General features: G+C 41.8%; 1 protein-coding gene across 1 annotated transcript; it reads right to left on the reverse strand.

Moving 5' to 3' along the window:
• Positions 1-21,215: 21,215 nt before the first annotated feature.
• ARFGAP3 (ADP-ribosylation factor GTPase activating protein 3) lies at positions 21,216-49,710 on the reverse strand. Its single transcript, XM_010563578.1, has 15 exons — positions 49,595-49,710; positions 48,316-48,388; positions 45,324-45,455; positions 43,162-43,245; positions 40,882-40,969; positions 40,425-40,481; positions 38,602-38,648; positions 36,261-36,406; positions 32,625-32,750; positions 31,961-32,083; positions 28,711-28,848; positions 27,337-27,460; positions 26,229-26,319; positions 22,185-22,306; positions 21,216-21,488 (listed from the first exon to the last, which is right to left on the reverse strand). Exons 2-15 carry the CDS (start codon positions 48,340-48,342, stop codon positions 21,471-21,473), a joined length of 1,323 nt encoding a protein of 440 aa, XP_010561880.1. The 5' UTR covers positions 48,343-48,388; positions 49,595-49,710; the 3' UTR covers positions 21,216-21,470.
• Positions 49,711-55,621: the final 5,911 nt, after the last annotated feature.

Here is a 55,621-nt window from a genome sequence, read left to right on the forward strand (position 1 = left end):
CGGCCCCGGGACGCGGCACCTCCCCGGGCAGGGCCGCTGCTGCTTCTGGGGGTGGCGGCTTCGGGGTTTCTCAGCGTTGCTCCCTTCGTAACAAGGCGTTTTAAATCGCCGTACGGCTTTTTCTCCCTCTCCGCCCCTCCAGGAATCGCTCCCCTTACCCCACGGCCGGTCGGGAGCCCGTAAGCCGAGCCGCGCTTTTCCTCGCAGTTTTACCTGCTGTCGCGCTGCGGTACCTCCGGCGGAGCCGGGGTGCCCGTCGGTGGTCGGCAGCGCACGGCCCTCGGCCGGGGGGGCGGCAGGCGGGGACGGACCCGAGGGCGGCCGGAGAGCTGAAGGGCGGGGGGCCGGCGGGCAGGAGGACGAGCGGGGCCGGGTGGGCGACTCCTACATCGTTCGACGCCGAGGCAGACGGTTACAAAGCTGACGCGAGTCAACGAAGACGCGAAACCGAAAATTTTAGTTAAGAAAAAAACAAAAACCAACCACACAAAACAAAACGCAGCCCGCAGATGAGCTGCTTGCACGTTGCAAAGCAAGTTTCACATCTACCCTCAGGCAGAAGGAAGTTTTGCCCAAATTATACCTGGCAAATGATTGCTTAACAAGTTCTTAATGAGCGTGAATGAAGAAGGGAAATGTGGGCTTTCATTTAGAAAAGCACTTTTAACTGGAAGGCTGTTATAGGGTGGAGGAAATTGCACGGGAAGATCACCAGAGATTTTGGGAAGCAGGTTAGATGATAATCGGGAACGGTTTAGATGGAGGTAAGCCTACCTGGAGCAGGGCTTGGACACGAGCTCTTTTGAGGTGCCTTCCAGCCCTGTTTTTTACAATTCCCATGATACAGTATGTTATTTACATCTTACAAAACAGTGTACCTATGACAAACATTTCCATGAAAGAAATGTTGGCATTGCTTTAAAAAGAAATACATTTTCCCCACAATTTAGTAGTCCGAAACTGCTCCCCCCTGCCAAAAATGTTAAGCCATTTCTTGTATAAGAACAGGACTTAATCAAATTTGAAGTTAAAACGGACTTCAAGATACTTTTGTCTGCCCCACTGAGCAGAATTTAGATTAGTGACACAGAGTTGCTGCTGAAGGTGTCAGTGCTCACCCTCCTTGGAGCAAGGGTTTGGAGCAGACGACCTCCTGAGATCCCTCCCCACCCTGGTTTTTCTGCGCTTCCGAGCTGCGCGGGCAGCACCCTCAGCAGCCCGTGGCGCTGAGCCCAGAGGTGCTATTCCTCACCCGGTCCCTGAGTGAAGGCAGGCGTCCGACGCAGGGGAAGGCGAGATGGGATTTGTGAACCTGGGCTGGGAGCCTTCAGGGGCAAACAGCTACATCACGGGAGCTGGTAGGGCAAAAGCGCAGGGCAAGCGCAGTACCTGCAGCGCTGCCGTACACCGGCACCCTCTGGAACGGTAACGAAGTGGGGAGGGAGGACCTGAAGCCCAGAGATCTGTCCAGAAGATTGCCAGAGCCAGGATTTAGTTCCTGTGGGGCTACTACCGCAGGGACGGTAAAGTCTTTGTCTCTGGACACACAGACATATCCAAACAGCAGAATTTGGATCATGCACGTGCCTCTGGACCATTTTATCATTAGTTCCTGAACTGTCAGCTTACAGCCCTGTGTGAACTGCCACTGGTTTGGATTTGCCTTAAAGCGCTGACATGCAAGTGGCACAGCTGCCCCTGTGCTTGAAGGAGGCAACGACCTGGTGAGCACCCCAAGGATGCCAGCCAGCCCTGCTTGCAAATCAGAGGTGGGGTACGCTGGGTTTCAGGTAGCTGAGACAGGCTGGAGGAGGTAAATGACCTACCCCAGCCACCCTAAAGAGCGCAGCACCATGCAAATCATCATTCAAAGCACCTGGCAGAACAGCATCACCTGTGAGCTAATTTCACAGCTGCAAATCACCTCAGTAAACAGTTTTTAAGTGCTTTCAGCCTGGTTTTGATTTGACAAGCAGTTTCCTACCTGGTCTGTCAGCCAGTGAGGTGGCTTCGGTTTGAACTGGGAGAGGACAGCCGCTGGGGAGGGTTGCTATGACACTACAGGTGGTTTCATCTTCATCCCTGTTTCAAAATAAGCCAGCGAGCTGTCAGCCAGGGCTGAGTCCTGCTGCTGGAAAGGTCTGTGCGTCAGGTGCTGGCAAGAGCGTATGCAAAAATTATTCCTCTGAAAGAGACGTAATTACGGCACCGGTCTCTTAGCCTGGGAAATAAGTAAACGGCTTACCGAAGGTGGGGAGGGAGAAGGGTGTGGTATGGCTGGTGCTCAGCAATGAGATCGTAACATCCCGATGGGGAGCAGGGTGAGAGGAGGAGGAAGGACACATGTCTGTTCATGGGGGCTGAAGAAGCAGCACGTGCCAGAGGCTTTGGGTCACCTGCATGCAGTTCAGGGGGAAGGAAGGTGGCCAGCGGGGTCATTAAGCCCTCGTGGTATCAGTCTCCCAGGTATTATACATGCTTTACTGCTGTTGTACGTACCTTTTCCTTGCTGCACAGGCTGTAGCCCAGATGTCCGTGTAGCTGAAACGCCCGAAGCGGTAAATGGGCATAACCGAGGGCTCTGCCTCACCCTCGGGGCTGTTTTTCCCTGCCCAAGGCCTGCCTCCGGCAGGCACTGGAGATGTCTGGTGCAGCACTGCTCCCACCTTTCCGTCCGGCAGCTCCTCACGGGCTCGCACTGGGGGGGGGCTCGTCCCCAGGGGCTGCAGACAGTGACTGAGTGGCCGGGCTGAAAGACGCCCGCATCTGCTCTCCTTCCTCCCAGTTTTCAACCTCAGCTGTTGGCTTTGCTCCTGCTGTCTCTTCTGGCTTTGGTTTTAAGCAAACTAGAAGCGTTCCTCTCTCTTCGGAAAAGCAGATCAAACCCTCTCAGGATGCAGCCGCCAGCCCTTGTCCAGTCTTCTCCTGATAGGAGCCAGATTGCAGACTGAGACCCTTCAACCACCTGCCTTTTTTGTGCTATGGCGCCAAAGGGATGGTATTCCCAATCAGCCACATCACAATCGAAACTGGAACGTGTTCCTGTTGCTGGGTTTTTCTTGATCAAATTTCTGTGAGAGGAAAGAAGAAGAAGAAAAAAAAAAAACCCCAGTGAATGGTTTTGCTAACAGACACTCGGCCCTTGAAATGAAGTTGCTGAGCCTCTACCAAGAGATTATTTTTTTTTTTTAAATGAAGTTGGCAGATACAAATAAATCCTTTTAGAAGCATTAGCTTGGTGTTGTTAGGACGTCATCATATTTATTGATTAGTATGCACCAACGAGGGAGGCACTCTGATAAATTTTGCCAATTGACTCAAGCGTGACGGTAAGCATCGTGTCCAGCGAGCAGATTAGAAGTGAAGATGTGATAAGAGGGAAATTGGAACAGCGCGGTACCTTCAGACAGAAGGCAGGATGGCTGCTACGTAATTTAAACCCAAAGGGAGATGTATTACCACAGGTGTAAGAGCCTTCAGCTGGACGAAAGGCCAGGAACCATCTGCTTTGCACAAAAATGGGCCAAGCGCATCTCTGCTTCAGCTTTCTACCCGGCCAAGCTCACTCCGGACAGGAATCAGTAAGCGTGATGCCCGTGTATCTATAGCTGGCTGCAGGGGAGCCGCAGGAACAGCTGGCAACATCTGAGTAGTAGAAATCAAGGACTTTTTTCCCCACTCTATAGGAGCCTGAGATTGCAAAAGCTTTCCCTGGCCCAAGTCCAAAGTAAAAGAGTTTTAAATTAATAATTACCTCCACATTGGGTTGGATCATATTTAAAAGTTTCGTGCTTACTGTATCAAATAATTTTAATTTCTATGGTATTTAAATAACTCAAAGTTCAAATAATGTTTCAAAAGGAATAATTGTTTTGAGTTGGAGGGAAAATATTTGCTTAGAAAGTGTCAAATTTGGAAAATTTTTGCCCATCTTTATTTCCCTGCACCACATTTTCTTCTATTTTTGATATTCACTAAAATTCACTCCTTCCTGCCAGAAGGCCAGTTTGAAAGAAATGTCGGAAAACCCCAGATCCTTGGAAAATCCCAAACTGACTCCACCGCTTATAGCAATGGTTTTCTAGGGCAAATTTTGTGGCTAATAATAAGGGCCCAAATCTGTAAAGCTGTAGCTGGAAAGAGTTGCCTGTTCCCATAAATCAGGTGATTCTGATCTGGGCACCAAGATTAAGTCACAAACACCCAGTGTTTGACTCTCCCCTGACCCTGTGTTTCCATGTATTTGTTAATGCTTACCGCTTATCAGGCTAATATTACCATCCACAGGCGTAACATGGAGTTTTCCTAACATAAGGAAAGCAGTTGCAGCATTTCCCAGCTCCAGTGCAGCACGCAATAAAGTACTCCTGTTTTTCACACCTAAACCTACCATGGGGTGTAGATATAATTAAGATGGTGAGGGTGGTCCTAAAAACAACCGACCACTGTGTTCCTACAAAAATAAAGGTCATTAATGAAGTCCTCTGCTTTTAAGGGTATTTGTTGAGTTAAATATTACACTTCAAATGTGAATTACTCTTTACTCTGAGGCTATTTGGAAGTAAAATACATTTAGGACTATAAACATAGGCAGATGCAGAAGGTTCATTTGCAAAAAATCTGGCTGGCTAGTTATTGATCTGGGGCTGCTCCCTCGAGGTCCTAATGCACCTTCCAGAAAGCGGATGGTCTAGTCTGAGTGCTGGGCTTTGGGGAGTTGGACGTTTTAATCTAAAAGTTTCCTGTTGACTTGAAGTAGATGTACCATTTTGATATGAAACCTGTAGCAGTTTGAAAGCAGCGCAGGACTGAGAGATTTCCGAGCCGAAGTTAACTTCTACAGGCAAAAAAGACTCAAGTAGGGGAATAGGCATGGGTACATACATGCTCGTCAGCCAGCTCATAGAATATTGTGTAATAGAGGGGGGTTTCCACTGCTTTGTGTGTTGCAAAGGGTTTGACGTTTGTCTGCGCTAATTCCAGAGGAGCTGTCTTGTTTTCCCATCAGCACTATCCCTCCTCAGCCCCACCTCGGTCCCCGCTGGTCCGGCTGGGCAGAGCTCCTGGCTCCTGAGCATGAGGCCAGAGCCTGAGTCTGAAGGATTAGCAGGTGCTTAAGCCGTGACCTAGCCATGTGCTAGAGGTGCTGTATAAGCCAAAAAGCCCACAAACCAGAAATTACTCGGCCCCAGTGAAATCCATCCAGCTCCAGGATGGGGCATGACACCAGGGTTAAGAGACCCACCGAAATACCACGAAAAACAGAGTCACAGAAGATTTTTCACTCCCCCCCGAGACAACCAATGCCAACACACAGCACTTATCAAGTTTAAAGTAAGTATTTAACTAGTGAAATAGAGTCCCTTTGTTCCCACACAGAACTGCTGATATTTACTGAGGTTTTCCTGGTCGCCAGCAGGCCGTTGATTAGGTAATAGTTTCTGCAACTCATCTTCTCCTTAAAGCTTAATGGTCTTTCAACAATCCCAATGCCTTTCCTGGGTATTGTGTCGGGCTTAATTTATTTGGTTTTAATTTGAAAAGTAGAATTGGTAGCCCATGGGTAATATTTGCCATTTCCTCTAATCACACGTCCTAGCAACCTCTGAGTTGATGAGGAGGGAGGAGCAGGCATGAAAACCAGAGTGGTTTTCTGCTGTAGTCATGGAATCGGTAAACACGGCAGGACCGTGCTGCTCTTACTCCTGACCAGTGGGTAACTAACCCATGTGTTCACTGCTAACAGCAGACAGGTCTGCCTTAAGCCCTTGGTACAACAGAGAGAGAAGGAAAAACATCATTGCTTACAACGGCAGGGGAGGATTAGGAATTCATCACACCGCCATGACTGCAGGGCTCCTGGCACCGCGGCCTCCCAGCCCTGGGAAGACAGGCACTCCCTTTCTTGGGAAAACATTTGCTCGGATTAAGAGCCCAGAGCAGGCGCAGCCTTGGGGCCGGCTTAGGAGACTCTTGCACGGCAGACGTCCCCTGCGCCGTGAAGCTGCGGTGGGTGCGAACAGGAGGTGCCCACGCTTTCCCCAAAACTGCTGCCGCCGCTCAGGGCTCGCCCACCGCAGGCAGCTCGCTTGGAGAGCTGCGGCGGTCAGGGGAGCCTCGATAAGCATTGCAAATTTTTGCGTTCCCTGGCTTCAGAGCGAAAATAACAGCCAATCTGCAGTCGGTTAACTAAAATAAAATGAACCTAAAATAAAATGAAGCTAAAAACAGCAGAGCTGTGTGCAGTGGTGGTGGCGGTTTGGGGACGGTCAGCTGGAGAGGCCACGCTTGCACGTGTCCTGGGCAGGTGAAGTTCAGAGGACCTTTCCCAAGCTGTGATTTCCATCTTGGGGGGGGTGGGTGGAAACTCTTACCCTCCCCACATTTTCCTCAAGAGTGTCTAAGGCGGCAAATGCCAGGATCGCCAGGAGCCACAACTCTAATTTTGGCTCTGATGCAAGACTTGGCCCTGGGAGCAGTGGCAGTAGGGACTTCCCTGCCATAAATCAGCACTGAGAGCAGAGATCTCCCAGCTGGCAGCATCGTTTGCTGAGAGCATGGCCCCTGTGCTGGCCTCTTCCCAGCCCTTTTACTCCATGAGTAAAGGCACAGGTCCTAAAAAAGGCCACTTCAGCTCTTTCCAAAGTGGATGAGTTGGCAATACACCTGGCGTGGAGAGCAGGCAGCTGCAGCCCGGGCAGGTTGGTCTCTCCTGGTGCATCTTCCCTGTGTCCTTTCTGCACCCTCCCTGCACACTAACGGCTTTCAGGGTTCCTCTTCTTGAACAGAAACGCCAGGCAAAGCCTCTCCTGTGTTTTACACCCCTTCTGCTCTGTTCAACTCCAGGGCCAAGGCTGTGGCGAGGCAGTGCTTGCCGCCCGTGGCCAGACCTCCTGCCGAGGGGACAGCCGCCCCACAACGTACCCGCTCCTGCAGCTGGAAGTGGCCCTGCCAGTTCCTCTGGAATGGGAGAACCATCCTGAAACCCCGGTGCTGCCGCCGCACAGGTAGTGACGAGAACACTGGGATAAGCAACGGCACAGAGATCAGCGGGGAAGCGAGGGTTTGGCGACTCCAGCGCACGCGGTCGGGGTGCTGTCCCCCAGCAGCGTCCGCCGTCGCTCACATGTCGCCTGCTCCCGGCCCCTGCCTTTGCCAGGCACGGAGGTGCAGAGCCCTGGGAAGCAGCTCCCGAAAGAGCTGACCCGGGGGAGCCTCTTAACACGCCCGTGGCTGCCAGCACAGCGGGTACAGGAGCGAGTGCCGTCAGCTCTCACGATCACTGAGGCCAGAGCTGCCTTCTTGTGCTCTTACATGCTCCGCTAACGTGTAAAAACAGCCGTCGAGACCACTCCTACCCTCCTGGGGCTTTGAGGATACCTAAATCATTCCAGGTGCACGGACACCTTTGGTTCCTAGCTAGTAGCTTCCTAGTTTTGGTCAGTAAGGATTTCTCTCAGACGCTGATGGCTCCGCATGCTGAATGTCAGAACAAGGTCGGTGTCCTGGCTGGAAGCCTAGAGGGGGGATCTCAGCCACCTGGAGGCACTTACTGAGGGGGTGCTTGTTTCGAGCTATAGTCTCACCTCCTGCTTTTTTTCCCAATAACTCAACCAATCAATACATTGTTACAGTAAAAACTGACTGTGTTTGGATTTGCACAAAATACTTGGATATTCTGCCAGCCCAGGGTTTGGCCTGCACGCTGCACCCACTGCCCCGAGGTCCCGCAGCCAGCACGAAGCTGCTGCACGCCTGTGTGATGCACCTGGCTAATTCCGCCTGCTCCCCTCCGCTCCAGGTCCTGGGTCTCCTCCGATGGGCTGTCCCTCCTCCACGGGGTAACATCCACGTGCAGGAACCTACCCACGGAGCTGCTCCGGTTGCTCCAAGCTCTTTCTGAGTGCCCGGCCAGCAGCAGGCAGATGTAGCCCGCCGACCCCTGCAGCCCACCTCAGCGGCACCCCTGAGCGCCCAGTGGGTACCCGGGTCCTGTGTGGGATGCTCCCACTCGGCCCTTCCCGCGGCGCCCTGCTTTCCAGCTCTGGCTCTCGCCCCGGCCGTGCAGGCAGCCCGACCCGCAAGGACGTCGCCGGGCTCCTGGGGAAGCCGGCCAGCAGCTCCACGGCACACCTGGGTGATCCTGCCTCTCCGGCTACAAGAGGCACGTTGCTTCATCTGAACAACTTAATGGCAGCTGACGACGGCACGGTCCGCCAGCGCTGCCTGGTCAGGATGCTCCTTCCAAAGGCCTTGAAAAAAATACAGGGCATTCTGAACTGCAATGGTAACTTTTAAATTATTGCCTTGAATAGCTCTTAGTCTTGAAGGAAGTTTAAGAAATTAAAAAGAAACCAAAACCCATAATAAGGAACAGCAGCAAAGTTTTCTGTCTCTTATCCCTCAAATCCCCCCACACTTTTAAGGAAAAGCATTTTTCTGAAGAAAAGAGTAGGGGGCAAAAAGGCAGAAGAAAGGCCACCGACCCTAGTCTGCCTGACAGTTTTTTTGCAGTGTGTGGATTTTGCGGGGCGTTGGGTCCCAGCTGGGGAATTGCAACACATGTCACAACACGGGGAATGGACTCCTTCTGCTCTGTCCTGAGAGCAGGGATGGACATAAAATTATTTTAAAGTTGCTTGCGAAATGGTGTGCGGGTTTGCAGATCGCATTTTCCCTTTTCTAATGATGCCAGGGGATTGCCTCACCCATGAACACGAGACCATCTGGAAAATGTCATCTGGCGCATTATTCCCTGTGCAGAGGGATATTTATAGATAAAGTAAATCATGTTGTCATGATTGAAACAAATAAGGAAAGGCCCCGAGGGGGTGGAGCGCCTCTGCCCCCGTCTCTGTGCATGGCTTTGCCCGACGAGGGGATGCCAGTGCCTGGTGGCCCTCCGTGCCCACGGGGTACCATCACCCCCCAGAAGCTGGGTGCCCCCCACCACCCAGGACCGGCGCAGGACCAGCCACACATGCGTGCCCAGCCGCAGCGCCGGGGGGGCACGTGGGAGACCACGCACGCCGAGGCATCCTTGTTTTGTGAGCAAGCCGTGGTGTGATGCCTGCCCCGGTCCAAAAGGCGAGTGAGACGCTGGCTACCCCCGACGCAGCTGGGGGTGGCCTGGCCTCTCACTCCCACCCGTGTCCAAGAGGGGCCGAAATACCTCACCAGCTCAGGTGCAGCCCCCCCCCTCCAATGTGGTCAGCACAGCCTCACGGTTCGATGGCGGGTACCAGCGGTTCCCACACACCGCCGCCGCGCTCCCTCTCCTATGGCGATACACGTGCCGATAACAGAAACCCAGAGGCTTTGCTTGGTCTTCACCCATCCTCCAAAACTCTGCTTTGATACAGCAAACTGAGGAACTGAATGTGTTCACCTCCAAAGCCAGTCTGTTTTGAAGAGCAGACAGGAGTACTTGAAGCACTCCCTCCAGCAGATGTGCCCTTCTGTGACCAGGGTCCCCCTCGGTCCCTTGCCCAAATTTGCTGCATTTCACCTAACTTTGCATCAGCAGGAGTGGCCAATGGTGCAGCCACAAAACCAGGTATGGCTCAAAAGTATGTGTATTTTGGACACAAAATGACATCATTTCAAAGGAATTTCTCACAAGAAGTGAAACCTTTCCCCTCAGCTGAGCAGTTCAGAGTATTATTAACCATTTGAACATAACCCACTTATCAAAATACTGCCTTTGCCTTCAGGCAAGTACAATCTATTGAGTTCAGGCCAGCTCTCACTGCAGGCTTCCTAAATTTATTAATGGAAAATTAAATACTCACTTTAGATAGGCATGTGTTTGCACACCTGCATCTCTAAAATGGTTTCGGGTTCTCCATTTGTAAACTAATTAATATCATTTGCTTTGCAGTGCTACCTCGAGTGACTGACCTACCACAGCTCAGGTCTGTCTTCCCAAATGCTTCTGGCTGGGGATCACCAAGTGTCTGTTTTATCCTGTATTTCCTTCCTGTTGAAGGTTTATCTCATTTGCAGGAGCGTAGGAAATCGTGTTGCAAGACAGCCCATTCCGGCCCACTGGCCCCATGCTGGAGGGCAGGCAGCATTGGGTCTTGGGGGGTTTCCCCGAGAAAAAGCCAGGCAGCAGTGCTGAGCGGGTGCCACAGCCCACACGCAGGCAGCGGCGGGGCCATCGATGCCAGGATGCCCCGGTGAGCGGCCTTAACTGGGTGCCCACCGCGGAAAAACTAGCAGAAAAATAAGTCGCTCTTAAAAAGTGACACAGAGAATTATCCCTGTAAACGTTGTACTCCAAACCCGCTGACATTAGCTCTAAAAAAACCCCAAACGCCTGCTCCGTACCCAAGAGCCGCTCGTGCCCAGCACGGCACAGCTTCCTTTGCCATCCTGGCATCTGCGGCAAACACCGGGCAGCACCGCGGCCCTGCACCGGGGTGTAAGGGCGCTTTACCGGGCCAGCAATGGGCTGCAAGCGGTGAAGCACTCACACCGGTTTTGGAGGACGGACACCCCTGCGGAGGAGGCCGAAAGAAGCCAGAGGCAGAGCGCTGCCGACAAGAAGCGTCCGCCGCAGCCCTCACCGGGAAGCCCAAGGAAGCGGGCGGGATGGGGGTCCCCAGGCGCGTTTTGGGGGAGAGGCACGCCAACAGGTTACACCCACACGCAAACAACTACAGCCCGCCACGGCGAGCCAGGACTTGCCGAGCCAAACGGCCGAGACGGGACGGGAAACCTCTGATGTGCCGCAGTCACCGCCCTGGTGGGACGATGGCGGGAGCAAGGCCTCCCTGCAAATTGCCGGCAAGCACGGCCCGGGGAGGTTAATGATTACACGTCGGTGGGAGCGAAAACTGCGACACTTGAGGGATGCAGCCGCCCCCCCCCCCGGCCCCTGCCCAGCCGCGTCCACCAGCGGCGACGCATGAGCAGCCCCGGGTCAGGTCACCCTCAGCTCCCGGCCTGGGAGGCTTTAGGTCAGACCCTCCGTGGCCTGGGGAAAACAAAGGGAGGAGAGAAAACAGAGTAATTTGGCAGAGGAACCAAGCTAAGCAGGGCTTGCATTGAACAGGTATAGCCAGACTGAGATGAAACCGGTCTGTGTTTCCACAACAGTATAGACATCTTATTTTCAGAATGTGCAAACCAGGAATGCTTGGTTTTACATGAAAATATCAAATAATGTTTTGAGCGTTTGATGAAGAAAAGACGGTCCTTGGGATGCAGCACTTTACAAATTACAGAGAAACAGCGATGAACCCCATGCTGGGCGGGGGGATGTTATCCAGCAATTCAGTGGACAGCAATTTCCCTCCGCCTGGTTCGGGGGAAGCTGCTGCTTTATCAAACGAATACCGCTGAATTTTGGTCCTCTCTGCAGCCATGTATCACGTGCGCTTGCTATGCAAATTCCCAGCAGTTTCAGATATCAAGAGAAGGAAACAGAATGCTGGAGCTGCAACAAAAGGCTTTGTAGAAATATTTTAACACCTCAAAAAACCCCCCCAAACCCAAATTAAAAGAGCAAGCCATTTTATACAAGGCACTACACTGCTGTTGTACTCATCCCAGCGGACTTAAGATTAACCCAACAAGCCCACGGACCTTCCGCAGCACGCTCTTGAAAATCAAGCACATGCCAAACCCATCCCGGCAGACCTTGCCTGTCACTGCCCGCCCATTTTTGGAGCAGGGCAGGGCCCCGAGAGCCTCCCGCCCGTCCCAGCAGCCCAAGCCACAGCACTTGCTCCCCACGGACCGCCCAGCCCCAGGGGTGGGAGCCTCCACGGCCGCGGCTGGGGATGTGCGGCCGCTCTGACCCCACCTGGCCGCAGGGACCCGAGCTCGGGCACAGCTTTCTCACCCTGCGCTGCTTTGGCCATGCCACTGCCTTTGGCCTGGAGGTGCTCCCTTGGTGGCGGTGTCGCCCGCCTCGCTGCCTACGGACACAGCTCTGGACTCCATGGCTGGAGATGGTGAGCAGATTCTGCCAAAAATCACACCAGGTGCCACCGATGGACCTCCGTTACAGGACACCCTTTTACTGGGCTGTCAGGACAAGTGGCCACGTCCCCGACGTCGGGGCCGGAGGGCCAGAGCTGGTTGTCCTCTTACCAGGAGATCCTCGTGCCAGGAGGATGAGGAAGAAAGAAGCTTAAAATTGCCCTCCATCTGGCCACCCTGCTGATGGAAAAAAAGAAGAAACCCAACCAGGTACCCGCTGTGTAAGCGGCCAGTCGCCCCATCTTGCACCTCTTTTCCAGCTGGGACCCCTCGGGGCGGGCGGGCTCCTCGGTGCAGCTCTCCTGATTGTGGCCATCACACATACCACCTGAACAGTGGGAAGAGCTGAGGGGAACAGGGACATTAACCTTGCTACTGCAGGTTTTGTAGAGGGTCAGGCAGAAGTGACTCCTAGTCACATTCATTTTAAGTTATTTCCTCAACTATGAGTGCGAGGGGTTTTTTTAAATTCATTTTTAGTGAAAACTTGGATTTTGCCTAAATGTGAATACTCTCATGCAAATAGGAATCTCCCTAAAGATACTTTACTGGAGGTTTTGTTGCATAGCTTCATTATATTCCTGTAGTCTGAATTTCTTAAACATTAATTTTTTTCATCAAAACTGATGCCTTGAAAAATACATTTAGGAAATGATATTACCTTTTTTGTCAGCTAACGTACTCTTTTAAGTTAGCTTTTTATTACTCTCCAAATACCCTGCTGAATTTTCTGGCAATTAGAATATAATACAGACAAAAAGCCTTAGGGGCCAGCCGCGGGCAGCGCGTGGAAAGGCTGGCAGCGCTGCGGCTGCTGGAGCCAGCACAGCCCTCCCAGATCAGGGTGCGGCAAACTCTTTACATCCACAGCGCTGCCGACTCACCCGGGCAGGCCGTGGACACCATTTGGCCTGAGCTGAAAACAAACAGAAACCGTAAACGCTGTTGACCGGTGCAAATAAAGGCTTGCTTTACCGCGTCGGGGCGCGCAGGTGTGCACACACAGACGGCCGCACCTTGGCGCAGGGATCCAAGGCCGTTATCGCGGCTCCCGCCAAGGCTGCGGACCTGCTCGGGCACCCGATCTCGCGCCTGCCCTGGGTCTAGATGGAGAGATGGGATTTTATTTATCTGCTTCTGAGGGAATTGCTAAATCGGTGGCTCGGTGCCCCGGGAAGCATCCGTGGGTAGGGGGGGATCTCCGGTTAGCCCAGCTGCTCCAGCCGGGGAAAACCAGACCCGCTCTCACCAGCACGCCTGTGGGGCTGCCTGCCCGGGCACCCCGTGCTACTCACACCTTAGTATCTTGCCCTTCCTCCTCCTCTTCCTCCTGGCTCTGCTGCTTCGCCTGCAGCAGCCCCCCTGCCGCAGATGCCGGGCAGAAGCTGAGCCCCTCCTTTCGCGCGCTGAGTGCATGGCTGAGCATCCCAATTATTTCTCTTCTCCCCCACCCATCTCTGAGGCTCCTTTTTAATCAAGTAAAAGATTTTTTGGAGCAGGGTGTGGGCTTCCATCCTGACCCAAGCGGGCAAGAATTGAGTGTGGGAGCCCAGTTTGGATGTCTTTTAGCTACAGCTCCGTGTTTCTCTACGAGGATACCGGGCTTTCCCCTCCACCGTGCACGGGGGTTACAGCCCCCCCTTCACCCCATGGATCCCCAGCGAGGGGATGTCCTCACCTGTACCAGTGGAGAATGGAAACTGGAAGCGATTTGGGAAATGGGCTGTAACTTACCCTGTGCACACAGTAAGGGAGAGGCCAGGAAAAAAACCCAACCAACCAAACAAAAAAAATCCCCCACCAAACCCAGAAGAAGCTTTTTCCAACACAAAGCACAGATTTGATGCCAAGAAAACATTTTGTGGATTCCAGACTGTTCATGCCAAAAAACCAAATGGAGAAATAAAAGGAAAGGGTCAGAGAAAAGATAATTTCTTCCTGGCGTTTTTGATCAGTCTTTTTGATTTAAGTGCATTTAAGATGTCCTTCAACTGAAAGGTCTCCATCTTGAAAGAAAATATTGCCTCTCAGGCTGAACAACATATTTAGTTTGATCTGAAACTTTTTTTTTTAACCTGATATTTTTTAATTGCTTTGAGTGAGAACAAAACTTTTTTTCTCCTTTTTTTTCCAAACTAATTAAAAAAGGGAATTATTCACATAGCTCTGTATACACTGCTCTGCACGATGGACCCACCAGTCTCCACAAGAGCCTGTACTCACTCATACTTATTTGCATTTACATGACAGTTTCGATGCTTCCCAAAAATGACGCACCCTTTTGCTTGAAATCCTGTAAGGTTTCAGAAAACTCCCTTCCCTTGGTATTTCTGGTATTGCCTGCTATAGGAAAGGCTGCAGCTGGAGCTGAACCACCTGTATGTGTCCCCTCCCTGCAGAGGGGCTTCCCCTCTAGCCTGGGACCTCACTCCATGCTGCTCATCTGCTGCCAGCGGGGCGATGGGGGCTGCAGCTCTTCTCCCCCACACTCACGGCACCTCACTGACTTTCTGAGATCAGTGAGGAAGCTTTTCCTCTCTCATCCATGAAGACGGGCCGGTGCGTCCAGGGGATGAGTCAGAGCAGAGGCCATTTTTTCGCTCCCCGAGGTGCCTGGACTTCATACCAAACTTTTCTTTGGGGGGGGAGGACAAAAAGTGCATTAATCTAGAGTGGTGCAGGAGCCAAGACTGAAGAAAACCAGGCTGCAGCCCAGGCCTGCTTGCTCTGCCCGGCAAAGTCAAGCAGCTCCGTGCTCCTGCACACTCGCTGCCTTGCGGGCTGCTCAGATCCACCTCCCCGGCTGCAGAAACCCGCTGCAACCAGGGGAGATGTGCACAGACCCAGCCCGCTGCCCGATCCTGCAAAAGGCCGCAGCTTTCACGCAGAGAAGGTGGAGATGAAAATGTTAAACTGTATTTCTATGGATGCTTAGAAAACTTAGAAAAAAGAGAAAAAAAGCCAGAGAGGGTGATGTTTAAGATGAGGCAAAAAGCTACTGTAAACACTTGCTACTGCTTTGCTGCATCACCTCTTCTCTGTTAGTCACGTTTGATCAGAACAGCAGTTTTATCTCAGTTATGCAGTTATATATCAGTTATACACTTATGTAATGCCTTACTTAACATTTCTGCCCACTCCCTATTTTCTCGAGCCTTGGGTGCATGCACTCCCAGCTCCCTGGTCCATCACATCATTCAGCATCTCATTTCAGGCAAGCACATTTTATTTGCATTTGAAGCCTGCAAACTGGGTTTGTAATAGCTTCCAGAAACAACCGTTGCTTTCCATCAAAGCTGCGGGAATGAGATCCCAAGGCCGAGAAGCTTCTTCCCTGCCCTGCTGGGCCAAGAAAGCTTTCACGCTTAATGGCGTGGCTCCGTTCCTGCATATTGCAGCGGCTCTGAAACAAAGCTCAGACAGCCTCAGACAGAAGTGAGTGCCAGCGTACATATCGTAAAAGCAATTACCAGTAGAAGACGTATGGGAAGGAGGATGCCAGGAGCAGCAGGGAGAGGCTGATTTTGGGAGACAAGGTGGGGTGAGCAGCAGTTTGGGGAGCCCAAGGATGCCCCGGCTACACACAGACCCACACTCGGACTCACCATGGCCAAAACCAGGTCAGTGCCAGGCACCCCATATTATTAATTCCTTGTGGAAATGTTTGCTGTTCAAAGCAGTGCAAGTTAATGGCTGCGCAGGAAGAAACGGAGGCGTTTGGGGAGCAGGGCTTGGGGCAGCAGTGCCCAAGCTCCCTCTCCAGCCCAAGACACAGGCAACACCGACCAAACACAAACAGCCCGTGGGCCACCAGCCGGCTGCTGACCGGGCCCAGTGCCCGGGTCTCTGCCGGCCGCAAAGGGAGCTCAGACACTGACCTAAGGTGTCGATCTCAAACCAAATCCCAACAGCAATGCCCAGTCCACCAGCACGAATGATGCCTACAGCCACAGCGTCCAAGAGTCTCAGCTCTCCATCCGTCCCCAGCAGGTGGAGGAGCTGGAACCGGTCATCTGGGAGCATAAATTTGAATTAGTTGGTGCTCTCAGCAGGACTAGCACTGTAACATCAAAATAACCAGCAAAGCGTATAGGTGAGGGAGGAGCTGGTGTTCTGCATCAGGTCTCACCTCCATCCACGCCACCAGACGAGGCACCAGCCTCAGCCAGGATCTCACCTCACACCGGCCACATGGGTGACGGGAGCACATCTCCATAACTTTGAGAACGGGGAGGAGGGGGGGAAGCCACTGTGACTAGTATGCGCTGGACGCCTCCCGTTGCCACTGTGGAAACAGCCGTGGGGTTTGTGAAAACTTGTAGATGACAGTTTCCGTGAAGAAATTTTGCACTCGTCTATTAGGTCTCGGGAAATGAAGAGAAATTGAGCACAGAACTGAAACTGGCATCACTAAGTGCTATTAGTGTCATTAAAGAACGGGAGGAATCAAACCACTGTAAGTACAAACAGTGCCTTAAAGGGTTGGCTTCATAACATTAAAAATAGCTGCAAGGCAAATCACTTGAGGGGAAAGAAACGAAACAGAAAAGGACGAGGGGTAGAAGTGCTGAGAACAGGAGGTCAGAAGCTACAAAAGCTAGCGTGTCGCCTAACTGGAAAAAATGATTGCTGAGAGATGAGCACAGATAGCTCTAGGCAGAAAAAAGACGTGGGAGGAGAAGGCGACATGAGCAAACACGACAGAGAAGGCAAAATTTCTGAGAGACACAGGACATAGTTAATACTGTTGCTTTAGGAAGGATAAAGAGCTTGTAAAGTGAAGAGGATGAGCAGGGAAGTTTGTGGAAGCTGGTTTTTGCCCGTGACGCTGTTTCTGGACCTTCTGCTTCTGCTGGGGAGGGTCCAGTTTGGCGGGCCGATGCCCGCTGCTCGTTTCTGCCCATCTGCGCAGCTCCCGGCTCTCCGCTCGGTCATCCCTCCGGCAGCTTCTGGCAGAAACTGGTTCAGGCCCAGAGGCTCTCGAGCCCCCATCTTCTGTGTTTCTCAGGCCAAGACGGTGAGCCGTCGGTCCTTCCCTGCCTTGATGCCCTGTCCTCGGCTTCCAGTCACGGTCTGTCTTCTTGCTGTGACAGAAAGCCCAGGACAGGGAGGCGGGAGGACACAAGCCCGGGGTGGCTGGGCGAGAGCTGCCAGAAAGGCTGCGAACGACTGTCAGAGCACAAAGTCTGTTGTCCTTACCTCTGAGGTCCTCCCATCACCTGGCACCCAGCTGGAAGCTCCTCTGGGGAGCTCCATGACAGACACCCCAGCATCACCCCAGCCAGGCGCAGGGCGAACGAGGCGCATCCTTCCAGGAGCGGTTTTCTTCCCTCCGGCCCTGGCAGCCTGGGACCCCGGGCAGCCTGGGACCCCGGGCACCCGCGGCAGTGCAGCCCCCTCCCGCCACGGCCGTCCCTTGCCAGCACTTCCATTTAGAAAACAAGCAGCTGTCAAAAACCTCAGTAAAACAAGAGAGGCTTCACAAAACTCACTCCCCTCCCAGGGAAGGAACACGAGGCAGATGCTGGCAATGCCACGCGGTGACAGAGAAGTCCCTCGGGCAGGAAAAAAATTGCACAAGAGGATGAGACGTTCACTAAGCAAAAGTGGGATGCCAGAGTCCGGACAAGCGATCACGCACGCCTTTTAATCAAGTATTGCCCCGTCTTGGCCAGCTGAACTGCTTGGCGTTCATTTGGTAGAAATGCCAGTAGGATGAAAGACACAAATAAGGTGCACCTTTGCCGGGGGGGAACAATCAACATTTGCTTTTATGTATTTTAAATCAATTTTCCCCAATTTCATTGATAATGTCTCACAAGTCATAAAGCAAAAGAAATGTCCTAGTTATTTGAATGCTGTTCATGTATTTTGTTTCCTTTGTTTTTCAACTCATTTGTTCATCAGAGCAGACTGGTTTCATTTTGTGGTTTTCATAAATTACCATAGTTGATGTTTTTAACAAATTTTTAACCTCAAGTCCTACTTCAGGAACATGAAGTAAGACTTGACCCATTTGCCAGACTCGGGGCCAACAGCTTTGTAAGGCTTTAACACCTTTATACCACACAGTGAATTTCAGAAAATAACCACTGAATAACTTTGTAACAGAAAACTGCCTTTAATTTTTTAATGAGGTTGGATACACGTAGGTAATAATGCTATGATTTAAATCATTATTATGGCAATTGACTTAGCACTTAAAATGACTACAGCAGTTCATACCTCTAAGCTACAACATAAGCAAACACAGGCAAGATTATCTAAGCTGAAAGATTCGTGAAAACCTTTTAATAAACTTCATGGCTGCAAGAATAAAACCAAACTTGACTCCACCACCCCCAAACTCTGGAGGCCATGCAAAGCAGAACCATCTTGTGCATGGTGGCCCTTCACTCCCCCGAACAAGCAGCCCTCCCACCCCCAGCAGTATGTGACACACATCTCTGCCTCCACTCAGAAACTGCCAAGGTGAGTCTGAAGGATTTAAGGCCTTCCATTCAACAACAAGAAAAAAAAAATCATTTCAACATTATTCTACCCAGAGGTACCCAAACCCTCTTTTCTTCCCCTACATTTTCTTTTTGGATATGACTTATTTTGCAGAAGAGCAGCATTTTCAGTATAAACTCATAGGCACAGATTATTTTTTTTTTTCCCCCAAGAGCAGGATGTTTGGGTTCACTTTATCATTGTTATGGGCTTTAATTCTGCCCCTTCACATCCATAATCACAGGTTTCCTTCACATTTCAAGGTCAGTTGAAAGCATTTGAGGGTTTGGGAACACTATGATGGCCTGTATAAGTTCTTCATCTGGCCTTCACAAACCAGATAATGGCGGTGGTGCTTACCCAGCAATGGTCTTCAGGGATGAACTGGAGCTCTCATCATGTCTCAGGAGAGACTTCTCTCGGTGCAGAGAAATCCTATTTCCAGTTGCATTTATAGAAGCAGGACAGCAACCTGCAGGTTTCCTTAGGTCCGCTGGACAACTGGATGTTGCTGCTTGAGTACCCACAGTTTAGCCAGGCCTAATAAAGGGCAGACCCAGCAGGTTGGGGCATCAGAAAACTTCCCTCAGACATGATAGCAGCATTTTGTCTCCATGTCCATAACAGCTGCCAGGCAGGTCTGTGGAGCACCTTTAGAATACAGCTCAGAGCAAAGCTGTCCTCCATTTGTAAAGAAGCTAAAATAGCTGGGGGGGTGTCAGTGGTCTCATTTTCTCCTCACTGAATTTAGCAAAGGGTTTCAGACAGCAAAAACTATGGAGACAAACATCAGCTTATTTTTAAAATTAAGACAATTTTGTGTTAATCAGAATCAGAAAAAAGGGAATCGTTTCTTTCTCAATTCAGCCAAACTGGGGAAGAGAGGAAGAGATCTTTCCCCTAAGAAAAACCCAGCCTTGATGAGCATTCCCCTGGGGCTGAAGCCAGGTTGCTGTGATCACCTTCATTCTCTTCGTGAAGGGTCGACTTCCAAAATCTTGGGAAAACTCTCACTGAACGTAGCCACGACTTCGTTTTGCCTGGCTGGGAAAGCCCACTCCAGCAGTTGCCCCCTCAGTTCACGACCTTCCACTGTGACTACATGGTTCCGAAAAACTTGCTCACCCCAATGGTCAAAGCACCCGAACCAAACCCATCCCTGAAGCTGTGTTGCCTCTCCGTTTGATTTTTCTTACCCAGCTTCTTTGAAGCTTGAACAGGAGGGCAGGGAAAGAGGGTGATAAAGCATAGCCCAGGAGCAGGAAAGGGACATGCACCAATAAAAACTGCTGTTAAATCCATCATCGGATTACTAGCACCTATTATTATTACTATTACTACTTGTAATAAATTTACTACTGAGTGTACACTTAACAGAAAGAGTAGTTTGAAAACTAAGAATCTACATGTAATTAGGGAAACCAAAGCAAGCCCTGACCAGCACATTTTCTTGTTATATTAGCAAAATTATCTCTAATTGAAAAAGGGGGCAAGGAGAAAACAAAGCAAATCTTTTATTGTAAAGCTCTACAGTTAAGCAGAATAAATGCTTATCTTGTGCTAGTCTTAAAAAAAAAATAAAAATCATTTTTGGATTAATAAATCTAAACACAACAGCCACAAGAGAAAGCTACCAGAACGAAGAGTTAGATATAAGAGGCAGCTAGAAATTAAAAAACAAATACAGCTATACTGTTAACTGTATTTCAACACAGTATTTCAATACAGTAGCTTATTTTCTAGTCCAGCCTTAGGGTTTTGATTTCTAAGTCACTATAGCAATTTAATAAGAAAGGTAGTTTCACTAATTGAAATGAAAGGCTAATTTTACCGGACTATTGTATAGATAGAATACAGATGGCAGTATTTAGAAAGCTGGAGACTGGTGTCTGCACACAGAAATTTAATTAAAAAATGAGTTTGTATCAATTTTTTTTATTAGATATCAGCAGTTTACAAATTTGCATTAAGAAATAAAGTTACAGAACGGAAATAGCTTGAGCTCATTCTTGGTTGTGAGGTTTTTTCTTTAAGGTCAGGATGTCATCAGCAAGAAATTCTAGACTGTCTAAAACACAGCCCCACTATTTACTCATTCAATATTTCATAATTTATCAAAAAACTAAGATTGTTCTAAATGTTTTTAACAAATACTTAATTAACTACTCTATTAGGCCCTATATATATTTTAAATTTTTTTCAATTTGTACACAATACAGATTTTTAAAAAGCACTTAAGGATTCTATATTGCAATTTTTTGTAACTTTCAAAACTAGGAATAAATAGATTGTTCCCATGACAAGATGAAATCCACTATTCAATATACCACGTGTCTTGTCTTCCCCATACCTCACAGCTAAGCATACAATTTTCTAGCAGGAATATTGTTTTAAAACACTAATTCCCCATAGTTTTAATAATGCACATCAATTTATGACTGCAAGAGGTTCTATTTCCTGATAAGCACAGGTATAACTTAATTCTATATTTTGTTACAGTCCACTAAATACCACCTCAGCATATGCTTAATTTACATTTTCTTCTCCACAGCTCATAAGACAGTCAGAAGACAAACTATGCCTGGCAAGTAAGGATGCAACTGCACTGAGATTTCTATCGGGAAGCCTCATTTCCAATATATGTGTTCATCCTTCTTTCTCTTTCCTGCCTCACAGTCAAAACCAGTAATAAAATAAAGCTCCCAACATCTAACATTAAGGTTACTAAAAAATACAGGACTGTTAAGGAGGGGAAAAAAAAAAAAGCATATGCAATGTAACAAGTTGCTACAAGATTTCTGCTCTGTAAAGATGAAATAGCAGTAAGAGGCTTTGCCAGAAAGCTGCACAAGGGAACAAATATGCTGGAACAAATAAAAACATCAACAGTCTTAAGGCAACCTTCATTTGAATCAGCAGTGTGATTACTTGTATATCTGAAGAGAAATCCTTCTTTAGTTTACTTAATTATGTCGATACAAAAGATGTTACGAACCATATCGATCCTAAAAAAGTAAAAACACCAGACAGACATGAGTATGTTTTCCATTGAAAGAAATTACTTTTACCTACATTTGTAAAATAAATAGCAGTTTAATTCTTAAAGACTTAAAAAAAACCTGATCAGCGCTTCCAAGAACTGGAGTTTAACTATAAACTCCAGGATAATTGGCCTGATTTTCAAACACCCAAGAGCTTCCACTGACCTCATATAGGAAATGCAAACTAACTGGAGCATGAAGCATGCTTTATACTATTGAAACAAGTATGTCTTAATTTTGTGCACAAACATGGATCAAAGGTATTACTGTCAAGTCATTTAAAGAGCCAACAGAGTTAGATGATTGCTGTAGGTCCCTTCTAACTGTAACTATTCTATTCCGAGTTATGAACTATTAATACTTTAAAATAAAGTGACAGCAAGTAACTTCCATGATGGAATTTCTGTTTCAATCGTAAGAAAAGAAATAAGCTATATAAGGAAAAAGGCAAAAAGTATATTCTAAGGAAGGTGAGCTATCAGCTACAGATTTGGTTTTAAACAGATAAAGATCTACTGTCTACCATGAGAAGTCTACAAAGCTCAAAACCAAATTAATTCTGTTCTCCCTAAAGATGATTCAGTGGCAAGATCCATGACACTAAATCCCTACAAAAAGAATTCCAACTGATGGTTAATATATTGTAATATTTTTACTAACCTGTATAGATGTCATGACCCCATTAGCAAGTACAGAAAGTTTTCCAGCCACTGATTTCACTCCTTGTTTAAACTGAGCTATATCAGGAGCTGAAGGCAAGACATTTGTAATATTGTAGCTTCCTAAAAGGGGAACACACACACAAGAAGAAAACAATTTTTTATTAAAAGCAGCCTTTTTTTTCCCGCTGAAGTACAATATACTACTAGGAGCACTAAACACCAACGTCTGCTCAGCACTGTAAAAAACACTAGGCATAGATCTCAAATTTCTTAAATGCATCTTCCTTTTAATTTTTTTCAGTTGTTCATAATTCCACCCAGAGTGTCATCTTCTATACTTTGTATTCCCAGCTGAGCAATTAATGTTTGGATAACATATGATTTATTCTGCACTTGCAATCTGCTGCAATGTTATTTGTCTTGTATCCTAAACAGCTGTTACTACCTTGCAATTTAAAGATGAATGCACCTCAGTGGTGGCTGAACCCTATTTGTGTACATGCATAGGTATGCTTTGCGTGCTGTATATAGACACATATTTTGCATTACTACGTCTGAGGCTTGGAAAATTCTACAGAAATTATAGTAAAGGTAAGTAAGTTTTAAAACTCCAAAACAAAGCTGGCAATCCATCCTTCCTTAAAGCCAATGTAGTTCGGCCAGTGCTAGCTCTGCTGCTATTATGAAAAGTGTAGGCCTAAAGGTAACAGAAATTAAAGATGTTTCAAAACTAACTGCATGGTAAGTATTAACATGCTAACAATTACAATCACCGGCTCATTTCCAAAAAGAATTATCGGCACACCTTAATATTAAATATCTGATACTGTAAAAGGCATAAATGGCAGTAAACCAGCATCACAGAACTATGATCTCAGGAATAAATGGGCCTCCTGAGAGAAAGCATCCCAAAACAGACCATTTTCAAAAGGAAGACTGCAGCCTGCAGCCTTAATTCAGACACAGAGCCAACTGATAGTCGTGACCAGTTGGGACACAACGGGTAAGCTGTGAGCAGTTACTGAACCTCGGACCAGCTTGTCCGGCCACAGACTCCACACCCACACAACCCCAACTCCTTTTGCCGGCAGCTCCGAACAGGACATTGCTACACGCTGGCAGCCCCTTCTTCTCCTTTTTTTCTTTTTGAACAGGGGTGGAGAAGGAAGAGAGAGACAACCTGCAGCTCCTCTTTTCGTGGGAAGTTAAAGGCACCTGCCTCGTTAGGCAGGCTCAGAAAGACATTAATCTAGATAATTTGATTTACCTACGGTAAGTGGCTAGTTCGTAATGGCAGATGCATAGTCACATTCAGAGAGCTTCCCGCTCCATTCTTTAAAGCCAGCTAGTAGCTGCTTCTGCAATGCATGGGCACACTTGTTTATAGATTATTTTCAAAAATTCACTGCCACTGAGGCAGACCTATTTCTGAACTGTAATTTTGACCTCTATATGACCCGTTCCACTTATCAAATACTTCAGCATTTTTGTTATTAAAGTCAGAGTCATGGAAATAGAATTTGCAGATATAAATAACCTGAGAAAAGCTCTAACCACTTCTCAGTGACATGAATTTTCTCATGTTTTTCTGATTAGGTATGGTCGTCTGAAAAACCTTTGTAAATGAGACAGGAAAGCAACTCCTTTTCTTGTGATTTCCTTCAAAATCAGCACCTACAAGTAAGCCGTATGACGTGCCATCTTTCACAAGCAACTGGTCTGAAATAATGCAAAGTAAAAGCATTTTCTTGCAGCCCCCTATTTTTGGTAAATGGCTCCTACAGCACTCTGTACAAAAGCAAGCATCTCAAGACTGTTCTACCCTAAGATCTCAGCAGTGGTCATAAAAACAACTTTAGATTCAAAGGACATTTTATTCTGGCAAGGACCCCAGAATTACAGCAGCATTTTTGTTGCCAGCCTCCGGTCTCCTGATTACCTTTATTTTATGGAACGGATGGCCTTGGCATTAATTCAACACCAGACAAGCTATTACTGCAGTAAAATTTTTCTAGGAAGGGCCACTGTCAAAAGGTAAGTCTTTGGCGTGGGGGGTGTAACAGAAAGACATGCAGGAAAGGAAGATTCTGTAGATTGAATATAGTGTGAATTTATAATACACAATTATTATTATAAATAATTCCTGGTATATTTTTTCCTCACTATTATTTTAGAGCAGTTAACAACCTACAAAATTTAGAAGAAGTTTAGTCTTTGTAATATAACTTTAAATTTACTGTTGGGTTACGTGCCAGTCACAGAGAGTAACTAACCTCAAGCTGCAGGCAGGTATTTTTCATCCCATTATTAGGAATCTCTGCATTCCCCCACAGGACCCAAGAACCTTTCCAAGTGGTCAGTGATGAATAATCATGTGTGCACAATTCATGTACACCCAGTAAACATTATATAATTGCCTGTAAGTACCCTTATTCAGAACATGGTGAGAATTTTATCACATATATAGGTATGTGTACATAGAAAGGTACATTCATATATATATACACACACACAGATACATATATATATATATCAGATCACACAATTTGCCCCATCTTTAACTTTTATTTACCTTTTCCTAGTTCATTCTCTTATTCATTACTGTGTAAAAGCCCCACACATATTACACAAATTAAAGGAAAGATTAATTCCATATAAAATAATCTATATGCAAGAAAATTAAAAGAAAAAGGATGAAGAAAGTTCTAGTCAACAATAGATAAAAAAAAATAGTATTTGTTATCACAATCCCATGCATAATTGAAAAGAGTTTACAAACTCAGAAAGAAACACTGTTTATTTGCTTATGTTCCCCACACCTTTTTTTCTTTTTTAAGCACATGTACAACACCGTGTTGCAAATACTCTTTCAAGTGGCCAAAGTAAGTTACTGCAATTTCTGCTTTATATTTCCTCCCCTCCTTATGCGATTTCTGCTTTATGTCTCTCCCCCCCCCCTTAATTTATTTTATTTTATTTTATTTTATTTTGTTACATTTCAAATCACTAAAATCCAGCTCTTAAGTAACTGGTAACAGGAGTTATTTCTCTACTAGCCAGTGTATTCAAAACTTGCTTTCAGGAGATCAAAACTGAACAGTCACTGTTTTTCTTTTTCCCCCGACTTTTCCAAAATAAAAATCAGATGCTGAATACCGTTTGATTTTCCAGCCTATTTATGTAATTACTCACAGATTTCAAGTTCTTCAATAATTCTTTTTTTTCCATTTCTTCACAAGTTAAGGAGCGAAACCCAACTGACCAAGTCAATAACATGTTCCAGTATTTCCTACCTTCTCTATTTCACATTATTGCACTATCCAAAAAGGGTGTTGGAAAAAAGACGTGAGAGATTTTCAATAGCCTAAGGGGCTACTTTTCAGTCACTGTAATGTAATACTTCTTTCTTTCTAATTTGATGAACTATACTCTCCAATGTAAGATGTTCCAACAAATCTTTTAAACAGACAAACCAATTGAAAAATTTTGTTAATAACTTGGCAAAACTGGTGTTAGAAGCAGATATCCTGATGAATGAATATGCCATGCAACAGATTACATCGGAATTTCAAGGCCACTAACATTTTATTAAAGACTCTTCTTAGATTCAATATTATTAAGACAGCTATTTTCACATATATAAATACACAAGTCACTTAAACGTAACTTATCAAAAAACCTACCTGATAGTCAATTTAGGTGTTATCTCATTTTTGTAACAAAATATTACAGTTTTCCTTTGATAAAAATTATTCACAATATAGTTAGTCTATTATTTGCAACAATTGACATAAAAAAACCAGTATAAAATATTGAACATACTGAACTGAAAATACAGAACTTGAAATTTAAGATATTAATTTTTTTTAAATAATGACTGCACCTGCTAGGCTTGTTTGACCTATTAGCAATACTAATGCATACTGTACTTTGCACACTTCTTGCAGCATACAGCACCAGCTAGCTGACAGTGTAACTAGAAGCAGACTAAAGCAATGTATTCACCGCATGATAAAAGTTTCTCACTCTGTTCAATATGTACCTGTTGGTTGTTTTTTCTGATCTTCAAACAAGTCAGCTGAACTTATAGATGAGCTTCCAGAAAGTCTTTCTAGTCGAGCCCTTGCTTCATACTAGAAAAGAATTGAGAACAAAAAGTATTCTAACAGTATGCTGCGATCTTTCAAGGTCATATCAGATAATTCATGAAATTATAGATAGTTTTAAAACATACAATCCAGCTGAAGTTGACTGTTCTGAAAGTTGTACCCATTTCATAGTTTTCACATGACCTACATGGTGTTTGTCATTATCTCAACTCATTTCTGAGTTGATCAAATAGTGACGTTTACCATTGCAACACCAAGAGGCCTACTCACTGTTAGCTACCCAAAAATTGCTGAAAAACTATGCAACCATTAACAACAACTAAAAAATGTGAAATAGAGTGGTTGGGTAGGATAAGGAAAAAGCACTGCAGTAACATCATGTTAACCCTTCTAATCACATGATCCTTTTGATTCAACTTTTTTTCCTGAGTTCCCTGGGAACAATATACATCGATTGTATTTTTTTACATTACTCTTTACATTGTTATTTTTCATTAAAAATAGATTTTTTAAAATGACCCCTTGCCTCCACAATGGAACACAATATTAATCTGTTTTTTATTTCTAGTCTGATTCAATTACATGTCATTTGTTGAACAATTTATCTGCTTAGTTAGCCTTATAACAGCAATAATGTTTCCATGTAACAAATACAGAGGGGACAGCTGTTTTAACAACAGTTTGTTGGCGTCAGTTTGGGTATTTAGAACAAATGATGTAAGCCTTCACCCAGCATCAGGCTGAGTCTTTCAAAACTAAAGACTGCTGAATCATAGTCTACCACTTCTATCACAGAAGAATGATGTTGGAGGTAAGGTCCTACTTGCAGGTGCAACTCCTTAAAATGAAATACTAAACTATCAGAGTTATCAGAAACTTGTACATTTCTAACAAACAAATATTCAAGTGGACATAATTCTATAAGCTTACTAATTCTATCAATATTAACTATTTATTGCCTTCTCTTTATACAAGAGCACCATGCTTATAGTCAAAGAATATTTTAACATTTAAAAATATTTATCACTGCTTTCTACTTACATCAGCATGATCTTGTCTTCCAAAATACATGTCTGATGAAATTGCTTTTACATTGCCAAATTTTTTTTGTGCCTCATCTGTGTTTAAAGATGGTTCATATTCAGGCTTACGACGAGATGCAGGCCTAAAAGAAAAATAAACTGCATTAGTGACCATAACTTTTATTTACATCATGGCAGAATGCAGTAAGTCAAACAAGAAGCACTATCATCTTTGCTTTCTGAAGCCTAAAAGTAGAATAGTGATTTTTTTTTTTAATAAAAATTAAATCAGTATCAACCCAGGATAAAGATAACTAAAGATAACTAAAATAAAGATAACTAAGTTGACAGAGCAGCAAATAAAATTTCAGTGACAACTGTACAAGATGGTGAGCATATAGTATTTCAGATTCATTAATCTTGTATCTTTATTTTCAGAGTTCATTTAAAAAGCAAGCTAAATTATGTGAACAAGGACAGAATATTTCTACAAAACTTCAAAAAAACCAAAACACGTCAGTGAAATTCAGATTTAAACGTAACAGCACAAAAAGGTTTGACACCCTTTGAACTGTCACTGCCTTCCACCTCAAACATATATATTCAATACCTGCTCCTCCTCCTCCCTCCCCCTTTTTTTTTAAAGTAAATGTAAATAAGGAAGTAATAGTGTTATGGGCATGAACCCCTATTTTGTGTAATATGCATCACTGGTCCACTCTTTAGGAAAAAACAGAATATGCTTGTGTTAAAAAAAAAATGTTGTACTTAAGTGCACAAACTGCATTTTACAGGTAAATGAAAAATACAGTTTTAAGTAAGAAGAACAGAAGCAGGAAACACCAACCAAGCACACAAAACCTCACATTCTTACATTTTCCACTTGAGTACAAAGATAAAACCACAGCTGTCAAAGAAGTAGTACATTCATTTTCTATCATCGCAACAATCAGACCTGTGGTTTGCAAGTATCTTCAATACCTTCATCCTAAAAGCTGAGTACCCTACAGTTTCATTCATTTGGTAACTGGGTTCTCTTTGGTTCATTAGGCAATAAATAAAGCAAGTAAAGCAAGTATGCTTTCAGAACAGTGCAAATATTTGAGTTTCTCTCCACAACTTTTGTCTACTTCTTTTTTTGCTGAAGTGCTTTGGAAATTACCTCCAGTACATATACTGTACAGCACTGAGCAAAACAGACAAGTGCTTAAAATGTAAACAGCAAATTCAGCTTACAAAAGAAATTCAGCCAGGAAGTCCCTTGACTGCTGATGAAAGTTATGGCCAAATTCTTCTAGACTAAAAAAAAATCCTACTACTACGACCAAGACTCAAATCATATTTACAAACTTGCGCTTTCTGTACAAAAATTAGTTAGGTTTTCTTGATTTACCTGTCTGAAAACCCTGTACTTTTTGAAGTTAACATTATATCAACATCTCTACTATTATTTTCTTTCTTCCAAAAAGAATCTGAATTGTCATCCCATTTAGAGAAAGTGTTGCTCCTCAAATCTGAAGAATCATAGTACCTAAAATAAAAGAAGCAAAAAAAAAGTATTTAAAAAGTGGGAATTTTATATTGTTAGGCAAATATTGCTGTAATAAGTGTTCACTAGCAAGTAAGTTTTCAGCACAATGATAGTTGTCAGTGAATAATCTGGATTTCATAATATTGCTTAGACGCTTTGTACAGTTGAATCCAATGGATTTGGGTTTTTTTTACATGTGTATTTAACTGATTCAAAAGTTCAGCCTTTCTTTAGGCTGGACAGGGTGATGAATATGCAGTGGACTGCCTGAAAGATGTGGTCCCACCAAAACCAGCAAAGTTGTTATTACTTCAAAGTATTACATCTTTAGTGTCAGGCAAAGCACTGGGAAGAACATTGTCAAGATATCTGGCTGGTGTAAGAGCAACGCTAAGAAAACTTCAGGATAGACCCTGCGAGCAAGGCACCATGATGACTCTACAAGGTAGTCTTCTCATAAAGGCCTGGCGTTCTTGACACTCCATGCTAAGATACCAGCTATGAAAAAAGCCACCACAACTTTCGAGGCACTTTGAACACTCCAGAGATCCAAAAGCACCTAACTAACCCATGGCATCCAACTGTGCTGTGGTTCCACGTGGGGCAAAGTTTTCTAACTAAGGGGCTGATGGTGGCTAATCTCACAGTTCCATATGCGTCAATCTGTAAGGTATGCAAGCAGAGAATCTGCTCCCATTTTCTGAGGCATCAACAAACACAGTTCAGAACAGGAAGGAAAGCCCTCATCTCTGGTTCCATATATTTTTGTTTAATACAAGTATTAAGTACCTCTGAGTTTCGTAACATGTTTTATTAAAACAATGCTAAAGAACTTATTTCTTAAAAGCGAGTCTTAATTTTATAAGACAATCTTCTCTTGCATATCAAAACTGCAGGGAAAACACAAACCGAAAGAAAAGGAAAAAAAAAAAAAAGAAGCATGTTTGTCAATTCCGGTGGTATGTTATCTTGACCTTTCCCCTTTTATTACCTACACATATCTAAACATCTATAGAAAATACTTTGAAAAAACCACTACTAAAATGCCAAAGACTAAGAATTTCCCTTTGTGGTTAAATAAATTTTCCTAAAGTTTGGATATGACCAGGATAGGGAGTAAGATGATCAAAACAACAGGAGGCTAGCAGTATGGAATCATTCAGTAGAACAAGCATGGGATATTGAAGTCTGCATCTGTATTTTGTGAAAAGCACTCTTTAAAAAAAAAAAAAAAATTTCTCCATGTTTGTGTTATGATTAGTCAGGACGCTTGTTTTTGCAGTTTATAAGAAATGTGACACCTTCAGCAGCAAAGCTTCCCACCACTGCACATAGAAAATAGCAAGGACAGATCTGGAATGAAATTCTACAAAAAGCAGGAGTCTCTCCCCTTCCCTCCTGACAGACAAGAAGCAGCCACAGCAAACTTTGTAAGTTCCATATGGATGTGTAATAACAAACAAGGTGTTTATATACATATGAAGCTATCCAATCTCACAATGGCCATCAAAACCATGGGATGGGGCAGGGGCTACAAGAGCTGATTTTAATAAAAAATTACTTATTTTCTCCATCCTTCCCCCAGAGATTTTCATAACTTTGCAAAATACTTCTTCAGTATTCAGGGGGTGGGGGGAGGAGAAAGGAAAAACTGCATTCAATAGAAAATAAGATTTTACATTGTTATGTTAATAAAGATTTTATTAATTGTAGCAAAAAGAAAAATCAAAATCCAAGGATTTTGAGAGGCTTCAAATATATATCTGAACCTTGAGACATTTGGCTTGCTTAATTTACAGATACTTATCAGCACTCTAATATCCAGCATGATTACTTTGCTTTTGGGCATATACTAAGATGATATTAAAATTACTTTATCTCTATTTCAAAGTCACAGCTTGGAATAAAGGAGAACAACCACCTTACAAACCTTATGAAGTCCAACAGTCTGACTTTATACTTTCTTTAACGAGAATGAATTTGTATACCAACTCCAATTAGATTCTACTATTGCTGTAACTAGAAGAACAAGAGCCAGGAACAGCTAGGTTACAATTTATCTTCTAATTATTGAACCAAAACACATTAAAAAGCCTCTTCCATAATTTATCCTTTGTCTGCTAGTAGGCTTATGAATAATTTGAGACCAGTAACAGTTCTTTTTAAAGAACAAATAGGGAAGCACTGAAATGATACTTTCTATTCTACAAGACTGCTGCCAGTTCACTTGGTACCACATTTGCATTTCTGCCACTAGTGATTACACTACAAAGTAATGATACAAAAGTCTTTGTGTTTTTATTTTTCCTGTCTACAAGTAATTAGGTACAAATTTTCATGTTTCTGTGGCACCAATCCAATAAAGGCAGTTTATAAAAGCAACACCTGTTGCCATCTATTGGTCCAGAAAACAGCTGTTTCACTGCAATTAGTGCCTGTAGGACTAATTATTTTTTTCTCCTTCCCAACAGCAGTATTTTATAATTTGCACTGCATTCATACTCTGATCAAAAATTTGTCAATTAATTTTTCCTTACATTTTCTGTTCAAATACATAAAAGTCTATCAAATAAGAATGCAGACACCTACACAATACATCCAACACACAATACCTCAAAAAGATTTACGTTTTTGCATTTGGCATGCATCCATGCAACTGTAGGATATCTAGTATCACACTTCAATACTTGTTTAATTTTAAATTGGAAGTTGAAGACAGTACCACAAGAAAGAAAAAAAAAAAAAAAAAGAACAAACACAAGTCATTCTGACAAAAATTCACTGGATTTGGTATACAGCAAATAAAAGCTTATATGGCAACTGTCTGTGCAAGTAGAGGCTAGACCCTAAAAAAGACAAAACCTGTAAACCCATAATTCAGACTACCTTCTCCTCAGAAAAAGTAACTCTTCTTTATAAATACATCTGTCATTGAGGTAAGGCCAACTATTCCACAACTTTCCTGATTCAGATGTCCCCTGAAAAAATCCTGTGTGTAGACATGTCCAATGTTTTCTGTTTTGCTCATAAGTTCCAAATATATTATGTATACTTGAATATGTAACTTGCATATACTTCTGCCCCTACTCAAAATAAAAAGCTTACACATCACCTTGAACTTGAAGAGAAATACGAGTCTTCTACATCATCAGTGTACTTCTTCTTCGGCTTTGCAATTGCAGGTGTTTCCTGCTCTATTGTTTGCATATCTGAGGTGACTGAGTGAGAAATGCCACTGGGGACAGGAAGAAAATAAGTATGTAAAGAGATGACAAAGCTCACACCCTAAAAAAAAAGAAATGAAAGCCCAAATCTAGCTTCTGAAGCTTGCTGATAAAGCCCAAGCTATACAAACATTTAAGAATAAAGGAGGAAAGAAAAAAAAAAAAAAAAAAAAAAAAGGCCCTGGAGGAAAACTCAACTGTCATTCTCTGAAGTAGTGACTTTTTAGAGTTTTGGCTTGTAAAAGACAGACTATACTTAGGTTGGTAGTGTTCACTGAAAACATCCTGACTACCTTCCTCAGAGTCAGCTAATGGAGGCAAACATCCTACAGACATCCTACAATTTAGGTTAACACCTGTCTGGCAGGTTAGAACGTAAATCTATCAGAAGCAAACCTGCCTCCTCCCCCTGACAAATACTAGATTCTTTTATGATATTGTTTAAGTTTCCACAACATACTTTAGTGTATTTTTTCATTTCCTAAGCAAAATGAAGGATAACTGCATAAAGCCACAGAGTATTTTAAAGACAGTTTATAGAACTTCACATACCTTCTGTTGCTGCCAAATCCCATGCCAAGTCTCTCCAATTCGTTTTTCTTCTTACCAGATAGATTTAACTTTTCTTCTTTTGTTTTAATATCAAGATCTCTGTAGGCCAACCGTAAAGATGATACACTAGAACAAAACATGCAGTTAACATATAACTGTAAAATGCTACACTGAAAGCCCAACCCAATAATATTGGTAGAAAATTAACAATATATATTGTAGCACTGTATTTTGTATGTTCTGTGTTTACTGAAAATATTATTAATTGGATTAAATGCCAACTATAAGGATGGGAGAAAGCCAGGAGAGGAGCCTGTCTAAACGGTACCCCAGTCTGTGTATGAGCAGGCAGTCTTTTTCAAAACAAATGTGAAACATGCTACTGCTAAGGCTCAGGACGGAGTTCTGCATCACCATTAAGTCAACCTGGAAGAGTCTTTTTTCCACAGTCCTAACTCTATGTGACACCAAATAATTGTCAAAATTATCCAACTCTGACATACTACAGTACTGTGCCATTCATGATATAACACTAATAATGCCTTCCCCTAATGCACAGCTTGGCCCTGCTGTGTCTCCCTCCCCTCACTCCCTGCATGCTCCTACTGCTTTTAACACTTGCTAGACATCCACTCATGAGACAAGCGCTAGAGGCAGACCACGCTTCATTGATGCTGCCCTTCCCTATGCCCCAAAAGGTGTCTCAGAAGAGGGGAGGAGAGAGTCTTTGTACTCCCAAAATGGAATATACTCTGTATTACAGAAACTTTGAAGCATCCAAAACTTATCATTTCCTGCACAGCTGGCAACACATCTTCTCATCTGAAACATTCTCACAGTTTAGGTACAGTAAGCTGTCTTTCTGAGATGCCATGAACCTTCCTATACCTCAAAACAATCTTAACTATTTTCCAGTAATACCAGTGTAGCAGAGACAGAAGTTTTTAATCCTGATTACAGAATTGTAGAAACACTGCTTAAATTTAATTTGTTAGTTTAAAAAGGATACAAATAGTAATTTGAACGAGCAATGAAGCAATATTTTAATTCATAAGTTGTGACTGGCATAAAGTATAAAGGAACACTATCAGAAGAAAGGTAAATGAGATTTGGGATGCTGCTGGTAGACATCCTGCTGCAAGTAGAAAGGAAGTACATAAGTCTGAAAACCCTTGTAACTTTCCATCCATTTTGTGCAGAAGCAGGAATGAAAAGACAACAAGTTTTTGACCAAGAAGTATTTTCTTCCAGTGTCTCTCCTAACTATTTGATTACTAACAGGCTCTTCTGAGCTTGATTTTTTCTGGTCCGATGCATACTGACTTAACTTTAACCAAGAGTACAAGATGCCCCTACCAAAGTTCACACCCTGCTGGTTAGTGCATCTCCTGCAAGACAGGAGCTGTGTGGCTGAACCTGTTAGAACGAAAAGGGCACAGCATCTAGTCATCTCCTTCACAGACAAGGGATGTAAGTACCAGCCTGCTATAAGGAACGGGACATCACTCCTCCGCTAACGAGGCATTTCAAAAAGGAGGAGAGCCATCACAGTCTTGCGATGATTAGGTCTTGACTGGGGCTTTCAAAGGGCTTGGAGCCAGGACTAAAAAAAATCACTACATCTTTTATTGTTATAAGCATCTAAACATAAGTCAGACACAAACCAGGATGCATCTGTGGAATGACTTTTGAATACATCTTCAAAGCACAGAGTATGTTCAGGGATGTTTTAAATCAACTCTTACAGTTTAGGACCAACTGTTACACAGAAAATTGAAAATGTTCTCCAAAATTCAACTTGAAACCACTACTGATAAAATCTACCCAGCACTTTAAGGTAGGCTGCTAATCTTTCTACTTATGAAATCTGTTTTATGAAAATCTCATTTGCTGTTGATTAAAACAAATGGGGATACTGATCGATTTTTTAAAAGTAACTCCAGTTACCTATTCTCTTGTCAGTGCACAGTAGAAAATAAAGAAACTGTGTACCAATCATAAAATCACATTTTAAGTTTTAAGCCTCAGGACTCTAAGTACTAGACTATAAAAGCATCGCTTCAATTCCCACCATGTAACAAGGCCACACTGAATTAATTTACTAAAGGTCATTCCTCAAACTTTTAAAATTAAAACCGCCACACAAATTAGTTGGAAGCAAATGCAATTTTAAAAGTATTCACCCTTCTTTAATTTTGGTATATACTGCCATCTACAGTTAAAAATCCAAAAAATTAATCTCAAGGGAAATGCAGTTATCTTGCCTCTACTGGGACTGGATCTATAAACTGAGGTGTATGTGCACCTCTCATGTTTGCAGACATTTCTAGAGGATCCTGGCCACTGCAGAAAGCTTGTAGCGACCTTACACTAAAGGTTGCCTTGGATCTATATAGACATTTCTGAGACAAAACCCAAATCACTACTCAGGACTTTCTTCCAAACTGAATAATATCATTAAAGAATAATAACAAATAATAATAAACAATCATTTTTTCTTGTTATTTAGTAGTCCATTCCTCCGAGTCACTCTACAGGTAGTTTTTGGCAAGCACTGAAAAGCATGACTTTGTGGTAAAAATACTTCAGAAAAAATGAATTATTCCCTTGTGATTAATATTTTCAATGCACGCAAAACATCTATTTCTGCAGAGGCTACATAAAAGTGAGCAAAAGGAGTAGGGAGGAGATTACAGACCAAAGAGCTTGGTACCGTGAGCTCCAACTGATCCTGTAATTATGTAATAATTCAGAAAATTTCTCAATAGGTTATAAAAATGATGCATCTTAGCACTTAAGAGAGGATGTTAAACTTTACAACAGTAAAAGTGTACACTAACCAACTCTTTAATAGTCTACTTTTGATGACAACTAACAAAATGTTAGAAATCAAAAACGTGTAGCAGAGAAATGTAGTGGAAGGAACCAAGAACAGCACCCTCTGAGCTTTAAGGGTTCAGTATTTATTAATTAAGAGGGACTAACAGATTCGAGACCTCAGACAAAAATATTCAAAGGGTTTTGGTGAAAATGAAGGCAGTTCCAGTATAAAACAGCTGAAACTTAAGCAGACGATTCTAGCCATACTTAAATTCCCCCTTGCCTTCAGCATAGAAACTATTGCCCAGTAAGTACAAATAAAGCTGAGTATTTGTATGTTCCCTATGCTCTCAGAAAGACTGTTTCAAACAGTATTCAGTTCACTACACGAAAATAAACTAGGTAACTAGCACGGGGTAAAGAAAGTTCAAGAGGCAAGAGTCTTCTGTGATAATACTTAAATTTAACACATTTTAGATTTATTTCACTTTTTATTCACACGTATCAGTAGAATGACTCCTAATTTTCTGTGTTAAATAAGAATAACACTAAGGTTATTTTTAAAGATAGCATTTGGCTATTTCTACAGTAAATCATCAACTGTAGAAACATATACTTAATGGCAAAAGAAAAAGGGCAATGGCAGAATTACTGTTTAGCCCACCTCATCCACATTTGTTTGTTATTTTTTAAACCAAGAACTGAAGTTTTATTTGTGTGACCTAATCTCTGGTAGTATTTAAAATGTTGACAATTACTTCATTAATGTGAAATTAGGCTTCATGGTTTACCATTGTATATATAATTCATACTTACAGTGGCTCTTCCTTCTCAGTTTTCTTACTGCTATGAAGATCCTCTTGTTCCTTCATTTTATCTACAGCTTGTGCTTGTTTTTCAACCTCATTAAAGCTTTGGCTGCTCACTTTTTGTGCCCCCAAACCACCTTTTTTGGCACCAAGCTTGATTTATTGAAAAACAAAAACAAAAGCCCCAACATTATAACTGAGACAATCACCTCAACTGACTTAACAGTCAACTTTGAATGCAACAGCAAACACTATACACTGTTCAGGACAATGAAAATCTGGAGCAGAGAAAATATTTTTTCATGTTTTGAGCCTCTACATGCCCCTTCTAAGTCTTACAAATTTATTTAGCTCTGCAGTCAAGCATCTCAGGGTAATGAAACTATTATAGTTTTAATTGTTCAGAGGTTGGCATGTTCAAATAAATATTATAATATATAGCACAACTTTAGTTTCTTAATAATGATTTTGTTGCATAGGTATAACATAACAAAATTTGTTGCAATGGAACCCTTTGGTGCTCATTCACTTAATTCACAATTTACATTTAGAAGTTGCAAAGATTCTTGGTTTAGTTCTCATTGGCCAGTGCTACTGTGTTATCTTAAGATTAAATATTGATTTATTCATATTTTTAATAAACATATACATAGGTATTTTCTGATTTATGGTAGGAGAGCAATATACAAGTTTTGTATATACGTATATGCATGATTAGCCTTTGCATGTGACAAAGCATTGTAAACTTTTTCTAGATAAACACATCAGCTGAGAGGTTCCAGTTTTGCACTCGTTCTTTTAAAATAATGCTATTTCTAGTTCATATTACTTCAATACAGGGATACATATTCTTTCATTCTGATTATCAAAGATTTGAAAACACTTAATACTACAAATACGAATAGATGCAATGATGCTGATTCAGATGGTGGCACAGCACTCAAACTGCTGTTCTTAGTCTCCTGTGTGTTTAACTCCTCATCAGCAACACTGCAGCAATATTAATTTTCACATTTCCCTTAACCTTTTAATACTTTAAAGTCTTCATGTAAAAGCTCTGGCCTATGTACGTACAGTATTAGGCTCTGACACTACTGTTCACAAACTGTATGTGCATCTGTGAACCCAGTTATGTTGTTCTTGCTGTAAGGGAACATACCTGCATATACCACTTAAAGTAAGAAATTCCTCTTGCGTATTAGGGCCCTCTAGTGGGAGCAAGAAATAATAGGTTTCAATCTAAATTAATCTGCTCCAATAAACCTTCAAAATCTTTTGCCATACAACAGCCCAGACTTAAAAGAAGTGACTCTCTGTAACATATTATCACCCTAATAGCCTAATATTAGGGCTAGTTTCATGGGCCTCAAGAGCCATACATTCAAACCCTAGCTTTTCCTAGCTAACTTGAGTTAACTTGAGCTGTCTTACTCAGTTTTCAGGTTCCTTGAACCATCATTCTGACACACTCAACTCTCCTCATGCCTTCTTTACAGAGACCAGATGCCTAAGAAAGTGCTAAGTCCCCATCCAGAAATAAGTCTGTAAACTATCTTGAACCTATCTTGAATTGAATGCAGCTGCAAGTTATCTATAACTACAACCAAATACCATAGTGCTGTGTGGTACCAGATGAGGACTGCTCCAGAAATACAGGTCTGAATGTCTCAAACTCACTTTGTATTGACAGATTACGCCCCACATGCACGTTTAGCCACTCAAAAGTGCTGCTGGAACTCCCTCTATTTTCAGGATTTGCTACAAAAAGATCTCAGTGCCAACTAACAGGTGAAAGCCTCAAGAAGCCCTGCAACCCAGTATCAGCAAGTGAGAAGGAAGGTTACAGGGCACCAGCAGAGTTACAGGGACAATGGTTGTGAAAAGAACTGAAGAGAAGTGGGATACAGATCTTGACATCAATATATGCTTTGACATTTTTATTTTACTCGTTTTTGAAAAAATATCACCTGCTGTTCAGGTCCAGACAGCACATAGACAATGACACTCAGATATGCATGTGGAAGTCTAGACAGTTCACTGAGCAATATACATGTAAACAGACTTAGAATTTATCTGAGATCAGAAAACAACCCACAGATCTGAAGCACTCTACTACATAATAACAGTAACCTGTTAGACAAATTCATCTTAACAGTAATCCATTTTCAAACAGACCACTGAATGTTTTGATATAGAAATGGTTTTCAATTCCATTTTAGTTTCATAAATTGTTACCGATGCAAGTACTGCTTAGTGCTAACTTACATGATACATTTCCATATTGCAATCTACATATTTCTAGAGATCTATAATACAGTTAAAAATATGCATTATTTATATACACTTACCCCCTTCTTAGCTTGATTTGGCTTCTTTTTTATGAAGGTGGTGTTGTCTGCAAGGGTTATTAAATGTACATTACTTGACATACAATTTTATTAATTCCAGAACTGCAGAAGATAATTTCCACAATATCAGCCACAAAATAGTTTTTGGAATTTATTTTAACAGTTTCTGCACTAAGAGACTGAGATACTAAATGAGTTACAGGGAACAGAACTGTGAATATCTCCAGGAAAATGTGGGAAACTGCCTCTGTTGGAGGATATGGCATCTCTTGCAAATACAATAGGAATAAAATTACAGCTCAGTTTTCAGTTGTAGGTACCTGCCAGTAAACAGACCAAGAATGCAGGCCTTGCTATTCTGAATCAGACTAGAGGTCCACCTGATCCCACACCATTTCCAAGATGAATTGTTTCCTGGATAGAAAGGTATTGGCTATGTTTAAACCCACCAATGATACAGATAAAACATACCTGTATCATCATAAACAAAATCACAAGCATTATCCGTGGGGACAACATACTCTAACACTAGATTGAACAGCTTTGTTCAATTGCCTAAGTACAGTATTGGGAGTCTAGATTTATACATAAAGTTTGAAAGTTCCAGTCTTAATGCTTTGTATTAAATCCTGAAACATAGAAATGAACCTATGTTCTGCTCTGCATGGTCTGACACAACTCCTAATCTTGATATTTTTAATGAGACCCCAGTAGGACTCACTACATTCTTTAAGACACTGTACTGTGCCTTCTTGACAGCTACCCTGAGCCCAGGTAAATCTCCCACAATCAGCAGTTTTCAATCAACAACTCCTATTGAATACTTGTATATAGAGAAAAACCGGTTCGAGCTGAAATTTGGTTGGAAACAGGCATACACACGACAGAGATTCTTCATAGAAGATACAACTTGTGATGTCCAAAACAAGCAAGAAAAGCCCTTGCTTTATGAGAACATGTTAAAGATACAAATGAGAAAACCAGGAAGTGTACGCAGTTAACTATTTTTCGTAGTCTCCAGCTCTCAAAAAAACCCCCCAAAACCACAACCAGACCCAACCAAGTGAATATAAAACAGTGAAGATGACCATATCTTCCTGAAGTACTACTGAGTTAGTCCCAGCCACCACTTCTTTACCACCCCTGTGCTGCTGAGAATCAATACTCTTTACTTTCAGAAACCTGCTCCTGCAGGATGATCCTCAAAATGATAAATCACTGATGTATTTTATTCTATTCTCTTTTCCTCAACTTCTTTTTACTTACTTATAGTATGATACACTCTTCAGTGTTAAGTAAATTAAGACTCTGGACGTTGAAGATATTGTATTACTAATACAAGATTTTTCCAGTCTAAATTTTTGTGCTCAGTTTTCTGAAAAGGGAGCCAAAACTGCATCTACATTGAAAGACTAACTATTAGTACAAGATGTGTTTGCTTAACATAAGTAACAGGCCATTAATCACAGCACAATGCTCTATTCTACCCACGTGCTTCAAATGCAGAACTTAAAGCAGTCTAACAGGAGGTGTAAAACATTAATGGTCACCTTTATTAGGTGTGCTACCTGTAGCATTTAAATTCATCAGGTCAGCTAAAATAAGATAGATAAACCCGGACGAACACTGACTAAAATTGATTTCTCAGAAGGAGTAAACTGTTTAACAGAAGTTGTAATACAAATTCAGATGTTTCAACTAACTCATGCACACTGATACTAAAGTAAGAATTCCACATCTCTTCCCAGTCATACATTCCCTGTACAAATGAATATTTAAGCACACTATACTGGCTGCTATCTTTTTCCGCTTACACTCATTACCTAATGCAGCTTTTGGTGATGTACCAAGGCAATCAACACTTGGTCCATGATCTGGTCCTAAAACATAATGAATAACAAGGGTAAGAACATCAGAAGGCTCTTTAGAATGCTTAAAATGCCAAAACACAACTCACTGTACTCAGGGTACTGTTTGATACATATAGTGTAATGTGTTATTTCTATCACAGCTTTACCAGTTACTAAAAGAGCAGCAGGCACCCAAATTCATCTGAAATCTTTTGAATCAAATTTTAATTTGGATTTCTATTAAACATTATTGAAGGAACATGCAGTCCCACACATTCTAGCATAACTCTTCTAAAAAGTCCATCCTCTCCAAAATTCTTGCGTTACTAGCATGGTTAGGTTATTTAACTATAAAAGGAGGGTATAAAGAGCCTAAACAAAGAGACTACCAGAAAGCTGCAGCTTATTGTTAACAAAGATTCAGTCATACCTTCACAGCATTCTGGAATATTTTCTGAAGTTTTCTGCTGTAGAGAAACTGGCTCTGGCTCTGATAACACCCACTCTGTATTCTTTGCCTTGAAAAAAATTATAAAATCAAAAGTGCACACAAAATAGAATACAGCAAATAAATACAAGCACTAAGCTCAAAGATTGCCTAAGCATCACTGGCTACTTAATATTGGATTCTTATGACTACAGCTTCTAGGTTTAAAACCTGTTCCCAGAAGGGCAGTTATTAAAGTTACAAGAAATGCCTACCCTTATTAAAAAAGAGCTGGTTTCAAACCGCTCCTGAGCGCCTGTATTTCCCTCTCAGGAATTTCAGTATGTTTACCATCCAAAAAATAATATGCATTTAAATTGTACTTTAGATTTATTTATTGTATGCTGGCTATTGTCTTTATTCATAACAGTAATACAGTACAGGAAATCTGGATCATTTATTTACATACAATCACCAAGCCTTCTCCCCACACTAAGCTCTTGCACTTCCAATTTTCTAACACTTAATTTTTGATTGTGAGCAGTCCTCCCAAGTCCTCCTCATGAGTCCTCCCACTTCCCTCAGACACATCCTCCCCTACAGGCAGGTTTGTGACCTGGTCACAACAATATCAGCTTAGTATTATCTTTTCCACCAGTGCTGTGCCACTGTCAGTTCATGTTTATTCAATCTCAAAACTTCCTGACATCTGTCTCAAAACATCCATACCCAAATAATCTTTTGCCCTGAGGTACCCAGACTGCTTGTCTCTAACATCCTGCCTTTGCAGCTACCCGAAAAGTTTGCTGTGAAAATTTAATTTATCCTACCCATACATTCTCTTAAGAGGGTTTCTATCAAGTTCCTACTTCTTGTCCTCAACCACAAAAATATTTACAACACTTTTCTGCTTAAACTTCTTTCTCTTTAGCTTGTCTCAGTGTAGGGTTCAATTATATGGAACTTAGTTACTGGGCCTGAAAGTAGCTCATGGTCGCAAGAGCGTTCCAGACACCTTTAGAAGGCCTTGAACAGAATAAACAAGAAGATAGAAGAAGAAAGATCCCAATTAGAAAAACACAGGTGCACATTCCACGATAAAGGGAACTTGGCACAAACAACCTCAATTCAGGGGCTTATCTTGACCAACTGGACTGAGACAAGTTTCGCATGCTCTAGTTAACATAGCCAATTATGTCCTGTGTTTATGCGCGTGTACAGAGTCAGTATAACTAACTGTATCTTATGTTTATACGCGTGGACAGTATCGATATAACCAATCACATTTTATGTTTGTGTGCGTGGACACCAAATGCTTGCATGCAGCAGCCAATCGGAGCTTCTGGGCAACTTAGAGAATTGTATAAGAATGATTAGCTAGGCTCAATAAACTGGCGACTTTAATCATCATATTGGTGTCCTGTTGTCCGGGCCCCGCATGGAATAACCCTAAACCCTACATCTCAGCTCATGCTTTTCCCACTCAACTGCAAGCATTCTTCCAAGTTGCCTTTTGCAAACAGAAATATTCCATTTATTTTTCTACTATCAGGACAGATGATCTTCTGGTGAAGACACTAGAATTCACAATAACTGATTTTTTTGGTCTTGGCAATGACCATTTCTGAGTAATACAACAATCTTCCCTGTCTGTAAAATGTAAATACTCTTTCACTGTTTCAAAGATGCTGAAATTAATTTTTATAAGACATTCAAATACTTGCTGAAGTAGAAGTTCCTAAAATAAAACAAATAAGTAGCAAAAAGGCTGAATTTCCCTTTAAAATGCACCATTTTTGAAACCTCACAAATACAACAAAAACCAAAATGAAAACCAACAGTAGCCATAGCCTTCAGAAAGCTACTTTAACATTTTCAAAGAGGATGCAAGTATTCTGGAGGAAGAAAAAAGCTTCTGCTTAGCAAATGTTTTAAGAACCATTAAACTCTACTGATTAAAAACCAAAGTTACCACATAGTATATTTAAATCAGAGCACTCCCAAGCAAGGAATCATGAGTCCAAGTGGAACTGTATGCATACAAAACCCCCACAGTTTAATTCCACATTTAGCTACTGAGTCATCCTAAATTATCACCTTAGAAAGTGGTTCACATCCAGGAAGAATTCTGAGACCCACAGAAGGAAAAGCAGATAAATGTTAACTCACTGACCTACCCTTTCTCTATAAGGTTTTCTTTCAGGGTTTAATCTTCATCACAGAGCACACAGTTAACCTAAGTGTTTAGAAAGCTAACAAGAATTAAATACAGGTAATCTATACCTTGAGAGAAACATGGGATGCAAAAAAGTCTTCCTCTTTGTTTTGAGGTGACACAGGTGGCATTCCACATCCATCTGTCCACAGCTAGAATTAGGAGAGAAAGCGAGAGAATTTTACAGGATAACGCCATTAATATATTTTTTTTCAAATGCACTTATCTTATAACTACTTTTTTTTTTTCCAGGTTAAAATTTCCGTGATTTTTTTTTTCCTGGTACATAAATTTTCCTTACAAATTTATTCAAGCTTCAATATATGACATTCCTTTTTTTTTTTTTTTTTAATTTCATACATCTTTGATGTGTTCCTTCACATTACCCATTTCCCTCCTAACGAAATGCTCAGTATAAGCTCTGCTACAATAATACTGTCAATATTTAGTATCACTAGACCTTTATAATAAGTAAGTTTTTTCATATTCTCATATAAGGTATTTTCTCTCTAATATTCTTGCTTTGCCCAAAGCAAAAAAACCTGAAAACATAACACTAGCAGTCACTGGAAACAGTTGTCAGAATTGTACCAGTGTGGCCTGGAACTCTGACGAATTTTCCCACCTAGTCTGAGACTCCCAAAACCTGTGCTACACTTAAAGCACAGTTTTGCAAGATGCTAACAGCTTTGAGCAACGCCTGATCTCAGGGCAGGCTGGAGGGCCCGCAGTGCCACAGATCGTTCTTAGCATCGTGCAGGACAGGACGATAACCTGTGATCTGCACTCCAAGGCTACTCACAGGCAAATAACTTCTCATGGTTCTTTCTACTATGTGCAAAAGATACATGACCAAAAAGAATGACCTCTGTCAAAAAGGTTACTGAATGTGCAGCAAGCTTACCTCATCATTCAACAACTGACTCTACCAGTAAGTTAAGAGAAGAAATTTTTTAAAATGTGACAGGGGAGGGGATGGCTGGTACTAAATCGAATTAACTGAATAATTTACTTCAGCAATTTAGATAGCACATAATCACTTACGTTTGCAGTATATAATTAAGAAATATATTTATTAATTTTTTTAAATAAAAAATACATAATTAATATCAAACAATTGGGTGGAATCTGTAATTGAAGCCAGATAATCACAGTTCTTCAAAGTGTCATTTGGGGAACTTACTCTCAACTTAAATCCACATGGTATATTATATTTACTTGAACATGTTTTACGTCTAAAGCTGTTTAGTAAGTCAAAAGAAATATTCTCCGAAGTTAGTGATGTGAACTATACTGTCTATAACATTTATAACACAGAATAATTACAATCCATTAAATTTCATGCAATTTGATGCATAGATTAGAAAAAAACCGAAGCTTTCTTGTTTTTCTTTTAATTCCCACTCATCTGATCAACTTCAAATGAATCAGTCACGGACTTTAACAAGCTGAACTAAACAATCAAAGCATGCTTTCTGTGTATGCAGAAGAGAACTGTTGTCAAACTTATTTAACACCTCAGCAAACTAATTCTGCATACTTTTCTAATAACGTCTTCCTGTCAGCAACCTAACAATGTTTTGACAGTATGCATGAACTGTTTCAGCATTTTTATGGAGAACAACAAGTTCAGGACATACAAAACCTGCCAATTTTTCCAATATTATTTTTGTAGGGAAAAAAGGAAAACCACACATTTATTTACCTGTTCAAATCAAATCCCAAAGTACAAATATTTTGTAGTTAATTCCATTAGCACTTTTACATTTTTACATGCTGTACTTCTAAATAATAATTCAGTTCCAGATAAGCAAAAATAAAACCACTACATCGTTCATGGAGAAGTGCTGACATTTTTGTTATGCAATACCACTAATATAATTTTGGAGCACACCTGCAAACAAACAAATTTCCATTTTGTAGAATACCTGAAGTTTCTCCCTAGAACTCCTATAAGTTACTGCAAATGCTAAAAAATTACCGTTTTGAATAACCCAGAAATGAACCTGAAATACCCAGTTGAGCTCTGTCTTAATATTATTTTTCCAAACAAAAAAGGTAAGCTACAAGTAGCTTACTCTCCAGCTTGCCTATTCACTGCAATGTGTATCAGTACCTCCCCAAGACAGATAATCTTTTGCATTACTAATTAGAAACTTAAAATGACTCTAGGGAGAAAGAAGACAAAATTTTTCAGAAATCTGAATGACACAGGACACACACTACTCACATCAGTACCATACTTTCTTGTTGCCTGTGTTGCAAGAGATTTAATCTTCTCCTTGTAAAGCTGAGCACCACGACTGTTATACTTTGCATTGCTATCATTTGTTGTGCATCCATGTTGATGGAAAAAAGCAGACTATGAAGCAGAACACAGAAAATGCTATGAGAAACAGGTTTAAAAACTAACGTCATTTAACATAAAAATATATCGCAATGCAGCAAAATACTGTGCTCCTCTACCTAGTTCTAATCTTTTAAGTTATGAAGTCCACGTATATTTCCAAAATAAAAAGAAAACTCCATTCTGGCAACCTCTTTACATATAAATAAAACAACAGAAAAAACAAATACGTTAGTGGGATGTGTTAAAAGCATATACAAATGCAAGCTTGCCATCATATACAAAGAATCCTAGTTCTGAAATTAAGTGTAGAAAGGAAGAGGTAAAATTGATTGCCAATACCTGTGCTTCAAAGGACACTCCTGATACTCTAAAAGGCATTGCTTGGCTTCATCTCTAGCATGCTAGAGAAAACAATGTATGTTCAATAGCATCAAAATGACTGTATAAAAATGGTCTTCCTTCAGAAGAAAAGTGTGTATGCACATATATATGTACCCATATATATTTATATGCTTGTGTATTTATAAAAAATATAAATATATAAATGAAAAATTTTATTCTTATTTAGGATCTTAAACCAAAAGCAAATCAATACATTTATATCAGAGTTCCACAAGTGTTTGAAAGATAAAAAAACAACAACAAAAAAATCATTTTCTCAGTACCTATAATTGACTAGCAAATCATATCATACATTCTTGCATGGAAGAACATGTCAGACTATTACAGTAAAAAATAATAAACAAGTTTCTGATAGGATCAGCAAGTCTAGATAACCTAAGGTTATGACCTAATATGCTGCAATTGCAAAGCATAAATCTAGCATACAAGTACCAGGCTTCATATAAAAATTAAGCAACAACCATGTGGGAGAGAGATAATGCCAGTCACTTCAGTGATTACAACAGAAAGTCTTGAACATCACAGATACCAAAAAGACTGCATTTTTGCATTTAATTACATACACCTATGAACTTGATATCAGAGCTTTTTTTTGTAAACCCTAATTCCAATCATCAGAGAGATTTGTTCTGAAAATAAAAGGAATTAACATTTCAGATTTTCTAGCAATCTGATACACAGCTACGAAGCTCAGGACTGCTGTTAGCCAAGATTCAGCATCATCAGACAATTACAGAATACAAAGGATTAATGTTAATCTGATAGTGCTTCTAAACAGTAGTTAGTAAAAATAGAATTTGGCATTTAATTGAAACAAAAAGGGAATGTTTTTTAATGCAATTAGAAGAGAAATGTTAATTTTACTTTTTAAAATATCTAGACACTTTACTAAACTGGTCTTTAAAGGTTCAGGTATTAATCTTCCTAGGCAATCCAAAACAGGCCTTAGTGAATTTGAGGTATTTGAGGAGTGGCTATGGGTATATATCATCTCTTGGTACAATGTATGATAGGAAACAGTGACATCCAAACAGAAAGACAAAAACTCATAAAATTAAATAATAAAGGTTTACTGTTATTCTTCTGGTAATATACTTTCTAAGATTAACTGAAGTACTTTTCAAACTTTGCCGTCTCTTCTTTCCAACTGCCTTAAACCCTTTGTATAGCAAAGTTTATATCGTCTAACCAAAGCTTTTAAGCCTTTGGCTAAAAAAGAAAATATTTTTCATGCAAAATCTCTCTCTTCTGATTAGCCAAAACTGTGATTTTTATGTACTAAGTGGCATAACAGAAACTCAAGACAGAAAGGTGTAACTTAGAAAGGACAGGCAGAAGAAAAAGAGGGAGAGGACACCATGCAACTGCTTAGATCTGCAAGACAGAGACAGTGACCTGCTGAATGGAATGCCTTATTCAAAGAAAAAGGTTTGATTGGAAAATGCAGAAGTGGAAGATAAATAATAACGATCCTGAATTAATCATTTTTTGTATGGAAACAGGAAAAAAAACCAGCAGAATATTAAAGTGTTAGACTTAAGGAAAGTAGATTGCTAAGAAAATTGTTAAGAAAAAGCCTATGGAAAGCAAGTTTGGGTGAAGTTTCTTAAAAGAAACAACATTAAGGACAAAGCACAAATGAAGAAAGATAAGGGGTAAGCATTCAGGGAATTAGAAGAAAAGCAGAAATTGCTTAGGGAAGTTGCATGGTGGTTGCAGGATGGGTCAACTTAGGGAAGCAATCTCAGTTCTTGATGGTCAATCTGAAAAAAACATGCAAAACCAAGCAAGATTCCAAAGGAGTTGACAAAGGAAAACATCCTCTTTTTAAAAGGAGATTGAGAACAATACAGCAGTCAACACAACTTCAATTTACAAAAATATTGTGTAAAAAACTTATTCATAAGTACATAAAAAATCAAGTTGAAAGTGACAGCCAATATGAAGTGGCCCAAACCAAAGCACTGCTATTCCCTCTCTGACAGTGTAGCACGTCTTATCTTGACTTCAGTTGTACCTCAGGTATAAGTCAGATCTTGACTTCAGTGTGACTTTTGACAGTGTAATTTTTGGCATGATATTTTCATAAACCATGTAAGGAAACATAGTCACAGGAAGATACTCATAAGCTAGGTTTACAAGCTATTAGAAAGCCATCTTTCAGCAGCTGTCAACGTTTCCCTGTTACATTAGACATGTATTGACAAGGAATCTGATCTGGCCTTTTCAGTGATTTCTATTAATGACTTTTAAGAAAAAAGAAAACATTTCCAGATTATACCAAGTAGAAAAAGTTGCAAGAAGTGTGGAGGATGAAATCAGCATTCAAAGGAATTCTTAAAAACAAGAGGAAGAGAGAAATGGACTGGAAAAATAAAAATATGTCCAACATGCGAGTCGATAAGGACAGACAATAGCTTCCAAGCCTAACAAGCTTCAATGTGCAAAGCAAATTCTCAGGAGTACATACAGCATTTGCATTTCCTCCAACTTGCATGCATCTCAGTTGAAACCAAGACCAATTTGAATCCAGTTCTGTAGATCTAAATAGAAGGAAACATTTTTAATGTTATCTTCAAAGCCATTTAAAATTTCTCTTCCCTTTTTTTTTTTTGTAAAGTGTTTCTCTCCCCCCCCTTTTTTTTGTAATGTGAAAAACAGGCATCTATAGAAAAAAAAAATCTGTGACAATACATTATGTGCAAAACAAATTAATAAAGCCATGTAGAACTGCCACAGTTTTTCAAACTGTAAAAGCTTGAAAAAAATGCACCCTCTAGCTGACAGGTTTTCCCTTTTAAAAAGCACCAGTAAGATACATTTTCAGGAATCACATTTTAACTCTGTCAACAGCAGATGACAATCACATGTAATGGACAAAGTGACAATTTGCGTGTCATATCACAACAAAAATTTGGAGCTCAGTGAGTATAAGGAGAATTAATACTGTGATCATTAGGAACAGATTCTTTAGAGGCCTCTTGTAATGCGCGAAAAGGCAGCAGAGGAAGAATTTTAGTTGATGGAAAATGGCTGCTTTTATTTGCAATCCACTCTTGGACACATTGCTCTCACTCACCTCAAGCAGAACCCTCCATTTGAAATATGTAATTATTTATTAGGCCAAAAAGGCCCACAGGCCATCAGTTAGGATACTCACCTGAAATGTGACAAGGTCAGGGTGCAGATTTACTGCACCAACTGATTGACTGAGCTAAACAGCTGCCAAAACGGGTAGCCCTTCACAGCACCCCAGTACTAGCAGTCAGGTAACACCATCATGAACTGCTTCAGGAAGCAAAACTGGCAAAACGCTACTTAGCTGCCTGAACTAGCTTTGCTGGGGGTCAGATTAGCTTTATGATCAATACACTGTAACACTGTTGAAGATAATAAACTAATATTTGCCTCAGTCTTGATGTGGAGGAATGATAAAACACTTCAACATGCTTACTCCGTTCTTCATTTTCATCATCTCCAATGTAGAAACAGACCTGCCAACAAATGCGCGCTACTAACACAACAAGAAGGTAATGGGAATGGGTGCATGGTACAAATTCTGCTGAACCCTATCTATTTACCAAATTCCCAAGCAGCTACCAGATACATCAAAGCCAATACAAACATTAAAAAGGTCTGAATCAGCAGTTGAGAGAAGAATGGGTTTTCCTCTCTGAGCAGGTATCTGAACAAACAAACAAAAACATTAAAAGATGCCATTTTACTATAAAAATATACAAACTACTTACCGAATGAAACTCAAATGAACACCAAGTGATCGATGGGTCCCTGAACAATCAATACAGAGAAAAACTCCATATGTTATGCTTGCCCAGCTAGGGTTCTTTGCTCCGCAGTCAAAACACACCTTAAAGAAAATAAAGATCGGTAACAGGACTTGAGCATAACCACATCTTACAGCTGTATTATAGGTCATGCTAACACCCTTGCAGTGATCAAGCTTAATTAACTCACCCTTACAGTATTTGTTGACATGACAACTTCATATTACCCTAATTTTATAAATATAAAGAGGAGTTACACCATCTGTTCACACTTGTGTGTCTTTGCCCTAACTAGCCAGGACTGCATGCCTTCCCGGTTTCCAACTATAACCCGTGTACACAGGGACCACAGGTTGAGAAACCAGGTCAGAGAACCTACATCAGTCTAGTTTGAACACACATTTAATGCAGTACTTCCAGCACTTCTGAAATATGAAAGCGTTTAAGAAATATTTTCCTGAAGGCAGGCTCTCTTCATGACGTACCACTGAGCCTACTCTTTCCTCAGAACGTACATGCTACTGCAGTAATCAGCAGCACTAATGACATCATTAGCTACTTTCATAAATAGAATCCTTGACCTTTAGAGCAAGCCTCTGAAATCCAGCTGTGTGAAGAAAGCGTCCACACTGTACTGCCTAGCCTAGCCCTCTCTGCCAGACATGACTATTTGTAAGATATATCACATACATGTATTGCTGTATCAACCTTTTAACTGTCCATAGCACAGACCGGTTGAAAAGCAAATATGCCCACAACTACTGCATAGACAAAACCACGAATTTCTTATCCTCTGCCACCACATTAGACTCCTAACATTCAACTAAAACTACAAGAGGTATCTGTGTCTATATCTCATATACTTTGCAAGTCTGCAGGCCACAACTTTCACATCCTGTGTCAGTTATTCTCAATTTTGTGCTTCTTTGGCCAAAGAAAGCAAGAACAAAAAATTTATCTGATACAAATCAATTTTCAAATGCAAGGAAGAACACAAATTTAAACAGAAACAGCTATTCCTTATAAATGCCATGTGCACACGTCTATTCCTGTATGAAAGCACTTCTTTATCTGATCAATGCTTTTTCAGTGGTATTTATAAAGGCTGCAAAGAAGTACTTCTACAGTAAAAGCATCCATCTATAGGTACAGTCAGTGGCATCTACTAAGAATTAACTCAAGAGAGACAAGCTTTTACACAAAAATCAATGGAGTTCCAATCTGCAATTTTATCCTTTAACATCCTCCTATAATTCTAATGCATCTTCAGACAGCAAGGGAAGTTCTAGCTATACGTAGAAGGAAAAAAAAAAAAGTTTCTTCCAAGTCAGCTGGGGACACACAGTACACCCTACACGCAGGCCACAATGCTTCCAGCACCTCCTCATCAAGCTGGAAAAATAAAAAGTTAAGAACTTTCCTTGCTAGAAACTCCATTCATACAACTCAATAGAGATTTTTGTCTCCATATTTTTGTACATACCCAGTCAAACAAGACCTGAGTTTGCACTCAAGTCAGCTCACCTATCATTCACCCAAATTAAATCAAGTACACACCCAGGAGCAGTTTGAGGCCAAACTCCTCATTTTAGTGTGGGTCTATTTAAGCTTGTACAGTCCAAATTTATCAGGCACAGGCAAGTTCACCAGCAGATCCAGCATTAGCTTTTCTGACACATCAACATTTTAAGCCTGAGCTTCAGGTAGGCTAATGATTGGTAACACAAACAGAAAGCATGCAGGTCGCAGTTTCTGTGTGTGCAAGTCCCCTCGTTCAACAGAGACTTAATGTTTATTAATGTTAAGTCATTTATGCATCCCATATCGTATGTGGAAATGGGGTCATTCACTGATGTACAGCAGAAAGAAGAAATAAGATACAAGCTACAGAGAATGAGTGACAAAAGGAATATTAGAGGGTGCCCCTCAATCAAGCACAGGTGGAATAATGATATAGAGGGAGTTAGGGAAAAGGAAGAATGAGTAACTTTACGTATGCCATTTCTAAGAAAACACATTGCCTTTAGTAGTTAGAACTAATTCTCTTTTTTTCCAATTCTTTCCATTCTTTGAAGTACTTCCTTAAAAAACAACACGAGCCTTGTCTTAATTTTAAATTGGCTATTTTCAGGCTTTTTCTTACAAGGCCAAAAGGAGGAGGAGGACAACAAAACAGGATAATATTCTTCTTGAAACCAAAGCTAACAGAACAGCACAGCCTCGCTTCTAATACAGGAGAGCAAAGCAGGCTTACAGTCCTAAGTCTTGTGGAAATCACCTGGAGTACAAATAGGAAACAGGAATCTTGAGTATCAGTGGGTGGTTAAAAAAAAAAATCCCATGTTTAAAAATGTTCAGCTATAAACATCCCTAAAGATTCTCCTCCCCTCCCTGGTAAAATTATAAGCACTTCTTAATTTCAACATCTTAAAAGTCAGTTGCATCACCTTGGAAGCTAGCTGCCACAAAGCAGTATAGCTCAGTATCTCACTCACGCAGGACTCTCTATCTGCTATTTACCAGACACCTGTGAAAATTATTCATATGCATAAAACCCATAGCTTTTAGGATTGTGATGCAAGTAGGAACATCTAATTTTCTTGTGAAAGTAATGTAAAAACTGCCATTTCCATCATGCTATGCAACAGAAATAGAAGCATATGTCATTAACACTTACTCATTTTGCTTAGTTTTCTCAATTTTTGAAGTGCTTCCCACCACAGAAATTGTAACAAGAATTCAAAAAAAACCCCAAAAAACCAAAAACAAACCCAATTTCAGAGCCATCCCACAAAATCATTTCCATTTCAGAAACAGATCAAGTGTATTTTCCGTACTGATGTAGGTACAACTACAATATCAAAATCATTATAAAAATCAATTTGAAGGAAATGCTTAAATAAGTTACTGCTTGTAAAACACACTTGAATTCTTTTTGCTTATTTTGTGTTAAAGTATTTCAGGACAGCCTAAATTCAGTAACAGTCACTTTGAAAATAAGAGCAAAAGGCCTAATCAAGATGTTTGTACCTCAGCAAACACAAAGACTCAGGTATAATCCACAGCAAGCGGTCATTAAATCCATCTTGCCCAAGATACCCATGTTAATAAATAAATATATAGTTTATATTGTTATTGGATATGGAAACATAATAATATATAGCCTATAGAAATGTTAGTTTTGGCACTTTGGAAGAGGCGAGCAGGTTCAGCAAGCTTATCCCTGAGCTGACAGTTACATAGACACTTCCAACCTCCCACGTAGCGGGGCTACTGCCACAGGGTAGCTCCGCATCTCCTTGTGCTTGCCATTCCTAGCATGCAAGGCTACCATACAGCTGCATCAACTCTAAACCAGCTAAAACTCAGAAGGCAGTTTCATACTTGGTCGAAGGTGATCTAAAACCAAGCAGCTACTCTCTTAGTTACCAGCCACCGCATCCAGATATGCTTTCCTTCCCTTGCATCAGCAATAGTAATCACACTTGTTGATCCTACTGGAAACCAGCACTGCACTGCTTTGACTCAGAGCAAAGGTAGGTCCAACTCACATCACAGCCGCATGACCAATAATGCCAATATAAGGGAGGGAACAGGAGTGCTTGCCACAGGAAGAAGACAGGACTGCCCATTTTGGAAGTGTCGTGGTCTTAGACTTAAGTGAGACATTATATACTACACTCTACTCTGGGGCAAAAAAAACCCTGCCCTCCAACACACACACAAACCACACCTACAATACACACTGTAATAACAAAACTGAACAACTGATAAACCACCACCACAACACGCAAGCTTAGTTTTCGGCCAGTTCAGATCCTTGATCTGGGTGACCAAGCACAGACACAAATACTATCATCAACAAAAGAATAGAAAGAACCAGAGAGAAACGAATAAAAAACTAACAGTTTCGGAGAAACAGATCTACGCCAGATTAAAAGAAACTATATAGCACAGCCTCAGGGTGCAAGTCTTCAAAACAGGTGAGCTTTACAAACACTCAACAATACCAGGTAGCTTAAGGACTATGAACATTTTTATATGTACAAAATACATCCCATTTAATAATTGTAACATGTTTGATAAGTGTCGTCAGGCAGCTCTATATTACGTAATACCCAAAGACACACCAAGAACTCAAAAAAAGCTATTTCTCATGCTACACAAAGTAAAGGAAACTAAGATCAAATTACAGATATGTTAATTTCAAGACAATTACTCAAATACCAGTTTAAACACACTATAATCCACAAACTAAACTGTACATTTAAATGAGAATTGTTTTCCTAAGCTCATGTGCACCAAGAACTACTGCAGAGCACCTAGCCCAGTGTAAGTGTACATGCCTTATAGTAGGCAGTCAGTAAACCTGGATGCTGCATAGAAGAGATCCCAGTTCTTCCCAAACTGTATAAACAACACAGTTAAAGCATATTACTAAGCTTCTGATACAGAACCTTGCCAATATTTGCACCTTCCTGTGTCTTTCTTTCCCAGCAGAAAAGCCCTACAAATAAAAGGGGCAGATTGCATAAGAAGAACACAAGAGAAAGGACACAAAACAAGATGTGATCAAACACAAGAGGATAAACTGATGGCAGCAACAACTTTTACTTAAGAAGACTGGTCAGATACATGGGCATGGGAGAGTTGTGAGATCTAAGCTGTTGATGTTTCCCATTCTCCTTCCTCTCTGTCGTTATCGGTCAGTAAGAGCGGGCTTCATTGCAGTGCTAATATGAGTTATCTGCACCTGAGCTACTTCTTTCAAACTGACCTAGTCTGAATGGCAGCACACACTGTGCCAATATTGCTTTGTTAGCGTTGGCACTAAATTTCTATGTAGCACCTGACACGACTGCAAGGAGAGACAGATATGCCTGAGCAACCACAGGTACCACAACCACCTTACTAACGAAGCACAGTAATGACGAGTCCAGAACTGTTCAAGGCACTCCATCCTTGGGTTTTCCATCCTCACCAGCTATGGGCAGTACCTTCTGATCCTCTTGTGATCCCAATACAGAAAAAGCATCGCGACAGCATTACAGAACTACTCAACCTCTTAAACACAGTGCCAGTGAATTTCAGGAGCCTGTAGACTATCTTCTCTCTGACTCTCCCTGTTGGGATTAGGACCTTTTCTTGATGAACAAAGGCAAGTTTTAGGAACGCTTGTGCTAAAACTAATTGGTGAGGGTTCATCTTTGAGCTCTGCTTTCTGAGAAACCAGATGCATGTCCATTGCCTGTACAGTCTTAACGATTTGTGTTCGAAGTGTGGGAGTCAGTTTTGGACCAAAGACAGACCTCCAGACTCATATTCCCAGAAAATAAAACCAAGGCATTTCTTCACAATGCTAATCCAAAGTTTCCTAGTGTATTTTTCAGATACGTTCACAGCATATACCATAATGCCAATACAACGGAGCAGATGGTACAAAAAGCAGCACAGGAGCACGTAACTGCGGACAGTACTTCTGCCATGTCACCTCGCAGTCTGAGGCACCTTTCCCAGTTCCCAGCTAGCCACTGCACACCTCCACACGTAACGAATACTAAAAAACCAACCGGGCTTCACAACACTGAAAATTGAAGCCACCACCGGACGAGTCCAACATGATGAGAAAACATCAAACCTCCACTGCCACCGAAGCGGCTGTGCCACAATGGGCTTTTGCTTCTTTGATTACAACAGAAAAACCCCCCACATTCAACAAGCGACGTTGTCACCGTTTGGGAACTCGCTTTTTATTTTTAGCTGCGCTGAGCCTCCTTCCAGCAATCCTCGGACACCGGGCACCCGGGAGGAGCTGCACTTCCCCCGGTGAGTGCTCGAGCGCCCGGCCGGACCCCGGGGCGGCCGGAGGGCGGGCAGAGCTGCCCGGCTCGACGGCGACACGGGCTGCCCCCGCTTCCGGGACGGCCGCCGCCGGGGAGCTGCCCGGTCCTTCCCCCCTCCCTCCCGCAGAGCACCGCCGGCAGCGGGCCG

The sequence above is a fragment of the Haliaeetus leucocephalus genome, unplaced genomic scaffold (assembly GCF_000737465.1).
Source record: "Haliaeetus leucocephalus isolate CR32 unplaced genomic scaffold, Haliaeetus_leucocephalus-4.0 Scaffold170, whole genome shotgun sequence".
In the NCBI taxonomy this organism is placed as follows: domain Eukaryota; kingdom Metazoa; phylum Chordata; class Aves; order Accipitriformes; family Accipitridae; genus Haliaeetus; species Haliaeetus leucocephalus.

Coding starts and splice junctions, on each gene's coding strand:
- ARFGAP3 (XM_010563578.1), bottom strand. CDS start 48,342: ATGCAAGTTGGAGGAAATGCAAATGCT. Junction 32,751..36,260: donor ACTGAGAAGGAAGAGCCACT/GTAAGTATGAAT, acceptor GTTTTGTTCTAG/TGTATCATCTTTACGGTTGG. Junction 27,461..28,710: donor AGTACAGGGTTTTCAGACAG/GTAAATCAAGAA, acceptor TTTTTCTTTTAG/GCCTGCATCTCGTCGTAAGC.